Raw genomic sequence first — 72,089 nt, forward strand, 5'->3', positions numbered from 1 at the left:
ATCCATCACCGATCCACTGCCTACGAGTCTTTTACTACTGGTCCTCGCTACGTTACTTTGTCTAGGCTTGTCCCTTGCTACAAAAGGGATTGGGCCACTTTGTTGCTACTGTTGTTACTCTGTTGCTGCTGCTACTGTTGTTCTTGCTACTTCGCTGTTACTTGTTGCAACACCTTTTCCGACACCGTTTCCGGGGAAGAATATTTTCCGTCCACGTGCAACCTACTGGCGCCATTGATACAACAGTTAGGAATAGTCTGCCATCAACAGATCGTTTTTTGGCACCGTTGCTATCATACTACTTTGCTACTGATACTTTGCTTGCAGACACTAATCTTTCAGGTGTGGTTGAATCTGACAACCTCAGCTGCTAATACTTGACAATATTCTTTCACTTCCCCTTGTGCGAACCAACAAATTTGGGTTGAATACTCTACCGTCAAAAATTGTTGCGATCCCCTACACCGTTGGTTATGAGTGGCTGAAACTGGGTTTCGGCCCAGTCGACCAGGAAGTCGGCCACCACCTGAGATTTGATGGCGGTGCGAGGCTCGTAGTGGATATCGTGATCCGCCATGGCGATGGACCACTTGGCGATCCTGCCAGTTGCATCACGGTTTCCCATGATTTCTGAAAGTGGAGCAGTGCTCACCACGATGATAGCATGCTCCTGGAAGTATTGTTTCAACTTCTTTGTAGCAAGGTAAACACCATAACACATTTTTTGGTAGTGGGGATAGTTCTGCTTGGAGGCGGACAAGACCTCATTGAGGTAATAGACAGGGCGTTGCACTAACAGTACCTTGCCCTCCACCTTGCGTTGAACTACCAACACTACACTAACCACACGAGTGGTAGCTACAATGTATATGAGTATGGGTTCCCTTTCAGCCGGCGCTGCCAAGATTGGCAGGCTCGAGATGACCCTCTTGAGGTTGCGGAAGGCTTCATCCGCGTGGTCGTTCCACTCGAATTTCGTGTCTTCTTCATGAGCTGGTAGAGTGGAAGGGCCTTCTCGCCGAGCCGGCTGACAAACCGGCTAAGGGACGCCACGCAGCTTGCGAACTTTTGGACGTCCAGGATCCGAGCCGGCTTTATCATCCGCTCGATGGTGCCGATCTTCTCAGGGTTCGCCTCGATGCCACGAGCAGACACGAAGAACCCAAAGAGCTTGGCGCCTAGAACCCCGAAGACGCACTTCTCCGGGTTGAGCCGGATCTTGTACTCGCGCAGGTTGGCGAACGTCTCCCGCAAGTCATCGAGGAGGCTAAAGTGCTGCTTCGTCTTGACGACGATGTCATCCACATAGATGTGGATGTTTCTGCCGATCTGTGGCAGTAGGCACTGCTGCATGCAGCGTTGGAACGTCGCACCAACGTTCTTCAGACCGAACGTCATGGTGGTGTAGCAGTAGGCCCTGAAGGGCGTGATGAAGGAGGTCTTCAGGCAATCAGCTGGATCCAGCTTGATTTGATGGTAGCCTTAATAAGCATCCAGAAATGACAGCATTTCGCAGCCTGCAGTGGAGTCGATCACTTGATCTATCCTAGGCAACGCGAAAGGGTCTTTCGGACAGGCTTTATTCAAGCTAGTGTATTCGATACACATTCGCCAGGTATTGTTTTTCTTCAGCACCAGGACTGGATTAGCTAACCAGTCCGGGTGGAAAACCTCCATGATGAAGTCGGCTGCAAGGAGCCGGGTAATCTCTTCTCCAATTGTGCGCCGCTTCCCCTCGGCGAAGCGGCGCAAAGGCTGTTTTACAGGCTTTGCATCCGGTCGCACGTGAAGTTTGTGCTCGGCGTACTTCCTCGGAACACCCGGCATGTCTTTGGGGGACCATGCAAAGATGTCCCGATTCTCACGGAGGAAGTCAACGAGCTCGCCTTCCTATTTGGGGCTGAGGCCAGCCCCGATGGTGACGCGCTGCTTGGGGTTTGCAGGGTCGAGTGGCACCTGCTTGGTCTCTTTGGCCGGCTTGAAGGATCCCTCGCCGGCAGACTGGGACGGAAGAGAAGGGATCGCCGGCTGCTCAGTAGCCTGAGCCACGAGCCGGTTGATCTGTCTCTTCTCCTCAGCAATCACCAGGGCGTCGGCCAGGCGGCTGCTGTCTTGTGCACACTCGAGCGACTTCTTGTAGTCACCAGCAATGGTGATGATGCCCTTTGGACCCGGCATCTTCATCTTCAGCTAGGCGTAGTGCGGGATAGCCATGAACTTGGCCAGAGTCGGTATGCCCAGCAGCGCGTGATACGGGCTGCTGAGGTCCACTACCTCGAACCATATGTACTCGCGGCGGAAGTGAGCCTTGTCGCCGAAGAGGATGTCCAGCTGGATTTTGCCGATAGGCGAGCAGGACTGCCCAGGCACGATGCCGTGGAAGACAGTGTTGGTCGGCATGACGTCCATCTCCTTGAGCCCAAGCTTGCGGAGAGTGTCGAGGTAGAGGATGTTGATGCTGCTGCCGCCGTCGACCAGCACCAGGGAGAACCGGCACGTGAGCCTCTTGGAGGAGAAGGTGGGGTCGAGGACAAGTGCGTCTGAGCCCGGGCTGGGCATCACCGCATGATGGTCTACCCGGCTCCATGTGATTGGCCTGTCTGACCAATGCATGTATTGGGGAACCGGGGGGCGTAGCATTCACCTCACGTCGTCGCTGGTGCAGGCCATGCTTGTCGTCGCCTTCACTAGTGAAGACAACAGATGCTCCGTCTTGATGGGGGTAGTCGTCGTGGAGGCGGCCGTCGTCGTGAGGCGGCGGCGGTGGAGCCGGAGCAGGACCCGGAACCGGGGCTTGAGGCGCAGTCTGCGCACCCGGGGCAGCCGGCAGGCCCTCCCCTTGCGACAGCCGTTGTACAAAACTGCACTGTCGAAGGGTGTGGGTAGAAGGCTGGGCCCCAGAGTGTATCTTGCAGGGAGCGTCAAGCAACTGCTCGAAAGTCTGCTTGGGCAACCAGTTCGTGTTGCCCCTGTTGGGCCGCTTCCGTTGAGAGCCAGCTTGAGAAGCCGACGCCTCACCCTCCACGCTTGCTACCAACTTGTTGTTGGAGCGTGAATCTAGCTGATTCGCCTTGTGCTTGTTGTTGTTCTGGCCGCCTCGCTATTTCCAGTCGGCTTGGGAGTGGCCGGCGTAGGGAGAGCCTTGTCCGAGGCGGTCACCTTGACCCGCATCGCGGAGTCGGCCATGGCATAGTTGTCCGCCTTGGCCATGAGCACCGCCAGAGAAGTGGGCTTGTAGCACATGAGCTTGTGCTTGAGGAGGGTGCCGTCTCGGCAACCGTCGATGAAGTACTGGATGGCATGTACGTCATGCACCCCTCGCAAGAGTTGCGAAGCTCCGACCAACGAGTGACGTAGTCGCGAAGGGGTTCGTCGGGCCTCTGGACGCACATGGCCAGCTCGCGAGGCCGGCCAGGGCGCTTGTAGGTGCGAGTGAAGTTGCGGACGAACGCCTCCTCGAAGTCCACCCATGAGTTGACGATGCCGGCTGGAAGGCTGTTCAGCCAAGTCCGAGCCGAGCCGGCAAACATGAGTGGCACGTAGCGAACTGTTGTGCGCTTGTTGCCCCTGGCTATGCCAACGGTGATGGTGTAGTCGATCAGCCAGTCCTCTAGCTTGGCGGTGTCGTTGTACTTGGGAGTGTCCCGAGGCAAGGTGAAGCCTTGGGGAAACGGCTCCCCTTGGATCCGGGGGCCGAAGCAGGCCGGACCAATGGGGTCGTCCTCCTCCACAAGGGTTTACTGGGCCAGGGCGTTGAGACGCCTGCGGGCGTCCTAGTCACCCTAGGGAACGCGAGCGTCGATCCGAGCTACGATCGGAAGGGCACCTTGCGAACCGGTGGCATGGGTCCTCCCCGGACGAGGAACCTCATACACCGAGTCGCTCTCGTCACCTCCGCGACGCCTACTCGAAGTTTGCTCGCTCTGGCGCTGGGAGCACCTGTCTTGACTTCCTTCGCCCCTCTCGTCGGAGGTGCGATGCGAGGAAGATCCCTCGGCATGGTGATGACCGCTAGGGTTGCGGCGCACTTTGGGGTTGGGTCCCGGAGACTCTGACTGGGCTTGACCAGGGTCAAGCCGTATCTGCTGCTCGTTCGCGGTGTCAAGGAGATCCTTGACCCGCTTCTCCTGGAAGGCGCGCTCCTCGCCCTCCAAGCTCGGCATTTCTTCCATGGTTGCATGTGCCGCCCGCAAGTTGGCTGTAGGGGTCTCGTAGACAGGTTGCTTGCCGCCTAGAATCTCGGCAATGAACCGGCCGCAGCCGCGGACCGACCCAAGCCGGCTAGGGGCCTCGGAAACCGGAGTGAGGCCGTATGCGGAGTTATACTCGCGCTGCGTGGCCTCCATCCGGCGCTTCGCCGAGGCGATGATGATGCCTTCCTCCAAGATCTGCCTGCGAGCTTCCTCCAGCGCGGCTTGTGCGTCATTAGGGTTTGTGGAGGCAGCGATGGGCGTCTTCTGGCCGGTTAGCGCAGCCTGAAGAGCATTAGCGGCGGCAGCAACAGGCTCAGCAGCGTCTGCTGACGCTTTGCCTTGAGCCGTGCTGGTGCCGGTGCCGATGACCATCACCTCCACGACGTTGGAGACGGTGGCGACATGGTAGGGGGTGAAGAACTCCACCGACAGCGGAGGGCCGTCGAAAACGAGTACGTTGTTGGGGTACACGTCATGTGTAGGCATCTCAGCGATAGAGAGCCTACAGAAGCTGGCACACAGCGCCTCAACATCGAAGTCCTCTCCGAAGTAGCGAGGAACGTCGTTGAGACACAGGTCGCTAAAGAGAATGATGAGGTTCTCCATAGCAGCGACGACGACGCTAGGAGGCGCCTCGTCGTCGGACTCTTCGTCTGATTCCGCATGGCGGATCGGGACATCGATCATCATCGGTGTTGCCTCATCAAAGGCGGGCTCCACGGGCATGCAGATCGATCCGGACGCGATGCATCCGGTGGTGTAGGTGCGGGGCCCCGCCCAGCGCGTAAAGCCAGCTGATGCCGCGATCGGTCCCATGGTGGGCGCCAAATGTCGGTGAATACTCACAACATATGCCATAGGTAGGCTAAAGTCAGTGAGAACCGAAGTGGCAACGGAGGGCGCTGGGGACGAGGTTGGTACAAGCATGGAACGCACGATGTACCCAGGTTCAGGGTTCTCCGTAGAGATAATACCCCTAGTCCTGTTGGAGTGTATGATGTATATGGCTGGGATTACAAGGTTGCTCCTGGAGCTGTAATGCGGAGGAGGAAGAGGGGAGCAGCCGGCTCGTCTCTACCTCTCCTATGTGATTGGTGAAGGTGTGTGTAATCTCTTGACCGACCCTCTGCATGGAGGGGGACCGGGGGGTTTTATAGACGAACCCACCGGCCTACAATATGGATAAAGGGTACAAGAGTGGGTCCCGGCTGGCAGCCTCACCGGCTGGCTAGGGGGGGCACGAGGGTCTTGTCTTGTCGCTTGAGGGGGCCGCCGGCTGCGAGGTCCCGTCTGGCTGTGGGACCCGCCGGCTAGCCAATTGAGCTCTCGCGTAAGGTTGATGCAGGACACGCGCCGTACGTCCGGCGTCGTCCAGAGAGATTCGTCATGGGCAGACGGTACGGCCGCCTCCATTGTTCCCACGTCAAGTGTAGTAATGGAGTGGGAGTTTGACGGCCGACACTATGCTGGGTGATGGATCAGAGCCGGGGTAGGTCAGCGGCGTGGCCGACGACGCTGGTACCTGCCGTGCACTCCAATCCAGTACCTTTGCTGACGCGTAGCCACCTTTAATCGTAGGGTCTCGTCATGACCTACGATCTTATGTGACTTGAGATCCCCGGCCGGCTAGCCCGCTTGGCTAGCCGGCTCGGACACGTCCGCCTCGTTCCTAGCCGGTCGACTTGGCCTAGGCGGCGAGGAAGAGGTAGCCGTCTTGCCTCTAGCTGGCAGGTGTTGTCTAGCCGGCCAGAGAGTTGGCCGTTGATTGTTTTGCTATGTATCCCTTGCAACGGCGCCAGAAATAGTTGTGTCGACGGCACCAGGAATCTTTCAGCTACGGCTACGCCTTAAGGGACTTCCTAGGTAAGTATGCAAAGGATTTCCCACGTGGCCTTGGAGCCTTGCGTTGGTGTTCCCTCGAAGCGGAAAGGGTGATGTAGCACAGCGACGGTAAGTATTTCCCTTAGTTTGAGAACCAAGGTATCAATCCGGCGGAAGAGTAACTCAAGATCCTGCACAAACACAAAAGCTTGCACCCAACGCTATGAAGGGGTTGTCAATCCCTTATAGATTGTTTGCCAAGTGAGAACTGAAAGCAACAAAGTAACAAAGCAAAGTAAAAGCGGAGATGTAAACGATGGATGTGAATAGACCCGGGGGCCGTAGTGTTTACTAGTGGCTTCTCTCATGAAAGCAAGTAGACGGTGGGTGAACAAATTACTGTCGAGCAATTGACAGAACTGTGGAGAGTCGTGACGATATCTATGCAATGATTATTTCTATAGGCATCACGTCCGTAACAAGTAGACCGATACTTTCTGCATCTACTACTATTACTCCATACATCAACCGCTATCCAGCATGCATCTAGTGTATTAAGTCCATAAGAACAGAGTAACGCCTTAAGCAAGATGACATGATGTAGAGGGATAATCTCAAACCAATGATAAAAACCCCATCTTTTTACCCTTGATGGCAACTGCTTGATGTGTGCCTTGCTGCCCCTACTGTCACTGGGAAAGGTCACCACATGGCAGAACCCAAAACCAAGCACTTCTCCCATTGCAAGAATCATAGATCTAGTTGGCCAAACAAAACCAACACTCGGAGAGACTTACACGGATATCAAATCATGCATATAAGAAATCAGCAAAGACTCAAATATATATCATAGATAATCTGATCACAAGTCCACAATTCATCGGATCTCGACAAACACAACGCCAAAGAAGATTACATCGGATAGATCTCCATGAAGATCATGGAGAACTTTGTATTGAAGATCCAAGAGAGAGAAGAAGCCATCTAGCTACTAACTACGGACCCGTAGGTCTGAAGTGAACTACTCACGAGTCATTGGAGACCTAAAATCCCCCTGGACTTCTTCCGTTCGGGAAAAAATCATTTCGGGGTTTTTCTTCCGTTTGGACTCCGTTCCAAAATCAGATCTGAAAAGAGTCAAAAACATGAAAAAAACAGGAACTGGCACTTGGCACTGAATTAATAAGTTAGTCCCAAAAAGATATAAAAAGATACATAAAACATACAAAGAAGGCAAGATAACAACGTGAAACCATCAAAAATTATATACACGTTTGAGACGTATCAAGCATCCCCAAGCTTAACTCCTGCTCGTCCTCGAGTAGGGAAGTGATAAGAATGAATTTTTTATGCTTTCATGCTACCTAGCATAGGTGTCCTTTGTAATTCCTCTTATGTGACGTGAATGTTCAGATCCATTAGATTCAAAACAATAGTTTGACATTGACGTGGAAACAATAATAATTCAAGCAAACTAGCAATGTAATCATGAACTTTCAAAATAACAAGGCCAAAAGAAAGTTATCCCTACAAAAGCATATAGTGTGGCTATGCTCTATCATCATTGCACAACGAATTTAAATCATGCACAACCCCGGTATTGGCCAAGTAATTGTTTCACACCTTTACTTTCTCAAACATTTTCAACTCTCACGCAATACATGAGCGTGAGCCATGGTTATAGTACTATAGATGATGCGGAATGTGGTGGAGGTTGCAAGACAAAAAGGAGAAGATAGTCACATTAACTAGGCATATCAATGAGCTGTGGAGATTCTCATCAATAGATATCAATGTGAATGAGTAGGGATTGCCATACAAATGATGCACTAGAGCTACAATTATGTGAAAGCTCTTAAAGAAAACTAGTGGGTGTGCATCCAACTTGCTTGCTCACGAAGACCTAAGGCAATTTTGAGGAAGCCTATCATTGGAATATACAAGCCAAGTTATATAATGAGAATTTCCCACTAGCTATATGGTGGTTACAAAATGAGAGACTCTCAATCATGAAGATCATGGTGCTCAATATGCACAAGTGTGGAAAAAGTGGTAGCATTGTCCCTTCTCTCTTTTTCTCTCTCTTTTTTTTGGTGGGCTCTTTGCCTCTTTTTATGGGCTTCTTTGGCCTCTTTATTTCCTCACATGGGACAATGCTCCTATAATTATGATCATCACACTTTCAACTCAAAACTTAGAACAATTATGACTCTATATGGAATGCCTTCGGTAGTATACCGTGGATCTAGCATGGCATAGACATCGATGGAAACATCATGCTAGCTATCTTACGATCGTGCAAAGGCAATGTAGACGTGGTGGCACATATCATGGTGGTAGTTGCATGGCAATATATCTCGGAATGACTTTGAAAAAGCCATAATAGGTAGGTATGGTGCCTGTTTTGAGGGAGGCTAATGGTGGGTTTTGTGCACCGGTGAAAGTTGCGCGGCACTAGGAAGATAGTGATGGTGGAAGGTGAAAGTGCATCTAAACCATGGACTCAACATTAGTCATGAAGAACTCATATACTTGTTGCAAAATTTTTATTAGTAATCGAAACAAAGCATTCAACGCATACTCCTAGGGGAAGGGTTGGTAGGTATAAACCATCGCGTGATCCTGACCGCCACGCAAAGGATGACAATCAATATACTAATCATGCTCAGATTTCATCACATAGCGGTTCACCATACTCGCATGCTACGGGAATCACTAACTTCAACACAAGTATTTCTAGATCCACAACACCTTACTAGCATGACTTCAATATTACCATAACCACATCTCAAAACTTATTAAGATGAATCAAACTTCTCTAACTATTCCATGCACATGAAGGTGGAAGTTTTCGTATCCCTTTAGATAACTACCCCTTTTGAGACTACTTTCAAAGCATTGATCAACTACCAAGCCATGCACCGCTGCGCGAAGCACATAGAGCAAAAGTATCTAGCTCAAAAGATATAAGTGAAGCACATGTGAGCTGAATTGTCTACCAAAAGATATAAGTGAAGCTCAACAAAATCATGGTGTGTGCATGTCTCTCTCTCTAGGTGTGCAGCAAGGATGATTGTGACACAACAAAAAATATAAAAGACTCCTACGATACAAGACGCTCCATACAAAAACACATACCATGTGGTGAATAAAAATATAGCCCCAAGTAACGTTACCGATGGATTGAAGACGAGAGAGGGGATGCCTTCCCGGGGCATCCCCAAGATTAGGCTTTTACGGCATCCTTGAATCTCTTGGGGTGCCTTGGGAATCCCCAAGCTTGAGCTCTTGCCACTCTTTATCTTTTCGTCCATAAGAACTTCACCCAAAACTTGAAAACTTCACAACACGAAACTTAAACAGAAACTCGTGATAACATTAGTACAAGAAAGCAAACCACCACTTCCTTAGGTACTGTAGCAAACTTAAATTCTACTTGTGCTGATGTTGGATTACTGTACTTTCAATCTTCCATGGTTAATACCCCCCGATACTATCCATAGTTTCATCAAAATAAGCAACCAACACAACAAAAACAGAATATGTTAACAGCAGACTAGTCTGTAGCAATCTGTATGTTTCATATACCTCTGGTACTTCAAAAATTCTGAAAAATTACGAAAATCTGAAGAATTTGCGTAGCAATCAGCAGCAAAAAGAATCAACTCAAAAGCGCTTACAGAAAAAAAAATTAAAATACTTTTCTTGAGCACAAAGTTTATGTCTTTCCCAGCATGACCAAACGATCATCCTCAAGACTAATCATAACGGTTTTGCTTGGCACAAACGCAAAAAGAAACACAAAATACACAATCATAATAGAATTATGAAAGTGTGGAAAACACAAAACATAAAGAAAAAGGATAGATTCGTTGGGTTGCCTCCCAACAAGCGCTTTTGTTTAACGCCCTTAGCTAGGCAGTCAATGATGCTCTCACAAAAGACAAGAATTGAAGCACAACGAGAGCATCCTAAAGCATGTGAAAACCACATCTAAGTCTAACATACTTCCTATGCATAGGCAATTTATAGGAAAACAGATTGTCAAGACAACCAATAGTTGCCATATGCAAGGAAGAATAAAGAGACAATAGCAATCTCAACATAACGAGAGGTATTTTGGTAACATGAAAGTTTCTACCACAATATTTTCCTCTCTCATAGCAATTACATGTGGGATCATATTCAAATTCAACAATATAGCTATCCCATAGGATATTCTTTTCACGATCCACATGCATGCAAAGTTGACGCTCTTCAAAATTAGTGGGATTATCATCAACTAAAGTCATGACTTCTCCAATCCCACTTTCAATATTGTTGCAAATATCATATTCATCATGAGGTTTGAAAAAAATTTCAAGATCATAAGGAAGATCATCACCCCAAACATGATTATTGCAACAAGTAGTGGACAAAGCAAAACTAGCATCCCCAAGCTTAGGGTTTTGCATATCTTTAGCATGATTGTCACCAATAGAATTTATAGTGAAACCATTGCCATCATGCTTTTCATCCAAGGAGCCCTCTTGAATCACTTCATGAATTTCTTCATCACGACTTTTAGATTCACACATCTCAAGCAAAACTCCATAGAAATAGTCAATTGCCCTCAACTCACTAGCAATTCGTTCCACAATAGTGGGTCTCTTAAAGAGATTAGCAAGTGGATGAGGATCCATATCACTAGATTTTCAGCAAGCGAAGATGCAAGCATATTGAAGGCACATGGAACACAAGTGAACAGAAAGCAAGAGAGAAAAAAGGGCGAACGAAAAGGCGAATGAAAACGGCAAATGTGAAGTGGGGGAGAGGAAAACGAGAGGCAACTGGCAACAAAAGTAAATGCAAGAGAAGAGTTTGTGAGACCTACTTGGATAGAGCTTGATTCCTCCTCCCCGGCAACGGAGCAAGAAATACTTCTGATTGTTTTGCTGTGTATCCCTTGCAACGGCACCAGAAATAGTTGTGTCGACGGCACCAGGAATCCTTCAGCTACGGCTACGCCTTAAGGGACTTCCTAGGCAAGTATGCAAAGGATTTCCCCCGTGGCCTTGGAGCCTTGCATTGGTGTTCCCTCGAAGCGGAAAGGGTGATGTCTCACAGCGACGGTAAGTATTTCCCTCAGTTTGAGAACCAAGGTATCAATCCGGCGGAAGAATATCTCAAGATCCTGCACAAACACAAAAGCTTGCACCCAACGCTATGAAGGGGTTGTCAATCCCTTATAGATTGTTTGCCAAGTGAGAACTGAAAGCAACAAAGTAACAAAGCAAAGTAAAAGCGGAGATGTAAACGATGGATGTGAATAGATCCGGGGGCCGTAGTGTTTACTAGTGGCTTCTCTTATGAAAGCAAGTAGACGGTGGGTGAACAAATTACTGTTGAGCAATTGACAGAACTGTGCAGAGTCGTGACGATATCTATGCCATGATTATTTCTATAGGCGTCACGTCTGAAACAAGTAGACCGATACTTTCCGCATCTACTACTATTACTCCACACATCGACCGCTATCCAGCATGCATCTAGTGTATTAAGTCCATAAGAATAGAGTAACGCCTTAAGCAAGATGGCATGATGTAGAGGGATAATCTCAAACCAATGATAAAAATCCCATCTTTTTACGCTTGATGGCAACTGCTTGATGTGTGCCTTGCTGCCCCTACTGTCATTGGGAAAGGTCACCACATGGGAGAACCCAAAACCAAGCACTTCTCCCATTGCAAGAATCATAGATCTAGTTGGCCAAACAAAACCCAAGACTCGGAGAGACTTACAAGGATATCAAATCATGCATATAAGAAATCAGCGAACACTCAAATATATATCATAGATAATCTGATCACAAGTCCACAATTCATCGGATCTCGACAAACACACCGCCAAAGAAGATTACATCGGATAGATCTCCATGAAGATCATGGAGAACTTTGTATTGAAGATCCAAGAGAGAGAAGAAGCCATCTAGCTACTAACTACGGACCCGTAGGTCTGAAGTGAACTACTCACGAGTCATTGGAGGGGCGATGATGATGATGAAGAAGCCCTCCAACTCCAAAGTCCCCTCCGGCAGGGTGCCGGGAAGGGTCTCCAGATGAGATCTTGCGGAAACGGAAGCTTGCGGCGGTGGAAAAGTATTTTCGAGGCTCCCCTGATTTTTTGCGGAATATTTGGGAATATATAGGCGCAAGACCTAGGTCAGGGGCGAACAGGGAGGCCATAGGCCTGCCCACCGCCGCCTCCCCCAGGTGGTGGAGTGGGGGCTTGTGGGCTCCCTGGAGCCCACCTGGCTTGGCCCAAAAGCCCCCTGGACTTCTTCCGTTCGGAATAAAATCATTTCGGGGTTTTTCTTCCATTTGGACTCCGTTCCAAAATCAGATCTGAAAAGAGTCAAAAACACGAAAAAAAACAGGAACTGGCACTTGGCACTGAATTAATAAGTTGGTCCCAAAAAGATATAAAAAGATACATAAAACATACAAAGAAGGCAAGATAACAGCGTGAAACCATCAAAAATTATAGATACGTTTGAGACGTATCAGCCGTCTCGCCCCCTAGCCGATAGGTGTGGCCTATCCGGCCAGAGGACTTGGGCCTTGCAGAATGGTTCTTGGTCATTCCTTTAGGGCCGGAGATAAAGGAGCAGGCTCGTTGAGCCTACCCCGGGGTTATCCCCCGACACACACACACAAATAACTTTGGTCCCAATGAGTACAGAGAGGTTGTCAATCTCTCCGGCCTTGTAGTTTGCAAAGGATCAAAACACAAGCGGGAAAAGTAATAATGATTGCAATGGAAAAGTAACTGAAAACGGTAAATGATGGAGGTGTAAACAATGATGGTGATATGGACCGGAGTCACATGATGTTCACTAGTGATGTCTCTCTCCCAAAACATGATAAACAACTATGCTTGGGTAAACAAATCACAATTGGGCAATTGACAGAATTATGAACGCACCGCAATGCTAATTATGCTACTTGATAGTTAGAGGTTCAATAGTAATGGGTACTACACCAAGACAAGTAGACCGTTTATTCATCAACATCTACTTACTAATCATCCACCTTGAGATATATATCCAGAACATCTCATCGTTATTAAGTTGCGAGCCCCACCCAAAGTGTAAACTCAAAGCAACGGACAACTCATTAACGAACTATGCGTAAGGTAAACAATCCTTGCAACCGCAGTCACAAGCACCGTTTTTTCTCCCTGGTGGCAACAACACATCCCCTAGTCTCATGCTTCTGTCACTCAAGCTAGACATCGAGGGGCATGAACCCACAATCATGCATAATGCTCCCTCTTGGAGTTACAATCTACTACTCGGCCAAAGCAATAAATAGCAATGGAGAACATGCATGAATCACTAAGGAACATAATATAAAAGGATAATCAAATATATAACGCATAACAATCTGAACATAATCTCATAATCCATCGGATCCCAACAAACCGAGCATAGCAATAGCAAGAGAATTACATAGATGCCTTGATCATGTAGGGCAACTCACAAGGACTAACCATTGAAGCACAAGATTGGAGAGAAGACATCACATAGCTACTAGTCATGGACCCATGGTCCAAGGAGGACTACTCACGGCACATCCAGGAAGAGTCCATGGTGGTGGAGAAGCTCCCGGAGGTCAATCCTCCCTCTGGCAGGGTGCCGGGAAGAGGTCTCCTAATGCTCCCGATCTCGGAAGCGCTGCGGCGGCAGAACGATGGAGAAATTCGTGATTCTGGATGTTATGGAAGGGTTTTCTCTCGAAGGACTAAATATAGGCCAAAGGAGGGCACCGGAGGAGGTGGGACCCACCCAGGCGGCCTCTTGGCGTGGCCTAGGGCCAGGTCGCGCCCACATGTCACCTGGGAGGCCCCTGGCCCCCCTTTGGCCCAACTTCGTTGATTTGGAAGCTTTCGTTACGCTGATTTTTTATATATTTTTCTCATAATTTTTCGGGCTTCGAAAAATTGGGTAAAAGCCCCTACAAAATAAACATCAGCAGACAGAAACTGGCAGTGGGTGCATTGAGTTAGTAGGTTAGTCCAAATATGTGTAAAATGATATAAAAGTGTAGCAAAACATATAACAATGTCACCCAAAAGATCATGGAACAAGCAGAACTTATAGATACGTTTGGGACGTATCAGAGAGGGTCGCCCGTGAGCTCGGTATTGAGCAAGGCTTCAGCAATGGCGGACGACGACCTCGGGTGGAAAGGGGGCTTTGCATACCATGGCTCCCAAGCGAAAATGGAAGTGGGAATGGGTGCTCGGGGTCATGGTGGGGCTAGTGGTGGAGAGCATAGAGAGGGGGAGGCTCTGGCTTGGTCGGAATCGACCGGGGGTTGGTGGGGGACGAGGTGGCCGGAGGTGATCAAGATGACCATCTCTGGTCGAGTTGTTGTTATGTGGGGCTTACTACGGTTGAGGGAGTTGATCCACCATGCTGAGAGCTCGAGGAGGGACTTTTATAGGTCGGGAAGGTCGGTTCCCGCGGCCCCGAAGATAAGCACGGCGGTGGACAGGGCGGTTTGTTTCCACTGCTGTCGGGGGCGATGTGACGGGGCTTTGGGAGAATGCTAGGGCTAGCGAACGAGCCGGTTCTGCTGTAGGGGGGTCAGCTGGCGAGCGGAGGTCTCGAGGCGTACCTCATGGCATAGGTGTCGTCAGCCATTGTAGGCTTTGCCGGCGGCGGGAGTGGAGGATTGCGCAGGACGCAGCAGGGCGGGGAAATCCCGTTGGGGGTTGAAGCGACGCGACACGGCTCTCCGAGCAGGCCAAGGGGCACGGGGCCGGTGTACGCGGTGGCTCGGATGCGCTGGTTGCAATATGGACGCTCTGAGCGCGCTCTGGACATGCACCTGGGTTAGTCGACGAATTTCTAGGGCGGCCTAGAGGGCTTGGGTGCAACCACGATTCAACAGGGTTAGGTGAGGGGCATAGTAGAGGCTAGTGGACATGCTGGTTGGGCTAGGGAAGAAAGTTGTCAAAGCAATCTCCAAACTAGCCAAATCTGGTCATGCACACAACCTGCTCGACAGAATACTAAGGCTAGCTAGAAAACCCTTCTGGTGTCCAAAATTTTCAGAATGGGGGCTCTTTGGACACTAAGAGAGATGGTCTAGTTAGTTTGGGAAAAAGATAAACTTTCTAGTGCAAATTTTGGAGAAAACCAAATCTGGACAGAAAATGCAAGTTGTTATTACATGCATTCAAAACAGTCCAATGGGGCTACACTCTTGGACTTAAGGGTTTGGTAGGCTCTACTACATGCAGTCAAAAATCTCAAGGGGTTGGAGCAAAGAAAAATAGGGTTGGAGTACAAAACCTCAATCTGGACCGAAATGGAAATGAGGTAGTGTTGCTAAAAAATTTCAAAGGACAACCATGGGTTTTTGCTAAATGTGAATCACAAACATCCCTTGACATCTCCAATGTTTTGTGAAATTTTAAATGAATTTATGAAATGGTTGTAGTGCAACACAAACTCTTAAAAGAGTGAAAAGTCTTTAAAAGAATTTAATTCGGCAAATTTTATTATAAAAATATTCCCCATTAAATTAATAAAATGGAATAAAATGATCTCAAGCAATTTCTCAAGCCCACATTGATCTTCAAGATGCTACTTGGAAAAAAAAGTTTTTTGGGAAGAGGCTTTGAATGAGCAATGAAACAAATTATTTAAATAAAATTCTAGGCAATATTTTAATTTATAAAAATTTGATTAATTTTTTAGGGTGTGACAGAACTACCCCCTTAAAAATTAATCTAGTCCTGGAGATTTGATTAGGAAAAAAATAATCCACTCGTGAAAACACGGAACAGATCACTCATTTGCAAGTGCAAACAAGACAATCATATAGCACAATGTCACTCATATAGCATCAAGAAAACATATAGTTTGACTAATGTACACTCTGATGGTGGTCAATAAGGCACGAGCGATGGGGCTCCGAGAAAATATCCCCGGACGGGGGAAACACATTCTGCTTCTCCTAGAAGGAGTTCGGAGAACGTGTCCCCTTTGCTCTTGTAACAATGGTCTATCAGGGAAAATCTATGAGTTTTCAACAGCAAGGGGTGTGATATTAATCCACCAGTTGTTGTGTCAATGCTCCTGGTGATGACATGTAGGCCAAGGGTGGTCACACGTGGGCTGCTCCACATTGGGCTGTGAGGCAACGTAGTCTCTATCGCGGGGTTGCATCCAGGAATCCTAGATGTATCCCAATGGGCAGTCATGGGAAAAACGGGCTCTGGGGAAGTGCACACGATGAGGAGTAGTCATGGGTGTGGTCTCCCATAGAGTCCTGGTTTAGGGACACAGAGTATAACACTGGGGTGACCTGAGTTAATGGAGCGGGGGTTTCGGATATCAATTCCCAAAGTGACACATCACTCGGGTAGCTGGTCAGGTGGCTTGGTGGTTATGTCCAAAATTTTATTCTAAGGCCATGTGGACTAGCCTATGCTGGTTACGCAAATTTACCCTTAAAAAGTAATGGCATGCAGGCATCCTTGCAATTTTATTTAAAACAAGCTTATTACAAATACAAGAATACAATGTTACATGGTGACATGGCTACTAGGGCCTGACAGCTACTCTCACGGACTCGCTCCGCCTTCGTTGGCCTCTAAGCGGAAGTGCCCAGTAACCAATAAGGCTTCTCCAGTTTCCATGGCTCCAGAGTTCATTGAGCCATGGAACGGGGGTTGCAGCATTGCAGTGGTGACCACGTCTCGGATGGTGCGCCCTCGACATAGCTTCATTGCAGAAAGCATCCAAACTGTGGTGAAGCTCTACCGGGGTCATGATCAAGCTGGCTAATGGAAATGTTCGCGCAGAACTCAGGGATCCAACAGGTCTTTCAATTAATACGGGCTGGTTGGTGGAGGCGGTTGTAACTTCACTGCTTACCGGGGTCTGGTGAGCAACTAACGTGTGGTTCACAACCAAGTCAAAGATAATCTGATCGATTAGTGCCTCATGCGCTCTCAAATAACGCACAACCTGCACCAATGTAGGGTCTATCTCAAGGTCTTCATTGGAAACTTGGGTCGGAATACCATAGCCTTCACAACTAGGATAGTAGCAGAACGGTCGGCTATTCATCCAAGGTGACAAATGTCGCAGCTGGACTATAGTTTCTCGGGCTGCAAGATGACGGCATTGGGCTTCGCTTGTGGCTGCTTGCTACGGCAACAAAAGTCCTTCCCTGACAACGCCTGGAATTCTTCTTGCTACTTCTCTTGCTTGCCTCGGTTTTTCCCTTGAAGAGGAAAGGGTGATGCAGCAAAGGAGCAGTAAGTATTTCCCTCAGTTTGAGAACCAAGGTATCAATCCAGTAGGAGAATCTCGTCAAGTCCAGAGTACGTGCGCAAACACAAAAGAGCTTGCACCCAATGCTATAAAGGGGTTGTCAATCCCTTCAAGACTGATTGCAAAGTGAGATCTGAAGGCGGAAAGTGCAACGAAGAAAAAGTGTAAGGCTGAAAATATGGTGTGGAGTAGACCCGGGGGCCATAGTGTTCACTAGAGGCTTCTCTCAAAATAGCAAATATCACGGTGGTTGAACAAATTACTATCGAGCAATTGATAGAACCGCGCAAAGTCATGACGATATCTAAGGCAATGATCATACATATAGGCATCACGTCCGAGACAAGTAGACCGATACTTTCTGCATCTACTACTATTACTCCACACATCGACCGCTATCCATCATGCATCTAGTGTATTGAGTTCATGACGAACAAAGTAACGCCTTAAGCAAGATGACATGATGTAGAGGGATAAACTCAAACCAATGATGAAAACCCCATCTTTTTAACCTTGATGGCAACAACACGATGCGTGCCTCGCTACCCCTTCTGTCACTGGGTGAGGTCACCGCATGGTATGAACCCAAAACCAAGCATTTCTCCCATTTCAAGAATCATAGATCTAGTTGGCCAAACAAAACCCACAATTCGAAGAGAATTACAAGGATATGAAATCATGCATAAGAGAGATTAGAAGAAACTCAAATAAGATTCATAGATAATCTGATCATAAATCCACAATTCATCGGATCTCGACAAACACACCGCAAAAGAAGTTTACATCGGATAGATCTCCATGAAGATCATGGAGAACTTTGTATTGAAGATCCAAGAGAGAGAAGAAGCCATCTAGTTACTAGCTATGGACCCGTAGGTCTATGGTGAACTACTCACGCATCATCGGAGAGGTCATGGTGTTGATGAAGAAGCCCTCCGTATCCGGATCCCCCCTCCGACAGGGCACCAGAACGTGCCCCAGATGGGATCTTGCAGAGAGAGAAGCTTGCGGCGGCGGAAAAGTACTTTCGATGATCTCCTAATTTTTTATGGGATTTTATTGAATATATAGGCGCAAAATCTAGGGCAGAGGAGGTCCAGGGGGCCCACAAGCCAGGGAGGCGCGGCCTCCCCCCTGGCCGCGGCTAGGGGGCTTGTGGGGCCCCTGGGGACCCTCTGCCTTGGCTCTCAAGTCTCCCGATCTTCTTCAGTTATGGAAAAAATCTTTTCGGGGATTTTATTCCGTTTGGACTCCGTTTCAAATTCTCCTCTGAAAGGGGTCAAAAACATGGAAAAAAACAGAAACTGGCACTTGTCACTGAGTTAATAAGTTAGTCCCAAAAAATATATAAAAGGCATGCAAAACATCCAAAGTTTGACAAGATAATAGCATGAAACCATCAAAAATTATAGATACGTTGGAGACGTATCACTGCTCTACCAGTGAAATGGTAAGGGCATTCCGATAAGGAAATTCCTCCATAGACGTCAACCGAGGCCGAGAAGTTACGGATAGCATCGCTTGCAGGATCCTCATGCACAATATACACTGGGGGCTCTTCTATGCCAAAAAACTTGGCGGTTGAGATCGGTGAGGATGGCTACAATGTCTCCAGGCTCCGATGCAGTGGTCTTGTTGCAAAGAACGCAACCAGGCATCTTGTTGGTCTGGGGTTATTGGGGGTGGGGGTCTCAAGGTTGCGGGTTGCTGGGTTGAGGCAAGTCTTTCCTTTATAAGCTAAGGAGTCTTCCATCGCACGCTACGGGATGTGACAACTCCAGTGTCAGTCATAGGCACACAGCTTATGGGCTGGGCTGACGGGTTGGGCACCAACTCCAAAAAGGTGGCGTGTGGCTAGTGTGGTTGGTTATTGGGTAGGCTAGGCTAGGTTATGCATATATAAATATCCGGGCTAGGGATAGCGATCTGGCTAAGATAGGTTTAGCCAATGGTCAGCCATGGGTTTTTGCATAAAAGTGAATCACAGACATCCCTTAACATCTCCAATTTTTTGTGAAATTTCTAAATGAATCTATGAAATGGTTGTAGCGCAACATAATCTCTTAAAAGAGTGAAAAGCCTTTAAAATAATTTAATTTGGCAAGTTTTATTATAAAAATACCCCCCCATTAAATTAATAAAATCGAAAAAATGATCTCAAGCAATTTCTCAAGCACACAATTATCTTCAAAATGCTACTTGAAAAGAAAAGTTTTTGGGAAGAGGCTTTCAAATGAGTAATGAAGCAAATTATTTTTCAAAAAAATATTATAGGCAATATTTTACTTTATAAAATGTGATTAAATTTTTGGGGTGTGACATTGTCACCTTCTGTCACTGGGATATAGAAATTTACCAGGTTGAACCTACTACAACACACCTCTCTCACCGAAGAAATATCAATCTAGTTGGGGAAACTATTTCAATAGATCGAAGAGAATTACGAAGCTATCATAATCATGCACATAAGAATCATATAAGTATTCAGAGGTGACTCAAATATTTATCATGAATAATCTGAACATAAACCCACAATTCATCGGATCCCAACAAACGCACCGCACAAAAGTGAATTACATCATGTAGATCAAAGCAGAGATGCGATGATCATTGTATTGAAGATCAAAAGAGAGAGATATTGCCATCTAGGTACTGCCATGGATCTGTAGGTCTTTGGTGAACTACACACACATCATCTTGAGGGCAGCAAGGTTGATGTAGTGGCCCTCAGTGATCGGTCCCCCATTCGGCAGGGTGCTGGAACGCAACTCCAGATGGCCTCTCGTCAGAACACAGAGTTGTGGCGGTGTAAAAAAGTGTTTCGGGACCCCCTGTAGTGTTTTTAGGGTGGATGAGAATTTATAAGCCAAAGAATGGAGTTGGGAGGGCCACGAGGAAGGCACAAGCTATCAGGGTGCCCCCCTCCCCCTAGGTCGCACCCTGAGGGCTTGTGGTCCCCTCATGAGTCATCCAGCCTTCTTCCAATGCCCGTTGGTCTTCTTTTTGTCCAGAAAAAATCACCAAAAAGTTTCAGGGCAATTGGACTTCATCTGGTACGGAAAACCTGAAAAGTGAAAACACGCGGAAAACACCAACCGGCACTCGGCATTCGGTCAATAAGTTAGTGCTCAAAAATAATATAAAGTGGTAAATAAATACCCCAAAAGTATTCTAGAATGATAATATATCAGCATGGAACAATCAAAAAATATAGATATGTTGGAGACGTATCAGTAATATACCTTCATTCACCATAAAGTGACACTTCTCCCAATTCAAGATAAGATTAGTTTCTTCACATCTCTGCAAAACTTGATCAAGGTTTCCCAAGCAATCATCAAATAAGTCCCACAAATGAAAAAATCATCCATGAAAACTTCAACAATCTTTTCACAAAAGTCAGAGAATATAGCAGTCATACATCTTTGAAAGGTACCAGGTGCATTGCATAGACCAAAAGGCATACGTCTACAAGCATAAGTACCAAAAGGGCAAGTAAAGGTAGTTTTCTCTTGGTCCTCTTTTGACACAGGTATTTGAGAAAAACTAGAGTATCCATCAAAAAACAAAAGTGTGTATGTTTAGACAACCTATCTAACATTTGATCAATAAAAGGCAAGGGCTAATGATCTTTTCTAGTAGCTTTATTTAATTTCTTGAAATCAATCACCATCCTATAACTAGTTACGATTCTTTGTGGAATAAGCTCATTTTTATCATTAGGAACAACAATTATACCTTCCATTTTAGGAATACGATGAACAGGATTTACCCATCTACTATCACCAATTGCATAACTTATACCTGCCTCCAAAAGTTTTAGTATCTCTGTCCTTACCAGTTCCTTCGGCTTAGGATAGAGATGGCGTTGATGATCAATGACAGGTTTAGCATTCGATTCCATATGAATCTTGTGCTGACATAGAGTGGGACCTATGCCCTTAATATTATCAAGAGTATATCGAATAGCAGCCATGTGCTTCTTTAGAATTTTATCCTTTCTTCATGCTCTGAAAGGTTAGCACCGATAATAACATGATATATTTTATTTTCATCAAGTTAAGCATACTTCAGAGTATCACGCAATGTCTTAAGCTCTAACACAAAATCTCCTTTGGGTGGAGGAGGATCCCCTAAAGTATCAACTTTAGGTTGTGTTTAAGAATGAGTGTTTGTCTAAGAAATATATCATCTATTTCATTCCTTTCATTCATATGCATATCATTTTCATGGTATAGCAAATATTGTTCTAACGGGTCAGCACGAAGTACGACAATAGAAGCAAGACTAATTATTTCATCCTTATTAGGCAATTATGTTTCGTGTGGTTGTCTACTAAACTTGGAGAAATTAAACTCATGAGACATATCACCAAAGCTTACTTTGACCTTCTCAGTAGCACAATTAATCTCAGCATTTACAGTATTAAAGAAAGATCTACCAAATAAAAAGGGACTTCAACATCTCTAACAATCCCAAGTGGTGAAATAGTATCATAGTTTGCAAGTTTAATAGTGACATCAATCTCTTCAATCTCAGGGGGTGCTATATCATGCATAATTTCTTTATATAATGTAAATGGTATAGCACTAACACTAGCACCAATATCAGACAAGCTATGGTAGCAATGATCTCCAATTATTACTGAAACAACAAGCATGCCTACAACTATTTTATTTTTATCGAGCTCATCTCGCTTGTTTCTAACAGGTTTTGCAATTCTAGCAGCTTCATCACAGAAGTAAATAACCTAGCCATCAACATTATCAACTAGGATATCTTTAACCATAGCAACTTTAGGCTCAACATTTATTTTTTTCAGAAGGTTTTGGTGTCCTAACATGACTTTTATTAACCATAGTTGTAGCCTTAGCATGTTCCCTAATCCCAACGGGAAAAGGAGGTTTCTCAATGTAAGCAATAGGAACAATTAGATCAACATGGCTAACAATTATTTCTTCCTTCTTAATTTTAACAAGTTCCTGAGTTGATTTTTCAATGGGGTGATATTTAAAGCACTTCTCTCTAGAAGGTCAACATGGGTAGCAAAAGATTCACACAAAGTAGCTACTATCTCAAAGCCAAGACCATATTTATTGCTAAACTCATGGAAAGCATTAATTTCCATAAAGGATTTTACATAGTCAAAATTAAGCTTCATACCTCACTCTTTACCTTTGCTGAGTTCCCAATCTTCAGAGTTGCGTTTAATCCTTTCCAGAAGATCCTTGAATTCAATAGTCTCCTTCATATAGGAATGAGTAGCACAAGAATCGAGCAATGCTTGATCATCATGACAAAGTGGAGCATAAAAAATATGTCTAATCATTTCTCTCAAAAGATCATGGTTGGGGAAATTGTGCATCATAGATTTGAGCCTCCCCCAAGCTTGAGCAATACTTTCTCCTTCACGAGGCAATCAATTATAAATAAAGTTCCGACCACAATGAACTAGATGCATAGGATAAAACTTCTGATGAAATTCCGGCTTCAAGCGCTTCCACTCCCATGATCCAATATGAGCCAATAGCATGTACCACATTAACGATTTTACCTCCAAATATATAGGGAAAACTTTCTTCTTAACTTTTTCTCCGGGTAGACCTGAAAGCTTAAGCAACCCACTAATCTCATCGACATATATCAAATGGTAATCACGATGAGTTGAACCGTCATAAGGATTAGCCAACAGTTTTCTACCATATCCGAAGGAATCCAATAATAAATATATTCACTAGGTTCATTCGGTTGAGTAACAACTTTATCAACTTCTATTTGAGGCGAAGATGCCCCGGACAAGCCACTCAAAGGGTGACCATTCATAGTGACAAGCAACAGTAAATTTCAGCACGTACCAAAAATGATTCTTTACTTATTTCCACTTACTAAAGATACTCCACTCCCTGGCAACGATGCCAAAAAAGAGTATTGATGACCCACAAGTATAGGGGATCGATCGTAGTCCTTTCAATAAGTAAGAGTGTCGAACCCAAAGAGGAGCAAAAGGAAATGATAAGTAGTTTTCAGCAAGGTATTCTCTACAAGTGCTATAAGTAACAGTGATAAATAGTTTTGTAGCAAGATAATTTGTAAGAAGTGACAAGTAACAATAGTAACAAGTGTGCAGCAAGGTATCCCAATCCTTTTATAGCAAAGGACGGTCCTAAAATTTCTCTTATATAAAGCAAACGCTCTCGAGGACACATGGGAATTTTTGTCTAGTCATGTTCATCATGTTGGGTTGATTCGCATTCGCTACTTTGATAATTTGATATGTGGGTGGACCGGTGATAAGGTGTTGTTCTTACTTGAACAAACAACCAACTTATGATTACCCTATCTTGCAAGCATCTGCAACTACGAAAGAAGAATTAAGATAAATCTAACAATAGCATTAAACGCGTGGATCCAAATCAGCCCCTTATGAAGCAACGGATAAACTGGTATAAGCTTCTGCCGCTCTTGCAACCCATCGTCTAAATGTTACTCCAAAATTACTTCCCTTAGGACCACAACATGGTGAAGTGCCATGTAGTCTACGTTCATATGACACCACTAAGAGAACTAACAACATACATATCATCAAAATATCGAACGAATACCAACTTTACATGATAACTTATAACAAGACTTCTAGCATGTCCTCGGGAGCAATAGTAACTACTCACACCTCATCAACATGTTCAATATCACAGGTATAATGATAATTATTAAGGATCTGAACATAATATGTTCCACCAAGTAATCCAACAAGCATCAACTACAAGATGTAATCAGCACAACTAGTAACCCACAGGTACCAATCTGAGGTTTTGAGACAAAGATTGAATACAAGAGATGAACTAGGGTTGCCTAGGGTAAAACACACCATATAGGAGAAGAGGGGGTTGGGAGACCTGCACGGGGCCCATAAGCCATCATGGCGCGCCGAGGGGGTGGGTGCGCCCTGTTGGCTTGTGGCGAGCAGGTGCCCCCCCTCTGATATATGTTCGGCCAAATAATTCTTAAATATTCTATAAAAATGCTCCATCAAGTTTCACGCCATTTGGAGTTTGGTCATTTTTCTACCTTTTTCTTAGTTTCCCGCTCCAGAATTCCATTCTAGTTTCGAGATATTTTCCTCTTTGTGATGTACCTTGCATATTCAGAGAGAAAGGGCATAAGAATTGTATGATAATAGGGAATAATGGATAAGAATATCAAAAATATCAATAAGAAATCATGATGAAAAATGGATGTATCACCTCTCAAGTTAGATGCGATCCATAAGTGTAGTGTGTCTTGTCTACTCTCTTTCGTGTATCACTTGAAGAACGAAAACAAGTTATGAATTATAAATAAACAAGTTTATTAGGTATGAAGATCAACTATTTTTAAATAAATAATGTAAATTACTTAACAAATATGGTTGAAAAACTCACACAGAAATAAAAATGGAAGCATATCCACATCCACCCAAATGTCGATGTTATCTTCAATATCACCTTTAGGACGAATATCAAAAGTTATTTGCATATCCTCCTTAAATCCATATGACTTGCCTAGAGCTTCCCAATTTGAGCAACCAAAATGTGAGTGATTAACTGCATTGTATAGTTTAACCCGAAATGTGTAACCATGTTTAGTCCTCACGTGAGCTCTCCTCGTATCCATATTCTCACTATCTTGGAAACCGAGCTTCTCCAAGTCATACAATCTTGCATGGAAGGGGATACACTAGTAGAATTTAAAAAATGGAAATTACACATTGAAGCAAAGAAACACAAGTCATGATTAATTACAAAAAATACGTGTAATTGTTGCGTACCGTAAAAACATGAAAGGTCATGTCCACCTTGATTGTGAAGAACCAACCATTTTGCAGGTGAGGCATGTCGCATATACCCTGATCATTGCTGTAGTAATAACACTCAGGGATCCTATTGTTGTCACACATTTCCTGTGTTAATGATTCAAAGATTAAAAATCGAGGGCAGTTATACCAAGAACTATTCCGCATGGGTTGAGTTTCGGTGTGTCGAGGCTTCTTTGGAAACTCCAATATCTCATAGTTTATATGGTGTGCACTGCCTCACACTAATATGGTGGTGTGTGTGGTGGACACTCCTCTCGACAGAAATTTCGACCATCGGTGATGGTCGCTCCTCCCTTTGTCCCAGCATGCATTACCAAAATGTGTAGCACACAGGGAAGAAGGAGGAAGCAACCCCCATGACAATAGTCGGGATTCTTCCTCTAATATTTTGACCATCGGTGTTGGTCGCTTCCTCTCCCTCTCTCATGCATAATACCAAGGTATATATCGCAAGAAGAGGAAGAGGAAGCGACCCCCATGACAACAGTCGGAATTCTTCCTTTCATATTTTGACCGTCGGTGTTGGTCACTTCATCTTCCCCTCTTGCGCATTATACCAAGGTATATATCACGAGAAGAGGAAGAGGAAACAACCCCGACGACAACAGTCGGGATTCCTCCATCAAGAACATACTGGAAGTCACACGAGGAGCTCTCACAGACTCAAAGTCAACCCTAATCATAAGTCAATTAACATTACATTTATGGATTGATGACATAAAAATAACCTATGTTTTGCCGGAATGTCATCTAATTCATGTTCCAGCAAATCATGGGCACTTGATATTTCCTACTTTATAGTAAAATTCATGCTGAAATCTGATAACCCACAAGTATATGGGATCACAACAGTATTCACGGGTAGTATTACACCATGATTTATTGATTCGACACTAGGAGAGCCAAGCAATATTTATTGGTCTTAGCAGCTGAGTTGTCAATTCAACCACACCTGGGATATCTTTCTACAACAAAGGTTTAATTAGCACAACAAAGTAGTAGTAGTAACAGTAACGACAGTTTTGTTGTGATTGTAACAGTAGCAGAAATTATAGTAACTTAGCAAGATTCAGTATGTGAAAAGCGTAGGCACATGGACCGGTGATGGATAATGATTTATATATGACATCAATCATGTAACAGTTACACACTAGAGCGACACAAAACTAGCTCCAATTCATCAATGTAATGTAGGCATGTATTCCATATATAGTCATACGTGCTCGTGATAAGAACTTGCATGACATATTTTGTCCTAACCACGCGTGGTACTAGGGTCCATAAGGAAACTAAGGGATATTATGGCCTCCGTTTAATAGAGAACCAGAACAAAGCATTAACACATGGTGAATACATGAACTCCTCAAACTACAACAATCACCGGAAAGAATCCCAATTTTTGCCACCTTGGGGTATGCATATCATAACACATAAAAGTTGCATATAACTTGCAACATAGGATCTAAGCACTTTCATATTCAGAGAAAACATAATAGATTCAGATCTAAAATCATGGCACTCGGGGCCTAGTGACAAGCATTAATCATAGCAAAGTCATAGCACCATCAATCTTAGAACATAGTGGATACTAGGGATCAAGCCCTATCAAAATAACTCAATTACATGATCAATCTCATCCAACACCATCACCGTTGAGTGTTACGTCTCCAACATATCGATAACTTATGAAGTATCTGTTGGAATTATGCCCTAGAGGCAATAATAAATGTATAGTTATTATTATAATTCCTATATCAAGATAATAGTTTATTATCCATGCTATAATTGTATTGAATGAAGACTCATTTACATGTGTGGATACATAGACAAAACACCGTCCCTAGCATGCCTCTAGTTGGCTAGCCAGTTGATCGATGATAGTCAGTGTCTTCTGATTATGAACAAGGTGTTGTTGCTTGATAACTGGATCACGTCATTGGGAGAATCACGTGATGGACTAGACCCAAACTAATAGACGTAGCATGTTGATCGTGTCATTTTGTTGCTACTGTTTTCTGCGTGTCAAGTATTTATTCCTATGACCATGAGATCATATAACTCACTGACACCGGAGGAATGCCTTGTGTGTATCAAACGTCGCAACGTAACTAGGTGACTATAAAGATGCTCTACAGGTATCTCCGAAGGTGTTAGTTGAGTTACTATGGATCAAGACTGGGATTTGTCACTCCGTGTGACGGAGAGGTATCTCGGGGCCCACTCGGTAATACAACATCACACACAAGCCTTGCAAGCAATGTAACTTAGTGTAAGTTGCTGGATCTTGTATTACGGAACGAGTAAAGAGACTTGCCGGTAAAAGAGATCGAAATAGGTATGCGGATACTGACGATCGAATCTCGGGCAAGTAACATACCGAAGGACAAAGGGAATGACATACGGGATTATACGCCCGGATCTTTCAGAAGAACGCCCGGATCGAGAGGTATGAGACCTCCGATAAATTCTATGCTTGCAAGATGGAGGAAAACTCGTCTGTCAGTGAACATGTGCTCAAAATGTCTGGGTACTCAAACCGTCTAGCTGAACTGGGGATTGAACTCCCGCAAGAAGCTATCACTGACAGAATCCTTCAATCACTGCCGCCAAGCTATAAAGGCTTTGTGTTGAACTACAACATGCAAGGGATGAACAAGTCTCCCGGCGAGTTGTTTGCGATGCTGAAAGTCGCAGAGTCTGAACTCCGTAAAGAGCATCAAGTGTTGATGGTGAGCAAGACCACTAGTTTCAAGAGAAACGACAAAGGAAAGAAGGGCAATTCGAAGAAGAGCGGCAAACCTGTTGCCAATCCGCCGAAGAAGCCCAAAGCTGGACCTAAGCCTGAAACAGAGTGCTTCTATTGCAAGGGTATGGGTCACTGGAAGCGCAATTGCCCCAAGTATCTGGCAGATAAGAAGGCGGGCAAAGAAAAATCAGGTATATTTGATATACATGTTATTGATGTGTACTTAACCGGCTCTCGTAGTAGTGCCTGGGTATTTGATACCGGTTCTGTTGCTCACATTTGCAACTCGAAGCAGGAACTGCGGAATAGACGAAGGCTGGCGAAAGACGAAGTGATGATGCGCGTAGGAAACGGTTCCAAGGTTGATGCAATTGCCGTCGGCACAGTGTCACTTCAGCTACCATCGGGATTAGTGATGAACTTAAATCATTGTTATTTAGTGCCTGCGTTGAGCATGAACATTATATCTGGATCTTGTTTGTTGCGAGACGGTTACTCTTTTAAGTCTGAGAATAATGGTTGTTCTATTTCTATGAGTAACATCTTTTATGGTCATGCACCGAATGTGAGAGGATTGTTCATATTGAATCTTGATAGCGATACGCATATACATAACATTGAGACCAAAAGAGTTAGAGTAAACAATGATAGCGCCATATTTTTGTGGCACTGCCGCTTGGGTCATATTGGTGTAAAGCGCATAAAGAAACTCCATGCTGATGGACTTTTGGAGTCACTTGACTTTGATTCACTTGACACGTGCGAACCATGCCTCATGGGCAAGATGACTAAGACTCCGTTCTCCGGAACAATGGAGCGTGCAAGTGACTTGTTGGAAATCATACATACCGATGTGTGTGGTCCAATGAGCATGGAGACACGCGGCGGATATCGTCATTTTCTCACCTTCACTGACGATTTAAGTAGATATGGTTATGTCTACTTGATGAAGCACAAGTCTGAAACATTTGAAAAGTTCAAGCAATTTCAGAGTGAAGTGGAAAATCATCGTAACAAGAAGATCAAGTTCCTGCGGTCTGATCGTGGGGGTGAATATATGAGTTTCGAGTTTGGTGCTCACTTAAGACAATGTGGAATTGTTTCGCAGTTAACACCGCCTGGAACACCACAGCGTAATGGTGTGTCCGAACGTCGTAATCGTACTTTGTTAGAGATGGTGCGATCTATGATGTCTCTTACTGATTTGCCGTTATCATTTTGGGGTTATGCATTAGAAACAGCTGCATTCACTTTAAATAGGGCACCATCAAAATCCGTTGAGGCGACACCATACGAACTGTGGTATGGCAAAAGACCAAAGTTGTCGTTTCTTAAAGTTTGGGGATGTGATGCTTATGTCAAAAAGCTTCAGCCTGAAAAGCTGGAACCCAAAGCGGAAAAATGTGTCTTCCTAGGTTACCCAAAAGAGACAGTTGGGTACACCTTCTATCTCAAATCCGAGGGCAAAGTGTTTGTTGCTAAGAACGGAACTTTTCTCGAGAAGGAGTTTCTCTCGAGAGAATTGAGTGGGAGGAAGATAGAACTTGACGAGGTTGTCGAACCTCTCATCCCTCTGGATGGTGGCGCAGGGCAAGGGGAAACCTCTGTCATTGCAACGCCGGTTGAGGAGGAATTTAATGATGATGATCATGAAACTCCAGTTCAAGTTTCTGTTGAACCACGCAGGTCGACGAGATCACGCGCTGCTCCAGAGTGGTACGGTAATTCCGTCTTATCAATCATGTTGTTAGACAACAATGAACCTGCAAATTATGAAGAAGCAATGGTGGGCCCAGATTCCAACAAATGGCTAGAAGCCGTGAAATCCGAGATAGGATCCATGTATGAGAACAAAGTGTGGACTTTGGAGATACTACCTGAGGGCCGCAAGGCTATTCAGAACAAATGGATCTTTAAGAAGAAGACGGACGCTGACGGTAATGTGACCGTTTATAAAGCTCGACTTGTGGCAAAGGGTTTTTCACAAGTTCCAGGAGTTGACTACGATGAGACCTTCTCACCCGTAGCGATGCTTAAGTCCGTCAGAATCATGTTAGCAATAGCTGCATTTTTCGATTATGAAATCTGGCAGATGGATGTCAAAACGGCGTTCCTTAACGGTTTCCTTAAGGAAGAGTTGTATATGATGCAACCCGAAGGTTTTGTCGATCCTAAAAATGCTGACAAGGTGTGCAAGCTCCAGCGATCCATTTATGGACTGGTGCAAGCATCTCGGAGTTGGAACAAACGCTTTGATGAGGTGATCAAAGCATTTGGGTTTATACAAGTGGTTGGAGAATCTTGTATTTACAAGAAAGTGAGTGGGAGCTCTGTGGCGTTTCTAATATTATATGTGGATGACATATTACTGATTGGAAACAACGTAGAGCTTTTGGAGAGCATAAAAGGTTACTTGAATAAAAGTTTCTCTATGAAGGACCTAGGAGAAGCTGCTTACATTCTAGGCATTAAGATCTATAGGGATAGATCAAAACGCCTGATAAGACTTTCACAAAGCACATACCTTGATAAAGTTTTGAAAAGGTTCAAAATGGAACAGTCCAAGAAAGGGTTCTTGCCAGTTTTACAAGGTACGAGATTGAGTAAGACTCAGTGCCCAGCAACTGATGAAGATAGAGAGCATATGCACTCCGTCCCCTATGCTTCAGCCATAGGTTCTATCATGTATGCGATGTTGTGCACTAGACCGGATGTTAGCCTGGCCATAAGTATGGCAGGTAGGTTCGAGAGTAATCCAGGAGTGGATCACTGGACAGCGGTCAAGAATATCCTGAAGTACCTGAAAAGGACTAAGGAGATGTTTCTCGTGTATGGAGGTGACGAAGAGCTCGCCGTAAAAGGTTACGTCGATGCAAGCTTTGACCCAGATCCGGACGACTTTAAGTCACAAATCGGATACGTATTTATTCTTAATGGGGGTGCAGTAAGCTGGTGCAGTTCCAAGCAAAGCGTCGTAGCAGATTCTACATGTGAAGTGGAGTACATGGCTGTCTCGGAGGCGGCTAAGGAGGGTGTCTGGATGAAGCAGTTCATGACGGATCTTGGAGTGGTGCCAAGTGCACTGGATCCAATAACCTTGTTGTGTGACAACACTGGTGCCATTGCCTTAGCAAAGGAACCAAGGTTTCACAAGAAGACCAGACACATCAAACGACGCTTCAACCTCATCCGCGACTACGTCGAGGAGGAGGACGTAAATATATGCAAAGTGCACACGAATCTGAATGTAGCAGACCCACTGACTAAACCTCTTCCACGTCCAAAACATGATCGACACCAGAACTGTATGGGTGTTAGATTTATTACAATGTAATTCACATGGTGATGTGAGGGCTAGATTATTGACTCTAGTGCAAGTGGGAGACTGTTGGAATTATGCCCTAGAGGCAATAATAAATGTATAGTTATTATTATAATTCCTGTATCAAGATAATAGTTTATTATCCATGCTATAATTGTATTGAATGAAGACTCATTTACATGTGTGGATACATAGACAAAACACCGTCCCTAGCATGCCTCTAATTGGCTAGCTAGTTGATCGATGATAGTCAGTGTCTTCTGATTATGAACAAGGTGTTGTTGCTTGATAACTGGATCACGTCATTGGGAGAATCACGTGATGGACTAGACCCAAACTAATAGACGTAGCATGTTGATCGTGTCATTTTGTTGCTACTGTTTTCTGCGTGTCAAGTATTTATTCCTATGACCATGAGATCATATAACTCACTGACACCGGAGGAATGCCTTGTGTGTATCAAACGTCGCAACGTAACTGGGTGACTATAAAGATGCTCTACAGGTATCTCCGAAGGTGTTAGTTGAGTTAGTATGGATCAAGACTGGGATTTGTCACTCCGTGTGACGGAGAGGTATCTCGGGGCCCACTCGGTAATACAACATCACACACAAGCCTTGCAAGCAATGTAACTTAGTGTAAGTTGCGGGATCTTGTATTACGGAACGAGTAAAGAGACTTGCCGGTAAACGAGATTGAAATAGGTATGCGGATACTGACGATCGAATCTCGGGCAAGTAACATACCGAAGGACAAAGGGAATGACATACGGGATTATACGAATCCTTGGCACTGAGGTTCAAACGATAAGATCTTCGTAGAATATGTAGGATCCAATATGGCCATCCAGGTCCCGCTATTGGATATTGACCGAGGAGTCTCTCGGGTCATGTCTACATAGTTCTCGAACCCGCAGGGTCTGCACACTTAAGGTTCGACGTTGTTTTATGCGTATTTGAGTTATATGGTTGGTTACTGAATGTTGTTCGGAGTCCCGGATGAGATCACGAACGTCACGAGGGTTTCCGGAATGGTCCGGAAACGAAGATTGATATATAGGATGACCTCATTTGATTACCGGAAGGTTTTAGGAGTTACCGGGAATGTACCGGGAATGACGAATGGGTTCCGGGAGTTCACCGGGGGGGGCAACCCACCCCGGGGAAGCCCATAGGCTTGGGAAGACACACCAGCCCTTAGTGGGCTGGTGGGACAGCCCCAAAGGGGCCTATGCGCCAAGAAAAGAAAATCAAAGGAAAAGAAAAAAAAAGAGGGAGGAAGTGGGAAGGGAGGGGGACTCCTCCCACCAAACCAAGTCCAACTCGGTTTGGGGGGGAGTCCTCCCCCCCTTGGCTCGGCCGACCCCTTGAGGGTCCCTTGGACACCAAGGCAAGGTCCCCCTCCCTCCTCCTATATATATGGAGCTTTTAGGGCAGATTTGAGACGACTTTCTCACGGCTGCCCGACCACATACCTCCATAGTTTTTCCCTCTAGATCACGTTTCTGCGGAGCTCGGGCGGAGCCCTGCTGAGACAAGATCATCACCAACCTCCGGAGCGCCGTCACGCTGCCGGAGAACTCTTCTACCTCTCCCTCTCTCTTGCTGGATCAAGAAGGTCGAGATCATCGTCGAGCTGTACGTGTGCTGAACGCGGAGGTGCCGTCCGTTCGGTACTAGATCGTGGGACTGATCGCGGGATTGTTCGCGGGGCGGATCGAGGGACGTGAGGACATTCCACTACATCAACCGCGTTCTCTAAACGCTTCTGCTGTACGATCTACAAGGGTACGTAGATCACTCATCCCCTCTCGTAGATGGACATCACCATGATAGGTCTTCGTGCGCGTAGGAAAAATTTTGTTTCCCATGCGACGTTCCCCAACAGTATCCATGCCATATTAACATATGTTTACAATACTTTTATATGCCTTTGATGCACTTTTTATGATTTAATTAGAACTAACCCCGACTGATGTTATTCTCAGCAGAATTACCACGATGTCATTTTTCTGTAGAAATGAAAGTTCTTGGAATCGCCCGAAACTTTTTTGTTATTTTTCTGCAACAAATGAGAAACATTGGAGCGAGGAACCACCGGAGGGTGGTCTATTGTCCACAAGCCAACAGGGCGTGCCAAGGGGGTCAAAGGGCCCTGATGGCTTGTGGGACCCTCATAACTCCTCTTTGTGTGATTTTAACACCAAAAAATCCTATAAATAGAGAATCCATTAGAAATTAATAGAGACTCTTCGAATTGCCGCCGCAACTCTCTGTATCAATGAAAAAACAATCTGGAGAGAAAATAGTTGCGAAATCAGGAGAAGAACAAAGAGAGAGATCCAACTCGGAGGGGCTCTGGCGCCTCCGGGAGCCATGTCAACTAAGGACCAGAGAGGATAACCTCTCCCCATATAGGGAGAGACCATGGAAGAGGAATCCTAAGAGGGGAGACTCTCTCCCCCTCTCTTCCGGTGGCGCTAGAGTGCCGCTGTTGGAACCATCGCCCCGGTGATCGTCTTCATCAACATCACCGTCTCCATCACCTTCCCTAATCTATCTATGGCGGTCCACTCTCCTGCATCCTGCTCTAATCCCCTACTTGAACATGGTTTTTCATGCCACACATTGTTAATCAATGATGTGTTGCCATCCTATGATGTTTGAGTAGATTTATGTTGTCCTTTGGGTTGATTGATGATCTTGATTGATTTGAGTGTATATTTTATCTATGGTGCCCTTCATGCCGCACACACGTGAGGGAATTTTTTCTGTAGGATTTTCAATATGTTCATGATTCACTTATAGTGGGTGGTTAGAGTGACAGAAGCTTACACCCGAGTAAGGGAGTTGTTTGTGTATGGGAGTAAAGGGGGCTTGATGTTTAATGCTATCGTTGGGTTTACCTTAATGATTTCTAGTAGTTGAGGATGCTTGCTAAAGAGCCAATCGTAAGTTCATATGATCCAAGTACGCAAAGTATGTTAGCTCATGCCTCTCCCTCATATAAAATTGCAAGGATGACTACCGATCTTGTTACCAATTGCCTAGGATGATTTCGCACACCATACCATCATTATTCCACACTTGCTCTTTGTAATATATTGTGATATATTCTAACTCTATTTAGTGCAATAACTATTTTTCATATTTTAGTTCTCCAATATCATGCCAAGCTATCCTCTATATACCCACAATGCGGTTTAATTTCTCGTTACTAGGTAGAAGCTAATGTTCGATGTATGTAGAGTCGTATCGATGGCAGATAGACTTGGTAGAATATTAATATTACCTTCAGCTCCTTGTTGGTTCGGTACTCCATACTTATCACTTCCATCTTTGGAAAGTGCTACAATGATTCCTTGCACTTGGGGATTATCAAGCTCTTTTCTGGCGTCGTTGCCGGGGAGCAATAACGTGGGGTTAATATTTTCATGTATGCTTGTTTGCTTCTATCGCTAAGTAGATTTTGTTTTCCTTTTGTTTCTATTTTTCTTCCTTTAGTTGTGGGTGAAACAAACAAAAAAATTGAAAAATTAAAAACAGAAAAAAATTACTTGCCTTTTATAAGAAAAACAATTGGAAAGTTATGCATTCAAGAAGTGAGGGTCGACCTTGAACATCTGCGTTCATGCTCATGGAAGCAATATAGAATATTTCATGGAAGTTTCTCATACCATTGTTTATACCACTGTACCATAAAAATAATGTGCTTGTCATAATATTTATGATGCTTGTTTGCATGTTTCATCTACTATTCTTATGTGAGCATCATTAAAAGTATCATGCCTAGCTAAAAGGCTGTAAAGAAAAGTGCTTGTTGGGAGACAACCCAACACTTATCCTTTTTGTTTTTGTGTGTTCACATGATTAAGCTACTATAGTAATCACGGTAAAGTTTTTGATATCTTCCATGCTAAAGACATTATTAGTGGTTCCCAAGCAGAAATATGAAGTTTACTCCTATCCACCATCCATGCACAAGCCATGGTTAACCAAATCCTCGGGTGTCCTCCAACATATCAACTATCTGAGGAGTTTTGTTCAATTTATTTTTGATTATGCAGGACTCGGCATCCTTATTACCAGCCTCTCTCATTCAATGTCACCTGAACAAAGGCCCATCTTGAGAATAACCCACTTAGCATGGAAGATACCGACCGCCCCATCACTCCATGAGTTGTACGAGCACACAAAATGAATGTTTATTTGAATGTTTAGGGGTGGCACATGCAAATTTACTTGTAACTTCAGGGTAATGCAACATATAGGTAGGTATGGTGGGCTCATTTGGCATAACTTGGGATTAGGAGTTTGGATGCACAAGGAGTATTTCTGCTTAGTACACGTGAAGGCTAGCAATAGCTTGATAAGCGACTAACTAGAGAGCAAAAACGGTCATAGTCATGCAACGAGAATAATTAACATTGAACATTAGCATGAGTAGGATATGGACACTCTGAATTTAAATATCATGAAGGTTGCATTGGTTTTGAATCAACTACATGTTTGGACATGGGCCATGTCAAGCCGCTCAAATTACTCAGAGGGAAATACCGTACTACCATACCACATCATAACCATTTCAATGCATGTTCACACGTAAGATAAATCATTATCCACTCCTAGATATTTAAGCATGGAAAGAACGACTATAATCTCTAATTGTCATCATAAACATGTTTACTCATAATATGTTGAATCAAGATCGAACGAGCTAAACATATTTACAAAAGCGGAGAATAAGAAGAGTTCATACCAGCTTCCTTTACCATGATCACTTCATCAAATATCATCATTATCGCCTTTCACTTGCACCACTGAGTGATCTGGTAATAATAATAGTGCAACTGTGCAGTGGACTAAGCTGGAATCTGCAAAACAGTTTATGCAAAGGAAAAGATAAGGTAATATTGACTCTTTGTTAGTTCCACATTAATGCATATGAGAGTCATGACTCCTTGCCGATTGTGTTAGTTTTCCTCCAAGCTTAAAGGGTGACGTAGCACAGCGACGACAAGTATTTCCCTCAGTTAATAAACCAAGGTATCAATCCCGTAGGAAGATCCATAAGACTATGTAAGAGGCACATGCACACAAATAGCAAATCCTCGCAACCCAACGCGTAGAGGGGTTGTCAATCCCTCGTGGGTAAAGTAAGGATAGATTGATAGATGCAAATAAGAGTGATAACAAATAGAAAGTAGTAAGGTATTTTTGGGTTTTTGATAATATAGATCTAAAAACAAAAGAGCAAATAAAGTAGTAACGCAAATAGAAAAGCAGAGATTGCAAATAGATGATGTGAATTAGACCCGGGAGCTCTAGGTTTCACTAGTGGCTTCTCTCGAGAAAATAGAAAGCGGTGGGTAGAAAAATTACTGTTGGGCAATTGATAGAAAAGCAAATAATTATGACGATATTCAAGGCAATGATCATGTATATAGGAACCACGTCCAAGATAAGTAGACCGACTTCCGTGTGCATCTACTACTATTACTCCACACATCGACTGTTATCCAGCATGCATCTAGTGTATTGAGTTCATGGAGAAACGGAGTAATGCCTTAAGAACGATGACATGATGTAGACAGATCTATTCATGTAGGAATAGACTCCATTGCTTTATCCTTAATGGCAAGGATACATGTGTGTCATGTCTCTTTCTGTCACTAAGATTGAGCACCACAAGATCGAACCCATCACTAAGCACCTCTTCCCATTACAATATAAAAGATCAAGTTGGCCAGACAAAACCCAAAAATCAGAGAAGAAATACGAGGCTATAATAATCTAGCATGAATATGATTTCATATATTTGATCATAAACTCATAATTCATAGGATCCCAACAAACACGCCGCAAAAGAAAGAGTTACATCATATGGATCTCCAAGAGACCATTGTATGGAGAAAGAAAACGAGAGAGAAATCCATCTAGCTACTTCCTACGAACCCGTAGGTCTGATATGAACTACTCACACATCATGGGAGGAGCACCAATGAAGATGGTAAACCCCTCCATGATTGTGTTCTTCTCTGGAAAAGGCTTTAGATTGGTTTTCGTGGTTTTGGAACTTGCGGCGGCTGAAACAATTTTTCATTGACTTCTCTAGGGTTTTTGGAATATTGGGGTATTTATAGATCTCACAGGCGGTGGAGAAGTTCCTAGAGGGCCCCACTAGACACCAGACCGTGTTAGGGGCCTCTAGCATGTCGTGGTGTCCATGGGGCTCCCTGAGCCTTGGCTGATGCTCAATCTTGGCCCCCAAGTTTCCTTGTGGTCCAAAAAAAATCTTTGTAAAGTTTCGTCGCATTTAGACTTCATTTGATATGGATTTTCTATGAAGGAAAAAGATAGCAAAAACAACAACTAGCACTAGGCACTATGTCAATAGGTTAGTCCCAAAAAATGATATAGAGTTGTTATAAAATGATCATAAAACATCCAAGAATGATAACATAACAGCATAGAACAATAAAAAATTATAGATACATCAAGACGTATCAAGTCACTCAAAATTTTCATCGTGGTCTTCTCCTTTCAATGACTCAACAAAAGAAAAGGAAATTTAGAGAAACATAATGAAATATTTTTGGAGTTTTTTGTTTTTGTGAAGGAAGCAAATAGATGAGGGGAAAAAAATGAGAAAAATTATTTACAAATGAAAGCTCACAACATGCAAAGGAAGTCTTTTGGGGTTTTCTTTTAATATTGCAAACTAATTAGACAAGAAATAAAAAACAAAAAGGAGCAAGAAATATTTTTGAATTTTCCATGCAAGTGACATGCAACGATATCTCATAAGATGAATATCCACCACCAAATAATGCCTGGTGCAAGATAGCAAGGCTGGGGGTACTGCGACCGCCACCCTGCTTCAGAGCAATAAAATATTTTCCTATAAATAAAGCAAAGTAGTGCACAATAGGAAAGTGCAAACTGGTGGCTCTAGTGTTTGATACGCCCCTAGTTTCACCCACAGTTAAAGTAAGGAGGAAGTCCTCGAAGTCCTCTGGTTTAGGCTCGCGTATTCTCTCATCAAAGGGAATCAAGCATATTTGACACAACTGGTGAATGGTATTTCGAAGTGTTCAACATATAGATGAAAGCGTACCATGGGAATATCGAGCGTATGCAGAATTTCACAAAGAAATTTGTGAGGAGGTAGTATTGATCACACTCATCTACGAGGAAGTTGATTAGCCCGGCATTTGAAATGAATTGCATGAACTCTTGGTCGAACCTTGCTTCAGTCATGAATGGTGTATGTGGCCATTTGCATGGCCAAACCTCCATGTTGCGAGGGACGTCGATGTCTTGGTCCTGAACACTCCCAACAACTCCTTTGGGACTCCGGCTTGAAGAAATCCTCTTAAAGAGTTTCATTTTCCTAAGAACAAATTTCTAAAAAAATTGGGCCACAAAATTATATCAATAAAACTTTGTAAGATTGATAGTCACTACTCATATAGATGGCTAGAGGCCATATCAAGCATTCATACTACTTGGAACTCAAAGAATTCAACATGCAAACTCATTTTCAGTGGCAACAAGTGTTGGAAATATGCCCTAGAGGCAATAATAAATTAGTTATTATTATATTTCTTTGTTCATGATAATCGTTTATTATCCATGCTATAATTGTATTGATTGGAAACACAATACTTGTGTGGATACATAGACAAAACACTGTCCCTAGTAAGCCTCTAGTTGACTAGCTCGTTGATCAAAGATGGTCAAGGTTTCCTGACCATAGGCAAGTGTTGTCACTTGATAACGGGATCACATCATTAGGAGAATCATGTGATGGACTAGACCCAAACTAATGAACGTAGCATGTTGATCGTGTCATTTTGTTGCTACTGTTTTTCTGCGTGTCAAGTATTTATTCCTATGACCATGAGATCATATAACTCACTGGCACCGGAGGAATACCTTGTGTGTATCAAACGTCGCAACGTAACTGGGTGACTATAAAGATGCTCTATAGGTATCTCCGAAGGTGTCCGTTGAGTTAGTATGGATCAAGACTGGGATTTGTCACTCCGTGTGACGGAGAGGTATCTCGGGGCCCACTCGGTAATACAACATCACACACAAGCCTTGCCAGCAAAGTGACTTACTGTATGTCACGGGATCTTGTATTACAGAACGAGTAAAGATACTTGTCGGTAAACGAGATTGAAATAGGTATGCGGATACCGACGATCAAATCTCGAGCAAGTAACATACCGAAGGACAAAGGGAATGACATACGGGATTATATGAATCCTTGGCACTGAGGTTCAACCGATAAGATCTTTGGAGAATATGTAGGATCCAATATGGGCATTCAGGTCCCGCTATTGGATATTGACCGAGGAGAACCTCGGGTCATGTCTACATAGTTCTCGAACCCGCAGGGTCTGCACACTTAAGGTTCAACGTTGTTTTATGCGTATTTGAGTTATATGGTTGGTTACCGAATGTTGTTCGGAGTCCTGTATGAGATCAGGACATCACGAGGGTTTCCGGAATGGTCCGAAAACAAAGATTGATATATAGGATGACCTCATTTGATTACGAGAAAGTTTTCGGCATTACCGGGAATGTACCGGGAGTGAAGAATGGGTTCCGGATGTTCACCGGGGGGGAGCCCATAGGCCTTAGGGGTGCCACACCAGCCCTTAGTGGACTGGTGGGCAAGCCCAAGAAGGCCCACGCGCAGGAGAGAAAGAAAATCAAAGAGAAAAAAGGGAAGTGGGAAAATAGAGAAGGACTCCACCTTCCAATCCTAGTTGGACTAGGATTGGAGGAGGAATCCTCCTCCCCCCCACTTCGACCGACCCCTTGGGGCTCCTTGAGCCTCAAGGCACGTCCCTCACCCTCCTCATATATATACTAAGGTATTAGGGCTGATTTGAGACAACTTTGCCACGGCAGCCCGACCACATACCTCCACGGTTTTTCCTCTAGATCGCGTTTCTGCGGAGCTCGGGCGGAACCCTGCTGAGATAAGATCACCACCAACCTCCGGAGCGCCGTCACGCTGCCGGAGAACTCATCTACCTCTCCGTCTCTCTTGCTGGATCAACAAGGCCGAGATCATCGTCGAGCTGTACGTGTGCGGAACACGGAGGTGTCGTCCGTTCGGCACTAGATCAGAGCAGATCGTGGGACGGATCGCGGGACGGTTCGTGGGACGGTTCACGGGGCGGATCGAGAGATGTGAGGACGTTCCACTACATCAACCGCGTTTCTTAACGCTTCCTACTATGCGATCTACAAGGGTACGTAGATCTCAAATCCCCCTCATAGATGGACATCACCATGATAGGTCTTCGTGCGCGTAGGATTTTTTTTGTTTCCCATGCGACGTTCCCCAACAGTGGCATCATGAGCTAGGTTCATGCGTAGATGTCATCTCGAGTAGAACACAAAAGTTTTTGTGGGCGGTGATGTGCGATTTGCTGCCCTCCTTAGTCTTTTCGTGATTCCGCGGTATTGTTGGATCGAAGCGGCTCGGACCGACATTACTCGTACGCTTACGAGAGACTGGTTTCATCGCTATGAGCAACCCCGTTGCTCAAAGATGACTGGCGAGTTTCGGTTTCTCCAACTTTAGTTGAATCGGATTTGACCGAGGAGGTCCTTGGATGAGGTTAAATAGCAATTCATACATCTCCGTTGTGGTGTTTGCGTAAGTAAGATGCGGTCCTACTAGATACCCATGGCCACCACGTAAAACATGCAACAACAATTAGAGGACGTATAACTTGTTTTTGCAGGGTATGCTTGTGATGTGATATGGCCGACGATGTGATGTTATATATTGGATGTATGAGATGATCATGTTGTAATAGTTAATATCGACTTGCACGTCGATTGTATGGCAACCGGCAGGACCCATAGGGTTGTCTTTAAACTAATGTTTGTGCTTGCAGATGCGTTTATTATATTGCTAGGACGTAGCTTTAGTAGTAATAGCATGAGTAGCACGACAGCCCCGATGGCGACACATTGATGGAGATCATGGTGTGACGCCGGTGACAAGAAGATCGTGTCGGTGCTTTGGTGATGGAGATCAAGAAGCACATGATGATGGCCATATCATGTCACTTATGAATTGCATGTGATGTTAATCCTTTATGCACCTTATCTTGCTTAGAACGACGGTAGCATTATGAGGTGATCTCTCACTAAAATTTCAAGATGAAATTGTGTTCTCCCCGACTCTGCACCGTTGCGACAGTTCGTCGTTTCGAGACACCACGTGATGATCGGGTGTGATAGACTCAACGTTCACATACAACGGGTGCAAAATAGTTGCACACGCGAAACACTCGGGTTAAACTTGACGAGCCTAGCATATGCAGACATGGCCTCAGAACACAAGAGACCGAAAGGTCGAGCATGAATCGTATAGTTGACATGATTAGCATAGAGATGCTTACCACTGAAACTATTCTCGACTCACGTGATGATCGGACTTGAGATAGTGGATTTGGATCATGTACCACTCAAATGACTAGAGAGATGTACTTTTTGAGTGGGAGTTCTTAAGTAATATGATTAATTGAACTAATCGTCATGAACATAGTCTAATGGTCTTTGTGAATTACGATGTAGCTTGCGCTATAGCTCTACTGTGTTTTATAAGTTCCGAGAGAAAATTTAGTTGAAAGTTGATAGTAGCAAACTTTGCGGACTAAGTCTGTAAAACTGAGCATTGTCCTCGTTGCTGCGCAGAAGGCTTATGTCCTTGATGCACCACTCGGTGTGCTGCACCTCGAGTGTCGTCTGTGGATGTTGTGAACATCCGACATACATGTTTCTGATGACTACGCGATAGTTCAGTGCAAAATACTTAATGTCTTAGAAGCAAGGCGCCGAAGACGTTTTGAAACGTCACGGAACATAAGAGATGTTCTAAAGAGATGAAATTGTGATTTCATGCTTGTGCCCTTGTTAAGAGGTATGAGACCTCCGACAAGATTCTTTGTCCACGAAGTAAAGGAGAAAAAGCTCAATCGTTGAGCGTGTGCTCAGATTGTCTGAGTATGACAATCGCTTGAATCAAGTGGGAGTTAATCTTCCAGATGAGATAGTGATGGTTCTCCAAAGTCACTGACACCAAGCTGTGAGAGCTTCGTGATGAACTATAACATATCAAGGATAAATACAATGATCCTTGAGCAATTCACGATGTTTGACACTGCGAAAGTAGGAATCAAGAAGGAGCATCAATAGTTGATGGTTAGTAAAACCACTAAGTTTCAAGAAAGGCAAGGGCTGGAAGGGATACTTCGTGAGACGACAAAAACAGTTGCTGCACTAATGAAGAGACCCAAGATTAAACCCAAACCCGAGACTAAGTGCTTCTGTTATGAGGGGAACGGTCACTGAGGCGGAGCTACCCTAGATGCTTGGTAGATAAGAAGGCTGGCAAAGTCGAAAGTAGTATATTTGATATACATGATGTTGATGTGTACTTTACTAGTACTCCTAGTAGCATGAGGGTATTGGATACCGGTTCGGTTGCTAAGTGATTAGTAACACGAAATGAAAGCTGAATAAACGGAGACTAGCTAAAGGCGAGGTGACGATACGTGTTGGAAGTGTTTCCAAGGTTGATATGATCAAACGTCGCATGCTCCCTCTACCATCGGGATTGGTGTTAAACCTAAATAATTGTTATTTGGTGCTTGCGTTAAGCATGAACATGATTGGATCGTGTTTATTGCAATACGATTATTCATTTAAAGAGAATAATGGTTACTCTATTTGCTTGAATAAACACCTTCAATGGTTTATTAAATCTCGATCGAAGTGTTACACATGTTCATAATATTCGTGCCGAAAGATACAAAGTAATAATGATAGTACTACTTAGTTGTGGCACTGCCACTTGAGTCGTGTTGGTGTAAAATGCATGAAGAAACTCCATGCTGATGGATCTTTGTGCTCACTCATTTTTGAAACGCTTGAGACATGCAAACCATACCTGTTGGTATAAACGCATGAAGAAACTCCATGCGGATGGATCATTTGGATTCATTTGATTTTGAATCACTTGACACATGCAAATCATGCCACATGAAACAAGAGAGTAACTTGTTGGGAGTATTACATTTTTTGAATGTGTGCGGTCCAATGAGTGCTGAGGCACGCAGTGGATATCGTTATATTCTTACTTCACTGATGATTTGAGTAGATACGGGAGTATTTACTTGATGAATCACAAATCTGAAATACTGAAAAGTTCAAAGCTGTTTCACAGTGAAGATCGTCGTGACAAGAGGATAAATTGTCTATGATGTGATCATAGAGATGAATATCTGAGTTACGAGTTTTGGTACGCAGTTAAGACAATGTGGAAATTGTTTTGCAGTTCATGCCACCTGGAACACCATAGTGTGATGATGTGTCTGAACGTCATAGCCACGCCCTATTATGATATGGTGCATACTATGATGTCTCTTATCGAATTACCACTATTGTTTATGGGTTATACATTAGAGACAACCGCATTCACTTTAAATAGGGCACCGCGTATTTCCGTTGAGATGACACGGTATAGACTATGGTTTGGAGAAACCTAAGCTGTCGTTTCTTAAAGGTTTGGGGCTGCGATGCTTATGTGAAAAAGTTTCAGTCTGATAAGCTCGAACCCAAAAACGGATAAAAGCATCTTCATAGGATATCCAAAACAGTTGGGTGCATCTCCTATCTCAGATCCGGAAGCAAAGTGTTTGTTTCTAGAAACGGATCCTTTCTCGAGGAAAGGTTTCTCTCGAAAGAATTGAGTGGGAGAGTGGTGGAACTTGATGAGATTATTGAACCGTCACTTCAACCAGTGTGTAGCAGGGCGCAGGAAGTTGTTCCTGTGGCGCCTACACCAATTGAAGTGGAAGCTGATGATAGTGATCATTAGACCTTCAGATCAAGTTAGTACAAATCTCGTAGGTCGACAAGGTCGCATACTACTGCAGAGTGGTATGGTAAACCCTGTCTTGGAGGTCATGTTGTTGAACAACGATGAATCTACGAGTTATGGAGAAGCAATGGTGGGCCCGGATTCTGACAAATGGCTGGAGGCCATGAAATCCGAGAGATAATCCATGTGTGAGAACAAAGTATAGACTTTGGAAGAACTGCTTGATGGTCGTAGGACTATTGAGTAAAGATGGATCTTTATAAGCAAGACAGACGATGATGGTGAATCGTCACTATTAAGAAAAGCTCGACTTGTCGCGAAGATGTTTCCGACAAGATCAAACAGTTGACTATGATGAGACTTTCTCACTCGTAGCGATGCTAAAAGTCTGTTGGAATTATGTTAGCAGTTGTTGCATTATTTATGAAATATTGCACATAGGATGTCAAAACATTGTTTCCTCGACGGTTTCCTTGAGGAAAGGTTGTATGTAATACAAACCAGAAGGTTTTGTCGATCCTAAGGGTGCTAACAAGTATGCAAACTCCAGCGATCCTTCAATGGACTGGTGCAAGCATCTCAGAGTTGGAATATACACTTTGATGAGATGATCAAAGATTTTGGGTTTGTACAAGGTTTATGAGAAACTTGTATTTCCAAAGAAGTTAGTGGGAGCACTATAGAACTTCTGATAAGTATATGTGGTTGACATATTGTTGATCAGAAGTAATGTAGAATTTCTGTGAAGCATGAAAGGTTGTTTGAAAGGAGTTTTTCAAAGGAATACCTCGATTGAGCTACTTGAACATTGAGCATCAAGATCTATGGAGATAGATCAAAACGCTTAATAGAAGTTTCAACAAGATGCATGCCTTGACAAGTTTTTGAAGGAGTTCAAAATAGATCAGCAAAGAAGGAGTTCTTGACTGTGTTGTAAGGTGTGAATATGAGTAAAGACTCAAAACCCGACCACGGAAGAATAAATAGAAATGACGAAGGTCGTCTTCTATGCCTTAGTCGTAGACTCTAAAGTATGCCATGCCGAGTACCACACCTGATGTGTGCCTTGCAGCAAGTCTGTTAAGAGGAACAGAGAGTGATCCAGGATTGAATCACTGATCAGCGGTCAAAGTTATCCTTAGTAACTAAATGACTAAGGAATTTTTCTCGATTATGGACGTGGTTAAAGAGTTCGTCATAAAGGGTTACGTCGATACAAGCTTTGACACTAATCTGAATAAATATGAGTAGTGAAACGGATTCATATAGTAGAGTAGATATTTGGAGTATTTCCGAATAGCACGTAGTAGCAACATCTATAAGATGACATAAAGATTTGTAAAGAACACACGGATCTGAAAGTTTCAGAACCGTTGACTAAAACCTCTCTCACGAGCAAGACGTGATCAGACCCCACAACTATATGGGTGTTAGATTCGTTAGAATCACATGGTGATGTGAACTAGATTATTGACTCTAGTGCAAGTGGGAGACTTTTGGAAATATGCCCTAGAGGCAATAATAAATTAGTTATTATTATATTTCTTTGTTCATGATAATCGTTTATTATCCATGCTATAATTGTATTATTTGGAAACACAATACTTGTGTGGATACATAGACAAAACATTGTCCCTAGTAGGCCTCTAGTTGACTAGCTCGTTGATCAAAGATGGTTAAGGTTTCCTGGCCATAGGCAAGTGTTGTCACTTGATAATGGGATCACATCAGTAGGAGAATCATGTGATGGACTAGACCCAAACTAATGAACGTAGCATGTTGATCGTGTCAATTTGTTGCTACTGTTTTTCTGCGTGTCAAGTATTTATTCCTATGACCATGAGATCATATAACTCACTGGCACCGGAGGAATACCTTGTGTGTATCAAATGTCGCAACGTAACTGGGTGACTATAAAGATGCTCTAAAGGTATCTCTGAAGGTGTCCTTGAGTTAGTATGGATCAAGACTGGGATTTGTCACTCCGTGTGACGGAGAGGTATCTCGGGGCCCACTCGGTAATACAACATCACACACAAGCCTTGCAACCAATGTGACTTAGTTTATGTCACGGGATCTTGTATTACGGAACGAGTAAAGAGACTTGACGGTAAACGAGATTGAAATAGGTATGCGGATACCAACGATCGAATCTCGGGCAAGTAACGTACCGAAGGACAAAGGGAATGACATACGGGATTATATGAATCCTTGGCACTGAGGTTCAACCGATAAGATCTTCAGAGAATATGTAGGATCCAATATGGTCATCCAGGTCCCGCTATTGGATATTGACCGAGGAGTCTCTCGGGTCATGTCTACATAGTTCTCGAACCCGCAGGGTCTGCACACTTAAGGTTCGACGTTGTTTTATGCGTATTTGAGTTATATGGTTGGTTACCGAATATTGTTCGGAGTCCCGGATGAGATCACGGACGTCACGAGGGTTTCCGGAATGGTCCAGAAACAAAGATTGATATATAGGATGACCTCATTTGATTACCGGAAATTTTTCGGCATTACCGGGAATGTACCGGGAGTGACGAATGGGTTCCGGATGTTCACCGAGGGGGGCAGCCCACCCGGGGGAAGCCCATAGGCCTTAGGGGTGCCGCACCAGCCCTTAGTGGGCTGGTAGGAAAGCCTAAGAAGGCCCCTGCGTAGGAGAGAAAGAAAATCAAAGAGAAAAAAAGGGGGAAGTGGGAAAATAGAGAAGGACTCCACCTTCCAATCCTAGTTGGACTAGGATTGGAGGAGGAATCCTCTTCCCCCCACTTCGGCCGACCCCTTGGGGCTCCTTGAGCCTCAAGGCCGGTCCCTCCCCCTCCCTCCTATATATACTGAGGTATTAGGGCTGATTTGAGACAACTTTGCCACGGCAGCCCAACCACATACCTCCACGGTTTTTCCTCTAGATCGCGTTTCTGCGGAGCTCGGCCGGAGCCCTGCTGAGATAAGATCACGACCAACCTCCGGAGCACCGTCACGCTGCCGGAGAACTCATCTACCTCTCCGTCTCTCTTGCTGCATCAAGAAGGCCGAGATCATCGTCGAGTTGTACATGTGCTGAACGCGGAGGTGCCATCCGTTTGGCACTAGATCGGAGCGGATCGTGGGACGGATCGCGGGACGGTTCATGGGACGATTCTCAGGGCGGATCGAGGGACGTGAGGATGTTCCACTACATCAACCGCGTTTCTTAACGCTTCCTGCTGTGCGATCTACAAGGGTACGTAGATCTGAAATCCCCATCGTAGATGGACATCACCATGATAGGTCTTCGTGTGCGTAGGAATTTTTTTGTTTCCCATGCGACGTTCCCCAACAACAAGCGCAACAAAATATGCAAAATATAAACCACTAAAGCAAAAACTAATTGGACCAATGAGGGAGTCACATACCAAAGAGCAATCCCTCGAGATAGCTTCAGAAATAGAGTTTCGAGCAAAGAGATCGAAAATCTCAGGTTTGTGAGCAAGAACACGAGAGAGAGAGAGCAACCGGGATTTTTTTCTAGAGGTGGTAGAATGAGTGGGCTGAATAGAGAAGTGAGGGGGTCCTTGTGGGGCCACAAGCCATCAAGGCGCGCCGTGTTGTCTTGTCACCAACACGTGCACCCAATGGGTGTTTTCAGCACCAGAATTTTTTAAATATTCTAGAAAAAATCATGTTAAAATTTTGTGGCATTCTGGGAATTTTTATTTTTGGGTCATTTTTATTGCATAGGAAACTCAAAAAATAGGATAATCATGGCATTTTATTTTGCTTAACTAAGAATATCACAGAGTAAAGTAATGGTAGAGAAAGTTGCGTTTACTAAATTCATCGACCACTTGTCTTTCAAAAAGGATCCATTAAAAAGGTTGATCAAGTCTTATTAATAACGGTTTTCGATAGACATGAAACCTAAGAATTTTCGTATAACACTAAGTTACCTTAATGGGGATTTGCATATCCCCAACAATAAGAATATCATATTTCTGCTTGGTAGTACGAAGAGGAAATTTGAACCCTCCAATAGTGATTGTGGCAATTGGCTCAATGACATTATTATTACTTATCTAAGTTTGTTTCTTCAGAAAATGCACTTTATGTTGTTTGCCATTGACATGAAAAGTAACCTTACTCTTGTTGCAATCAATAATAGCCCGTGTAGTATTTAAAAAAGGTCTACCAAGGATAATCGACATGTTGTCGTCCTCAGACATCTCAAGAATAACAAAGTCGGTTAAGATAGTAACATTTGCAACCACAACAGGAACATCCTCACAAATTCCAATAGGTATAGCAGTGGATTTATCAACCATTTGCAAAGATATCCCAATAGGTGTAACCTTATTCAAATCCATTCTTTTATATAAAGAGAAAGGCATAACACTAACACCTGCTCCTAGATCACATAAAGCAGTTTTAACATAACTTTGTTTAATGGAACAAGGTATTGTGGGTATATCAGATCTCCCAATTTCTTAGGCACTCCACCATCAGAATAATAATTAGAAAGCATGCTAGCAATTTCAGTTTCTGCTATCTTTCTTTTGTTGGTAATAATGTCCTTCATATACTTAGCATACACAGGCATTTTCAAAATATCAGTCAAGCGAGTGCGCAAAAATACAAGTCTAATCATTTTCGAAAAGCGTTCAAACCCCTCCTCTTCCTTACTCTTGGAAGGCTTATGAGGGAATGACATAGGTTTATAAACCCATGGCACTCTTTATCTACCATGTTTTCTAGCAGCAAAGTCTTTCTTCTCATAATATTTCTTTTTAGGATGTGGGTTATCAAGATCTTCAGCGGGTTCTATTTCCACATCATTATCAGGTTCTTTATTACTATCTGGTTGAGCATCTACGTGAACATCATTGTTATCATCATAAATAGAAACATCATTGTGATTTTCAGCATGTTTTTCTATAACATGATCACTAGAAGCATGCAAAGTCCAAATATTTTTCCTTTTCTTTTTCTTTGTAGTTGGACTAGGTGCATCATCATTAATTCTCTAATAGTATTGTTCAATTCATTTAGGATGACCTTCAGGATAAAGAGGTTCCTCAGTTATTCTACCTCCTCTAGTCATTAGTCTAACAGCATGGTCATTCATGTTCTCATTTAATTCAGCAAGAAAATCATTTTGTGACTTAGCAACTTGGTCTAGTTGAATATGAACCATGGAAGCATGTTTTCCTAGACCTTCAACATCATTAGCAATTCCAAACATCAAGTCACTCAAGCAATCTATCATTGTAGCATTACATTGTAATTGATCTTTGACATAGTTATTGAAGTGCTCTTGCTTGACAATGTAATTATCAAATTCATCCATGCATTAACGACAAGTTTTAGTGTAAGGTATATCACTTGCATCAAATCTACGGAGATAATTTACCTCTACTACGTGTGTAGCGGTATTAAGTCCATGTATCCCTTCAATCAGTGGTAGATTCTTGACATCTTCAAATTTAATACCTTTTTCTTTCATAGTTCTCTTAGCTTCTTGCATATCTTATCGACTGAGGAATAGAATACCTCTCTTCTTTTGAATAGGTTCCGGCAGTGGCTCGGGAAGTGCCCAATTATAAACATTTTGCAATATGTTATTCAATAATTCTTTAGCTTGTCCAACAGTTCATTCCCTGAAAACACAACAAGCAAAACAATCTAGGTAGTCCCTAGAAGCATAGGTTAGTCCATTATAAAAGATACCAAGTATTTCATTTTTCTCAAGAGGATGACCAGGCAAAGCACTAATTAGCTGGAGAAGCCTCCCCCAAGCTTGAGGGAGATTCTCTTCTTTAATCTGCACAAAGTTAAATATTTCCTATAAAGCAGCTTGTTTTTTATGAGCATGATTTTTTTCGAGTGAAGTAATATATCATATCCTGGGGGCTATGCACACAACGAGGAACAAGAGTGAGGAACCATTTCTTAGCATGGCCTTTTAGCGAACAAGGAAAAAGCTTGAGGATATAGTAATAACGTATATTTTCATCATGAGCGAATAAGGTGGCAATATCATTTAACTTAGTGTGGTGTGCCACAACAGTTTCAGTTTCATAGCCATGGAAAGGATCAGATTATACTATAGTAATTAACTTAGGATCAACACAACATTCATAATCCTTATCAGTAACACATATAGGTGAAGTAGCAAATTTAGGATCATGTTTCATTTTCTCCAACATAGATTTTTCTTTTAGTTTGCTTAGCATTTTCTTCAGATCATCTCTATCATTACAAGCAAGAAGTTCTCTAGCTATCTCCTCATCCATAACATAACCCTCAAATAGATCAGACAATTCATATCTATTAGGAGAGCTAGGCATAATAGGTGAATCATAGTCTTCTTTAGTTTCAACATTTTTGATTTCTAAGGATCTAGCAATATGAGCATCAAGCAATTCACCAAGTGGCACATATTTATTTTTATCAAGTATAGCAGTAGCATCATCATAAGTTTCATGAGTTTTAGAAGTAGCATCATCAAGTACTTGTGACATATCAGAACAGGTAACAAATGGTGGTGTCATAAGTTGATTCAAAACAGTAGGTGAATGAAAAGCAGAGCTAGATGGCAGGTCCTTACCTCCCCTCGTCTTAGAGGGTATGATTTTGGTTCTAGTTTCTTTCAGATTCTTCATAGTGGCAATTGGATATCTGCAAGTGAACATAATAAATAGAGCTATGCTCCCCGACAACGGCGCTAGGAAAATGTCTTGATAACCCACAAGTATAGGGGATCACAACAGTCTTCGCGAGTAGTATTACACCTTGATTTATTGATTCGACACAAGGGGAACCAAAGAATATTTATTGGTCTTAGCAGCTGAGTTGTCAATTCAACCACACCTAGTATATCTCTGTGCAACAAAGATTTTAGGTGCACAAGAAAGTAGTAGTAGTAGTAACATCTGGTAACGACAGTTTTGTGGTGATTATAATAGTAGCAGTAGTGATAGTAACTTAGCAAGATTCAGTCTATGAAAAACATATGCACGTGGACCGGTGATGGATAATGATTTAGATGACATCAATCATGTAATTAATAGTAACGCACTCGAGCGACATAGAACTAGATCCAATTCATCAATGTAATGTAGGCATGTATTCCGTATATAGTCATACGTGCTTGCGATAAGAACTTGCTTGACGTATTTTGTCCTACCCTCCTATAGCAGTGGGGTCCATAAGGAAACGAAGGGATATTAAGGTGTTGATGGGGTTATAGTCCTAGGGTAGGGTCATAGGCCTGTCATGTAGGTCCTACCCTAGGACTACCCCTCGTAAGGGACAAGGCCCTTAGTCAGTTCCGACTCAACCAAGGACTTCCAATCATCCAGTCGGTAATGGACCCTCCACCGTCCAGTCGGAGGTGAGCATTCGGAGTATATCAACTAACCGACTGGATTCCAGTCTGTGCATCGTAACCCCCAGGAGGGAAACGGTCGTACGTTTCCATGGGCCTTTATTAGCATTTAAGACATACGTTACCTGTAACGTAGGCATTTATTCGCCACTACTCCACCCCTGTGCACCGAACCGTTGTGGAGGGCAGCGCACTCTATATAAGCCGCCCTCCCCCACTGGTGCAAGGGTGAGGAATTCACTGTATTCCATATTCCACTCGACAACAAGCTCCCAGAGCACTGAGACGTAGGGCTATTACCTCCACCGCAGAGGGGCCTGAACTCATACAACCTCGCCGTACCTAAGGCTCTGCCCATCCTTTCGTACCCTACACATCTACTGTCAGACTTATACCCACGACAGTTGGCGCCCACCGTGGGGCAGGCGTCTAAGCGACTTCCGGCGAGTTTTCTACTACATCTTTTCGTCATGTCGTCCGGTGGAGATTTGAGCATGGGTCACGAGATCCTCTTCGGCGCTCTCTCCTTCATCGTCGACGATTCAGCGTGGCTTCGGGACGCACCTCTCGACGTCGAGGCGCTTCCCCGTCGCGGAGCTACGCACTTCCATGCCGGCGCCCGCGGCATTCTTCTTCTCCAGCAGTCGGCTCCGGTGTCGGCCTACGCCGCCGTCGCGCGCCGCAACAAGCGGTCCCGCCGTCCGCGGCTCCAGCGTTGCGTGCAACACGCCAGGCGCGCCAGAATGTGTCTTCGCAAGTGGCGGTCCTAGAGTCGGTTGTGGTTGCCCCGCCGTCCAGCGCTCGGACTCGGTTCCGACTGAGATCCCTTCCGAGTACTTGGGTCGCGGGCCTGCAGCAGAAGTACACATGGCCAACTCCCATGAAAGTCCCCGCCAAGCTGGCCGGAACGAGCATGAGATCGGTGAAACATCCGGCGCTCGTCGTCCACCTCGCCGTTCTGCCAGTCGGCACACTCGGCGGAGCAACGTGGAGTTGTTCCGCACGCCCATCCTCAACTTGGCTGCCGCTGCCAAGATAGCCGATTCCCTTCAGCCGACTGATTCAGAGACTGGCAGGGGGATCGAGCAAATCCGCGCCCTGCTGCACACGGCGCAGCAGCAAAACTCGGCGGTCTCCCAGTCGCACAACATGATCCACAATAGTTCTGTTCATGCGAACACGCATCGGTCAGTTCATAGCCCTGGTTCTCATCAGCGATACAGGGGAGGCAGCCGTTCCATAAATCCCGAAGCTCGTCGACGTTCACGCACCCCTCCGCGGGGTGGGCTCTACGGGCCCCGACATCATGATGATCGGCGTTCAGTTGGTGACACTTACGACCCAAGGCCCGACGCGAGAGGGCATATCGCCCAGCGGAGGGTCGATAGGGGCCGAGCCCACCGCGGTGGTCACGATATTGACCGTCCGAGTGAAAGCAGGGCCATCGTTTCTGGTCCCGAGTGTTTCAGTCGAGCCATCCGTTCGGCTGATATCCCTCCCAACTTCCGATTGGCGACGGGGATCAGCACGTTTACAGGAGAATCCAAGCCAGAAACGTGGCTGGATGATTACCGAGTGGCAGTCCAGATCGGAGGAGGGGACGACCACATCGCCATGAAGCACCTCCCTTTGATGCTCGACGGCTCGGCACGAGCGTGGCTGAACCAGTTGGCCCCCTCAAGCATCTACAGCTGGGCAGATTTGGCCCGAGTGTTCATCAGGACCTTTGAAGGGACGTGCAAGCGCCCTGCTGGCCTCGTGGAGCTCCAGCACTGTGTCCAGAAGCAGAATGAGCCCCTGTGCGATTTCATTCAGCGTTGGACGACCCTCTACCACACGGTGGAGAACGTCACAAAGCATCAAGCAGTTTGCGCCTTCAAGGCAGGCGTGCGGTACAGGGATCTGTACATGAAGTTCGGCCGAACAGGCGACATCTCCATGAGCAAGATGATGGAGATAGCGGCACGCTATGCAAATGGCGAAGAAGAGGACCGCATCTGAAGCGGCAAGCACAAAACAGTCGCCGATGGAGATGGGAGTGACACTCGGAAGCAGAAGCAAAAAGCTCCGTCCACTCCGCAGGCAGAAGCTGCAGCTGTTACCAACGCCAAGTTCAAAGGCAAGGGGAAGGCTCAGTTCACCCCCAAGAAGAAGCAATTCAACAATCCCATCCTAGACCAGCCATGTCCGATTCATACGAAGATGGATGAAGAGGGCAACGCCATATATCCGAGGCATACCACTCGGCAATGTCGCCTCCTGATCCAGGGGTTCGGCAAAGGGCAACCGAGTGAAAAAGACAATGAGCAGGATGAGGAGGATAAGGAGGATCCGTTCCCCCAAGTCCATGCAACACTGATGATTTTCGCTGACGTTGAGAGCAAGAGTTGACTGAAGCTGGTGAACAGGGAGGTGAACATGGCCACCCCTACCAACCCCAAGTTCCTCAAATGGTCTCAGACTGCGATCACCTTTGACCAGTCGGATCATCTAGCACACGTACCCACCCCAGGGAGACAGGCTCTGGTCGTCGACCCGGTGGTGGAAGGAGTCCGACTGCGCAAAGTCCTCATGGACGGCGGCAGTGGCTTGAACATCATGTACGCCGACACTCTCAAGGGGATGGGCATTCCGATGTCCAAACTCAGCGAGAGCAGCATGCAGTTCCATGGAGTCGTCCCTGGACGAAAGGCCAAGTCACTTGGCCAGATCGCGTTGGACGTCGTTTTCGTCTCCGACAAGAACTTCCGCAAGGAAAAGCTGACGTTCGAGGTGGTGGACTTCCAGAGCGCGTACCACGCAATTCTGGGCCGCCCGGCGTATGCGCGTTTCATGGCCCGTCCATGTTACGTGTACCTGAAGCTAAAGATGTCAGGCCCGAAAGGTGTGATCACTATCACAGGCAATCGACAGCGGGCCGAAGAGTGTCTGCAGCAGGGGTCAAGGATCGTCGATCAGCAGATGGCTGTCCTCGAGCTTGACGAGTACAAGAAAACAGTCGACCCCGCTGACTTGATGCGTGCGAAGAAGCCAGCTTCGGAGTCTTCATTCCAGTCGGCGGGAGAGACGAAGAAGGTCAGCATCCACCCGACAGACGACACTGCTGCCCCGACGAACATCTCCACCACCCTCGATCCTAAATAGGAAGCCGAGCTCACCCAATTGCTCCGTGAGAACTGGGACATCTTCGCATGGAAGCCCTCTGACATGCCAGGTGTACCCAGGGAGTTGGCTAAGCACCGGCTGCATGTGGATCCCACAGCTCGGCCTGTCCGAGAACGCCTACGTCGGTCCGCCGCACACAAGAGGAAGGCAATCAGAGAAGAAGTAGCCAAGCTTTTGGCAGCCAACTTCATTCGCGAGGTACACCACTCCGAGTGGCTCGCCAATGTTGTCATGGTGCCCAAGAAGGACAAGTCGCTCCAAATGTGCATCGACTTCAAGCATCTCAATAATGTCTGCCCGAAAGACCATTTTCCGCTCCCCCGCATCGATGAAATTGTTGATTCGACTGCGGGTTGCGAGCGTTTGTCATTTCTTGATGCCTACTCGGGCTATCATCAGATCCGTCTGTATGGCCCCGATGAATTAAAATCAGCCTTCATCACCCCATTCGGGTGCTTCTGCTACATCACTATGCCATTCGGCTTGAAGAATGCAGGAGCTACCTTTATGCGCATGATCCAAAAATGCCTCCTCGACCAGATCGATCGGAATGTGGAGGCGTATATGGATGATATTGTAGTCAAGTCACACAAAGGTTCCGACCTGCTGACTGACTTGGCAGAAACATTCGCCAACCTTCGTAGGTACGATATCAAGCTCAACCCCGCCAAGTGTTCATTCGGCGTTCCTAGCGGAAAGTTACTCGTTTCATCGTTTCCGAACGAGGGATCGATGTCAACCCCGAAAAGATCGGGACCATCGTCCGAATGGAGAGGCCGATCAGAATACACGATGTTCAACGGCTCACAGGTAGCCTAGCGGCTTTGAGCAGGTTTATCAGTCGACTCGGCGAGAAAGCACTCCCTCTGTACCGACTCATGAAGAAATCAGATACTTTCGAGTGGACAGATGAAGCCCAAGTTGCATTCGACGACCTCAAAGTCCTACTTTCCACCCAGCCGGTTCTTACTGCTCCGCTCAGTAAAGAGCCCCTTCTTCTGTATATCGCGGCTACAAATCAAGTCGTCAACACTGTTCTTACAGTCGAATGAGAAGAAGAAGGCAAAGCATACAAAGTTCAGCGGCCAGTGTATTACGTCTCCGAAGTCCTGACCCCTTCCAAGCAGAGGTATCCCCACTATCAAAAACTTATCTACGGGATTTACATGACTGCGAAGAAGGTCGCTCAATATTTCCAAGACCACTCGGTGTCTATCGTTTCTGATGCTCCGTTGTCGGAAATCCTCCACAATCGGGACGCATCGGGCTGAGTGGCGAAGTGGGCAATGGAGATGTTGTACTGTGATATCAAGTTCGAGGCCAAGAAAGCTATAAAGTCTCAAGCTCTGGCTGACTTCATAGCAGAATGGGTAGAACAATAGCAACTGACCCACATCTACTCGGCTCATTGGACGATGTTCTTCGATGGGTCCAAGATGTTGAATGGCTCCGGCGCTGGCGTTGTGATCGTATCGCCAAAGGCCGACAAACTCAAGTATGTGTTGTAGATACACTTTGATTCCTCCAACAATGAGGCAGAGTATGAAGCTCTCCTTTATGGACTGCGCATGGCCATCGCACTCGGCGTCCGTCGCCTGATGGTCTATGGCGATTCAGATTTGGTGGTTAATCAAGTGATGAAAGATTGGGACGTCAGGAACCCCACCATGACCACATACTGCAATGCAGTGAGGAAGCTCGAGAAGAAGTTTGAAGGTCTAGAACTCCACCATGTTCCACGACTGAAGAACCAAGCAGCTGATGAGTTGGCAAAACTCGGATCCACTCGGAGACCACTCCCGAGTGACGTCTGCCTCGAGCACCTCCACCTTCCCTCAGTTAAAGAAGACCCTTTCACAGAGGAACCAGTACAACCAAAGAGCTTGACAGATCCGACTGAAGTCGACGTACCTGCTGTGGTTGATCTGATCATGGAAATTCTTGTTGTCATCCCCGATTGGACCTTGCCGATCATTGCATATATCCTAAGGCAGGAATTACCAGAAGACGAAGTCCAAGCCAGGCAGATAGTCCGCAGGTCAAAGTCGTTCATTGTCATTGATGGCCAGTTGTACAAGGAAAGCGTTTCAGGCGTTCTTCAACGATGCATATCCCCAGAGGAGGGACAGTTAATCCTGGAAGAAATTCACTCGGGAACCTGCGGTCATCACGCCTCTTCAAGAGCAATCGTCGCCAAAGCATTCAGAGTTGGCTTCTTCTGGCTACATGCGAACGAAATGGATAAATATATGGTCGACTGATGTGAAGGTTGTCAGTTCTACTCCAACAAGTCCCACAAGCCAACATCTGCGTTGAAGACAATCCCCCTTGTTTGACCGTTTGCGGTATGGGGATTAGATACAGTCGGTCCATTCAGGACAGGCCAAGGAGGATACACACATCTGTTGGTGGCAGTCGACAAGTTCACAAAATGGATTGAAGCCAAGCTCATCAAGAAGCTCGACGCCCTAACAGCCATCAAGTTTGTCAGGGACATCATCTCCAGATTCGGGGTACCTCACAGCATAATCACGGACAACGGGACAAACTTTGACTCGGACAGATTCAAAGGTTTCTGTGCAAGCCAAGGTATCCGAGTGGATTTTGCATCTGTGGCGCATCCTCAAACAAACGGACAAGCAGAGCGGGCGAATGGACTTATTCTGCAAGGTTTGAAGCCCCGACTCCTGCGGGAGGTGGGACATGCCGCTGGCACATGGGTCACCGAGCTATCTTCAGTGCTTTGGGGTCTCCACACAACCCCGAATAGATCTACATGGCGATCACCGTTCTTCCTCGTTTACAGAGCAGAAGCGGTCCTTCCGAGTGACTTGCTCCACAATGCTCCACGAGTCGAACTCTTCTCCGAAGCTGAAGCAGAACAAGCAAGGCAAGACGGAGTGGACCTTCTAGAGGAGGAGCGCGAGATGGCACTGACTCGCTCAACCATTTATCAGCAAGATCTGCGGCGTTTTCACGCGTGACACGTCAGGAGTCGTACATTCCAAGCAGGCGACCTGGTGCTCCGAGTGGATCAGCAAAGACCTCACAAGTTGGCTCCCGCCTGGGAAGGACCCCTCATCATCTCCAAGGTGTTGAACAATGGAGCATACCGACTCTACAACATCGACAGGGAAACAGATGAGCCGCGAGCATGGAACGGAGATCTCCTGAAGCGCTTCTACACATGACCGTCGACTGAAGCTATGTAAAGAACAAGTATTGGTGAAATAATACAAAGCAGATTGAGTTTTTGCAGATTCAAAATTCTTCCGCGGTCGCAGACTCCGGTCTCAAAAAAACTTAGCTGCGATCAAGAATCGCCTAAGTACTGACTTTCTCCGAGTGTGCACTAAATGTCGCACTCGGGGGCTTAGCTGCGATCAAGAATCGCCTAAGCACTGACTTTCTCCGAGTGTGCACTAAATGTCGCACTCGGGGACTTAGCTGCGATCAAGAATCGCCTAAGTACTAACTTTCTCCGAGTGTGCACTAAACGTCGCACTCGGGGACTTAGCTGCGATCAAGAATCGCCTAAGTACTAACTTTCTCCGAGTGTGCACTAAACGTCGCACTCGGGGACTTAGCTGCGATCAAGAATCTCCTAAGTACTAACTTTCTCCGAGTGTGCACTAAATGTCGCACTCGGGGACTTAGCTGCGATCAAGAATCGCCTAAGTACTAACTTTCTCCGAGTGTGCACTAAACATCGCACTCGGGGACTTAGCTGCGATCAAGAATCGCCTAAGTACTAACTTTCTCCGAGTGTGCACTAAACGTCGCACTCGGGGACTTAGCTGCGATCAAGAATCGCCTAAGTACTAACTTTCTCTGAGTGTGCACTAAACATCGCACTCGGGGACTTAGCTGCAATCAAGAATCGCCTAAGTACAAACTTTCTACGAGTGTGCACTAAACGTCGCACTCGGAGACTTAGCTGCGATCAAGAATCGCCTAAGTACAATTTTTCTCCGAGCATGCACTAACTGTCGCACTCGAGGACTTAACTGCGATCAGGAATCGCTTAAATGAGAAAGCTTCCTTCGACTGTATCCTACAGATACACTCGGGGACTCAGCAGACCCTCATTGAGGCTCATGTGGATGTCAAGACCACTGACAATTACATGAGTAGCAGACCCTCATTGAGGCTCATGTGGATGTCAAGACCACTGACAATTACATGAGTAGCAGACCCTCATTGAGGCTCATGTGGATGTCAAGACAACTGACAATTACATGAGTAGCAGAACCTCATTGAGGCTCATGTAGATGTCAAGAGCACTGACAATTACATGAATAACAGCCCGTTTCGAGTACGACCTTACAGCCGCACTCGAGGACTTAGCTGCGATCACGAATCGCCTAAGTACTAAAATGCCTTCGACTGTATCCTACAGATACACTCGGGGACTCAACAGGCCCTCAGTGAGACTCCTGTCAATGTCAGGACCACTGAAAATTACATGAGTAGCAGAACCTCATTGAGGCTCATGTAGATGTCAAGACCACTGACAATTACATGAGTAACAACCCGCTCCGAGTACGACCTGACAGTCGCACTCGAAGACTTAGCCGCGATCATGAATCGCCTAAGTACTCTATTGACTTCGAGTGTATCCTGCACGTTCACTCGGGAACTCAGCTGACCCTCAGTGAGGCTCATGCAGATGTCAAGACAACTGACAATTACATGCTCTGCATGTTTGCCATTGGCTTCACCAAGAAACGCCAAACAAAAACACGAGCCAAATTCGTATCAGCAACTCTTTGGCAAAAGAAGAGCAAAAGGTTCGATTCAAATTCAAAGTTCACCTAAGGGTAGTTGGCTCGGTGTAGATCAAGCTTATCCACATCGAACCAAGAATGTGACGGCCAACAGCAGTGTCCAAAGTTTATTATAATCAACACTCGGCATACCGAGGTAAAAGTTTTCTCAAGCGTCGTCAGGACTGGTGATGGGACTGGCAGGCTCTACGAATATATCGAGGTCGATCCCGTCGGCGATGCGGGTGGCGCTCTCAAGGAAGGTCTCCATGAAGTCTTCGAATCGAAGCTTTTTCGTGTTCGTGACCTGCAACGCCTTCAGATTCTCTTCGCACACCTCCTTGGAATGAACTCGGACCAGAGACAGAGCGACGTCCGCACCACAGCGAGCCGCAGACTTCTTCCATGACTGCACTCGGTTCGGGACCTCCTCCAGCCGAGTCATCAAGCCTTCCATCTCGTGCCAAGACTCGTCTTCAGGCCAAAGCTCCTTGTCGATTTGGCCGACGACTTCTCTCAGTCGACCGATGAAAGGTCCAACTTTGCCCAGCCGAATGTGCGCTCGGAGCAGATCTCGATTGGCGTCCTCGCCGAGTGGAATGTTCTCAAGCATCGACCGCTCAACGCCAGCTGCTTCAACCTCAGCGTCCATGCAAAAATCTGCAAAGACAGGACGACCAAACAGTCAGCGCAGAATGAAATGCACGGTCCACAAGCACTCGGAAAAACAAGACTTACCACCCAGAAGCGCTATCATCTTTCGGGCCCAATCACTGATGTAATTTTCCTGTGCTATGCACCGCCTGTTCAGCATCTTCATCTGCCCCATCAGCTCCGTCCTTTGTTTCCCCCATTTTCTCCACCTCAGTAGTCAAAGCCTTGTTCGCCTCACGGGCCTGCTCCAACGACTTTTCTCGTTCCGCCAGAACATCCTTCATACCAGCCATTGCAACCAATGCCGCATCCAGTTCACCAGCAAACTGAACCTTTTCAGCCCTAACAGTCTTGTACGTTGTCCCCATCTCGCAAGTTTTCTGCCAGTCAGCGCCAAGAGACGGTCAGACAAATTCAACAATAAAAAATCTAAGTTCTTCAGACCCCTGCCGACGCAAGCAGTCGACAGCGGTCTCGGGGACTACACCTAGTGGGTTCACTAAGAGTGACCCCACTGGCATGAAACTCAAACAGGTCCGCCCTATTGAGCTACATGACAACACCTAAGCCTATGAGGCTACTACTACCCAACCTGAGTAAAAATTACTCTCGGGGACTCATTCAGTAGGTGCACTCCGAGTGCCCCAACTGTCAGCATTCGAACAGATTAATTTTTGATCTGCTCAAGTCAACAAAAAATGTGTATAAAGACAACTGCCGGTGCAAGCACTCGACAGAAGTCTCGGGGACTACACCCACTGGGTTCACTAAGAGTGAACCCATTGCAAAAATCATACGATATCCAAGCACACCCACTGGGTTACAAGAGAAAAGTAAATACTTACTAGCCCACTTACTCGGATATCGTCCCGGGGTTCCAAGCTTCGCTGGTACAGGGACGCGATGGAGTCGTACGCCTTCTTGGCCTCTCCCGCCATCAGCTCCGCCTACACCATGGCCCCCTTGGCAGCTCCCACCTGATCTTCTGGGAGGCGCTGGACGTTGTACTCGACAGACGACGGGCCTGGCATCATAGGAGGCTTCTTTGGCATCCCAAGGCCCGCTCCAGTCGGTCCAGCAGCGATCAGCGTCGTTTCAGTCGACGGCATCACCTCAGTCGGTGGCGCGTCCATGGCGAGAGTGGTAACCGGCGGAACAGCCTCAAGGACAGGCATCGCAGCTTGCTTAGACCTTCCCTGGTCGTCATCCTCCATAAAAATCACCCCTGAGAGAAACCCGACCAAACGGCGTGAGACCACCGGAAAAAGGCAAGACCAAAGACAGAATTGGTGACGCAATAACGTAAGCTTTCGGAGTCACTACGACGCACCTGGTTGGGATGTGGCAACGTTGTCCATGTCCATGGGGTCATCCCCCTGGCGTGTCGGAGAGGTGGCAGAGGTTGCAACTCTGTCGAGTAAAATACATTCGACCAATAAGCAGGAGTTCAATCAAGTACTGAAGGAAGATAGAAGGACAATGCACTTACGTTGAGGTGACGGGAACCGTGACCCTCATCCGCGGCAAGGCCTTCCGAGGCTTAGATCCACTCGGTTTTGCTGCTTTGGAGGGTTGGCCCGCGGGCACAACGGCAGAATCCCTGGTCCTCTTTGCGCTCCAAACGCTCGGAGCCACGGGAATGGCTGGCGAGGCACTTGGTGCCACAGGAGCAGCTGGAGGAGCTGGCGGCGCACTCGAGGACGCTAGAGGAGCTGAAGGAGCCACTGGTTCATGACGTCACTTAGTCCGAGGCTCTGGCTGCGGAGGCGGCCAGTTCTGCTCCTCATCTGCCTCTTCTTCTTCTGCGGACTCCTCTTCCGTCTCCCCGCTGTCAGAGACATACTCGCCACTCTCCACGCTGCCCTCCTGGCTGCCTTCTTCCTCCTCGGCCGGATTCCCATTCGAGACGGGAGAAAACCAGTTAATCCACTCCTGCACGAGATACAGTCGACGACATCACACGTCAGACAGTGATTCAAGAAATCAATAAATCTAAGACAGTTGTGTGCACTCGACAAGTTGTACTCACTGCGTTTGGAGGAGGGTTGTCCGCCCGGAAGGCCTTCACTCACCGAGATCCTCTAGGGTTTTCGCAGGCGCCGGTGATGTTGAGGACCCACGACGCCACCATCTCCCCGGTCGCGCACTCGACGTTGGTCCGAGTGGAGTCCTCAGGCCCTGTGTAATGCCACATGGCGTGGTGTCGAGCTTGCAAAGGCTGGATACGCCGACCCAGGAAAACCTCCAGCAAATCTATGCCAGTGACTCCCTTTCGGACGACCTCTACAAGCGCGTCGACCAGAGGCTGGATCTCGATTTTCTTCGCCTTCGTAAGCGCGAGCTGCCTAGGAGGAGCTGGTCGGTCTAAGCTAAAAGGAGGGAGTCCAGTGGAAGCATTCAGACAAGCAACGTCCTGGCAGTAGAACCATGTCGACTGCCAGTTCCTAACAAATTCACTCAACTGCAGAGCAGGATAGCTACTTTTACTCTTCTTTTGAAAGCCTAAGCCTCCGTAGAGCTGGAGAAGGTGGGTTTTGTCATCCGACTGGCTAAGCCGTTTGATGGTCTGGGATCTAGCAGAGAAGATATGTTTGAAAAGCCCCCAATGGGGGGGGCAGCCAATGAAACACTCGCACAATACGACGAAGGCAGAGAGATGAGCTATGGCATTGGGAGGAAAATGGTGGAGCTGCGCCCCGAAGTGGTTCATGATACCTTTGAAGAAGGGGTGTGGTGGCAGAGAAAAACCTCAGTACACGTGGCTGAGGAGCAAGATGCGCTCCCCCTCCCGGGGCGCCGGCTCGATCTCGCCTTCCGCCGGCAACCTCCACGATTTGTGCGCGATCATCCTGTGCTCCACCAACTCCAGCAGGTTCTCCTCCGTCACCGTGGAGGGGAGGAAATCCCCCTGGATCCACCCCGCCGGGAGCGTTCGCTGCCGCCGCTGAGCAGGAGCCGCCGCATTCCCCTTCTTCTTCTTCGCCTCTAGCTTGCTAGTCTGCCCCTTGGTCATGGCGGAGGGCGCGGATTCGCAGGGGAGAAGAAGGAGGAAGGAGCTTTAGATGCGCAGGAGGTGGCGAGAGGAGTGGAGCAGGCAAGTGCAAGATATTCGACGAGTGTAACGAAAAAACCCTCGCCGCTAAGGTTTAAGTAAGGTTCCGACTGGGTCACTGGCAAGTGGCCCCGAAATCTTATCCCCCGACCGGTCGCGGCGATATCAGTGGAGAAGATGAAGGCGCGGGGATCGAGGCGTCAGGTACTACTCGAGCGCGATGTCGTCATCCCCGTTGAGCGCGCGGTAACCGAAGTTTGAGGATCCCGGAAAATCCCCGCTGTCAGTTGACTGGTCACGTCAGAAGATACCACGGAAGCACTCGGTTTCCGACAGTTTGTTTCACGAATACTTCCACTCGGATCGTTGGTCAGAGAAGATAAAATGGATCGAGGCAAGCAACGCCAAAGTCGCATCCGTACCAGTCGGATCCATACTTCAAGCATCGCTTCGTCGTTCCAACCCCAATCCATTCGGGGACTAATGATGGGGTTATAGTCCTAGGGTAGGGTCATAGGCCTGTCATGTAGGTCCTACCCTAGGACTACCCCTCGTAAGGGACAAGGCCCTTAGTCAGTTCCGACTGAACTAAGGACTTCCCATCATCCAGTCGGTAACGAACCCTCCACCATCCAGTCGGAGGTGAGCATTCGGAGTATATCAACTAACCGACTGGATTCCAGTCTGTGCATCGTAACCCCCCAGGAGGGAAACGGTCATACGTTTCCATGGGCCTTTATTAGCATTTAAGACATACGTTACCTGTAACGTAGGCATTTATTACCACTACTCCACCCCTGTGCACCGAACCGTTGTGGAGGGCAGCGCACTCTATATAAGCCGCCCTCCCCCATTGGTGCAAGGGTGAGGAATTCACTGTATTCCATATTCCACTTGACAACAAGCTCCGAGAGCACTGAGACGTAGGGCTATTACCTCCACCGCAGAGGGGCCTGAACTCATACAACCTCGCCGTAGCTAAGGCTCTGCCCATCCTTTTGTACCCTACACATCTACTGTCAGACTTATACCCACGACAGGCGTCCTTTTAGTAGAGAACCGGAATAAAGTGTTAACACATGATGAATACACAAACTCCTCAAACTACAGCAATCATCGAAAAGAATCTCAATTTTTGTCACCTTGGGTATGTGGATCATAACACGTAATAGGTGCATACAACTTGCGAGATAGGATCTAAACACTTTCATATTCACACAAAACATAATATGTGCAGATCTGTAATCATGGCACTCGAGCCCTAGTGACAACCATTAAGCATAGTAAAGTCATAGCAACTTCAATCTCAGAAGATAGTGGATCCTAGGAATCAAGCCCTATCAAAATAACTCGATTACATGATCAATCTCATCCAACCCCATCACCATCCAACAAGGCTATAAAGAAATTACTCACTCCCAATGACGAGCATCATGGGATTGTTGATGGAGAAAGGTTGGTGATGACGATGGCGATGAATCCCCCTCTCTGGAGCCCCAAACAGACTCCAGATCAGCCCTCCCAAGGAAGAACAAGAGGTGGCCGAGGCTCCGTCTCTTAAAACGCGATGAAAACGTATCTCCTATTTTTTTTCTCCGTAATTGTGAATTATAGGAGTGGAATTAGGGTCGGAAGAGCCACGAGGTGGTGCCAAGCCATCTCGGCATGTCTAGGGGGTGGGCGCGTCATGTTGGCTTGTCACAAATAGGTGGGCCCGCTATGGTTGGTCTTCGCTCCATAAATATTCATATTTTCCAAAAAAACATAAAAGTTTTGTCCAATTCTGAGGAGTTTTATTTCTACACAAAAATAACACCATGACAGTTCTGTTGAAAACAACATCAGTCATGGGTTAGTTTTATTCAAATCATGCAAATTAGAGTCCAAAACAAGAGCAAAAGTGTTTGCAAAAGTCGATACGTTTGAGATTTATCAAAATCCACAACAAAATTCGGCATGACATTTGCTAAAATGGGACATATCGAGTGCGTGAAAATTATCGGAATGGAAATGAATCAACATTCCAGGAAAACATAGGCCACTAGGAGGTGTCCCCTGCAAAATGATACACACGTCGAAGTAGACAACTAATACATGTGAAAATATTTAAAGGTATTTTCTATTCTATTACAAACTTTTTTACTGAAAATTAACTAAGCATCAATTATATCCAAACCTAAGCAGCAAATAACCAAGAAATACTCAAAAACAACTAGGGTTCATACATTTAGATATATACAAGGTTGTCTAAAATCTTCCAACACATCTAAAGAACCATATGTATCAAACAGGATTAAATTTGGAGGAGCGGGAGGTGCTCACAGTAGACGGGCCAAGTCCGAGAAGGAGAGGGGAGGGCTGGCGCGGGGAGGGCCGACACAAGGGAGGGCGGCCATGCAGGGGAGAGTGGTCGCGCGTGCGGGGGCGGGCCAACGGGCGTGGAGGCAGGGCCGACATGGGGGAGAGAGTGGAGAGGGAGAGAGTAAGGAGGGAGAGTGAGGAGAGTGAGGGGCGCGGGAAAGAAGATAACTGGATAAGGTACGACTTAGCAGTGGCGCGGGTTGGGGACCAGTGCTACTATTATGTTGGGCAAGGGAGGTGAGCGTGGGATAGCCATGGTAGCAGTGCTGATCCATGACCAACGCTACTACTAATACCATTAGGAGTAGTGCCTGTTTCAAAAACGCTGCTATCGTGATTAACCCGTGGGCGTACGGTGTGCCTCACCTATTAGTAACGCCAGGTTTCTGGACACGCGCTACTGCTATACCTTACCACTAGCTCGTGTTTTAGCCAAGGGCTACTACTAAGTAACAGTAGTGCTGGTGTTTTCTTCCCTCGCTACTAGTAATATTTTACCTATAAGCTATTTCCTAGTAGTGTTTATAAATGGGGCACTAGTTTGAGGTTACCGGAGTTACCTCCCGTGGTGGTTATAGACGGGCCATGCGTGCCTGTCACGTGGCGGTTAGGAGGGAGGAAGAGAAGTGTAGGGCACTCGAGGTGTGCTTTTTTCTTCCCCTTTTGATTTATTTTAATGTTTTCCTCATGTACGGTTTGTACCGGGAGTAGACCTGGGTATTCTCCAGGCTGGGCCGGGGTTCGGGTCAGGCTTGTAAAAGCCCGACTTGTAAAGTCTAGACCTGAGCCTAGCCCGACGCAGCAAAAAAAACACATATATAAGCCTGAGCCCGCCCCAAAGGGACAAAATGGAGCAATTCGGGCCGGGCCGGGTCGGGCCTCCATGTGAATTGCCTGATTTCCTAGGCCTGAGCCCGACCCGACATACGTAATAGCCTACATTTTCAAGCCCGAGACTGGCACAAAGACAAAGCCCGACCCGACCCCGGCTTGGGTTTTTCGGGCCGGCTTTGTGCTTGGTTGGTGGTTCGGGCTGCCCATGCCCAGATTTAACTGGGAGTACGGGTTGTATTGTATGGAGACTACAATTTACACCGTCAAACAAGCACACATGGTACCACATGTTGCATTGGAATACAAGTTGCACCACAAAAGTACATGTTGCACTAGGAAGCACATGTTGCACTGTGTTGGGAGTACATGTTACATCGGGGAGTATGTGTAGGGTGTGCATTGTTCAGAAGGGAGTACAAGTATGTCCGGAAGTACATATGTTATTTTAGGGAGCACAAATTTATTGTATTTGGGAGCACAACTTGTGTCGGAAAAAGTTGGTTGATCAATATGTAACATAATTTGGAAGATATCGATGCGAGAAGCGCAAAATGAAAATGGTTTATAATTTTGACGTTTATTTTAATAGATATTGCATCTCAAAAATTGAATGCAAATAAAAAGGAACTACATTCAACCTTCGGATCTCCTCTAGTGGAAAAAACCCTCACCAAAACTCTAGCTTGCAAGAAAACTTTCGATATATTTTATCTTCAATTATGATAATACAATGAACGTCACAAAAAGTAAATATTACATCCGAATCAGTAGACTGTCTAGCAACGATTACAAGCACTGAAGCGAGAGATTCAAAGAGAAGATGCATTTTGTAAAGGTTACTTTATAAAGTAGGACTTTATAAAGTAACCTTTACAAAATGCATCTTCTTTTTGGAGGTTATAAGGGGTATTCCCTCAACTAGTGATTACCTCTATATATATTATACTTTTATCGCTTAGGTCATTTTGGAGACCAAGCTCCATAAAGATCTTTATTTTAATTAATTCAAAATTCAAACTTTTCAGTTTCAAAAAAATATATCTAAACAGACATGTATACAAGGATATAATGTGTATGTGTGTAAGATCTTGAATTGTGAGATGCACAAAAAAAGCATGGATTTTAAGGATGAATCATACATATGCTAAAAAGTCACAATTTTTTTGTATGGCTCTCACTTTAACGTGTTTGTATCTGAAAATTTACGTATATGAATACTATTACAAAGTAAGTATAAAGTAGAATTACTTGTTTTAGAACGGAGATAGTATGTCTCTAGGTATATGTCTATTTTTTCAGACTTCTTAAAAATTGAAAAGTTTGAATTTTGAAGGTTTCAAATTCAGATTCCATGGAGCTCGTCCTCCATTTGGCATTTTTGCCTTTTGTCAAGTTGCAACCTTTTTGGTGCCTTAGAGCAACTCTAGCAGACCCCGCATAATGCCCCGACCCGCAAAATAACCGTCAAAGTGCGGGTCGGAGCGGAAAAACCTGCTCGATCAGACCCTGCATCCCGCTCTGGCCCGCAAATATTTTTGCACGGCGCGGCAAAAATTCCCCCCAACCTCTAGTTTCACGGGCCCGGAGGCCGACTCGAGCTCAGCCTCTATCTGCAGCAAGATTTGGCGGCAGGGACATTTCCGCATGGCCTTTCCCGCTCCCCCACCCGCCGCCACCATTGCCTCGCCACCGCACGCTCCGGTGCATCCTCCGCGGCCGTCCCTCGCCGTCATGGACGCCTCCTTGCTGCCTCCCGTCACCGTCGAGGTCGCGCACGCTCCTTCCCGGGATCTCATCGCCGGCCATGTTGGCCCAGCCGTCGCCGGCCATGCAGGGCAACGTGGTCGTGCCGGGCGGAAATCCGACAACCCCCGCTGCGAAGGCTCGCGCTCCGGACGCTAAGGCTGTTGTGCGATCTCGGCCAGCGGCGGAGAAGGTCACCAAGGCCGTGGGCGTCAAGAGGAAGAGGATTTAGGCTCCTCCTTCATCATCTCACTCCATCCCGGAAAGAGATGCCCCGTCGATGCCGTTCAACGGTGTCGCTCACCCCGCAAGCGAGGTGTTCGACGAAATGTCCGGAAGGTATGCGTCTTCGGTCATGGTCATTTCCTTTTGTTTTCGCCATTTGTTGCGATAGCTCGTGACTTGTCAATCGTTTAATATAGCCAAAGATCGAAGAACTACACGATCTTGGAAGATCAAGCTTTGATCTAAGCATGGAGTGCGGTGTCTCTTGATGTATGCACGGGTACATTTCAAACCGTCAAGAGATATTGGCAAAGGATCGAAAATCAATACTTCCGCATTATGTCAAAGTATCCCAATATGACTTCACGCACATTTCGGTTGCTTGAAGGGCGCTGGGAGAATATCAAGCCTATGTGCTGCCGTTGGGCAACTTGCTTGGAGCAAGTACGCAATGCACTTTCAAGTGGGACCGTTGAATCCGACTATGTGAGTTTGTTTTGCCTTTGTTCAAGTTGTGTGTAATCATATTTGCATCATGAGAATTGATTAAATCACTTTGTCCATATTGTGTAGGACAAGATTTCCCAACATAGATACAAAGACATGGAAGCTTCGAAAGGCAAATTCTTCAAACTAGAGCATTGTTGGGAGTTGCTCCAAACGTGCGAGAAGTGGAAGTTGATCGACAAAGAATCTTTCTTGCTCGCCGAAGAGAACAAGATCATGTCAATGAACCACGATGACATGGACGACCTCATCAAAACATGACATGATATGGCAAGGAGAGAGATCTTGAAGAGGAGAATGGAAGACTCTGCTTCATATGATGGCATGATATGGCAAGGAGATAGATCTTGAACATGGCATGATATGGAAGGAGTGAAGATCGACCAAGATGATGCAAAACCCTCTTTTGCGTTTGTCGTACGGAACTTGGATTTTATCTCCGCATAAAACTGTGTTATGTTTGTTTGAATTTGAACTTATTTGTGTGAACTTATGTCAAATGCGAGAATTGAGTGTTTTCTGTTTTCGGGGCGACGCGGCCGTGTCTAAATAGACCCCGCAAAAGCCGACCCGTATAAATACATATTCGGCGAATATACTTTTATACGGGTCCGTTTGAGGGGTCTGCATCCATGTCACGCCGCGTCGGCCCATAAAAAGGATTTTGCGCGAACTGCAAACACGTTTTGCGGGCCAGCATTATGCGGGGTTTGCTAGAGTTGCTGTTAGCGTGCCAGTATGATACGTGTTGTTGAAGACTGATTTTGCAGGTAGGTTTCTTCTGTGGCTGTTCATGGGCCCTTTTGAGGCCATCCTTTTGCACCGAAATCCCGCACTGGGCCAGTATACACAGGCCTCCTCTTGGAGATTGCAAAGCGAGTTCGATAAGCCACGTAAACGCCATGACCCCCTCAAAAACAAAAAACAAAAACGTAAACGCCATGAAGGCGCATTCCGAAAGAGGAAGAAAACATCTCAAAAAAAAGAGAGGAAGAAAAACGTCATGGAGGCGTACATCCGAAGTACGCCTTGTTCTTTCGTGAGCAGGGGGCAAAAAACACAGCTGCGAAACTCCCCGGCGCCGCCGAACTCCCCACTCCAGTCTTCCTGACGGCACGGCGATGCTTCTCCGCCGACGCCTCCCAGTGACCCGCCTCCTCCGGCAACTGCAAACCGGGGCGGCGGCGGCCTCCACCACCTCCTCCTCTCCCCCGCCGCCTCCTCTCCAAAAGCCCATCGCCGCCTCCGCCTCGCCTTCTACGACACAGGGGTCGCGCCTAGGGTTCCCCAATGCGAAATCGCGCGCTTCGTCCTCGAAGAGTGCCGCCTTTCTCGCTGCCGGCGCGGCCGCCGCGCTTGCGTCGCTGCCGGTGGTGTCCTACGCTGATGCCGACGAGGAGGTGGCGTGTTGTGTTTTGCTTCTGTCCGGGCTTTCGGTTTTCGTTCAGGGAGCTGGATTGAGTTTGATCTGTGGTAATTTGTGATGGACTAGTTGGAGCACCCCTGCAGGGTTAAATCTTTTCGGAAAGCCGTGCCCGCGGTTATGTGGCAACGTGGAAACTTTCTTTATCACTGGTTCTAGATAACTTAAAGTTAACTTAATTAAAATATGCCAACTGTGTGCGTAACCGTGACTGTCTCTTTCGTGAGTTCCTTCTCCGATCGAGGACACGGTGGGGTTATGTCTGACGTAGGTAGGTGTTCAGGATCATTCATTTGATCAACCGTAGTTCACCTCCGCTATGCGTAGATCTTCCCTCTCTTATTTCTTGTACTCGTAAGTTTAGCCACCAAATACATGCTTAGCCGTTGCTGCAACCTCACCACTTAACCTTACCTCAACCATTAAGCTTTGCTAGTCTTGATACCTTTGGAAATGAGATTGTTGAGTCCCCCGTGGCTCACAGATTACTACAACACAAGTTGCAGGTATAGGTAAAGGTTACTTGACGCGAGCGTGTTGATTGTTCATTTGGAGCTGCTTCTTCTTCTTCTTCTTCTTCATCGATCTAGGATGGGTTCCAGGCCGGCAACCTGGGATAGCAAGGATGGATGTCGTTTTTCTTTTCTCGTTTGTTTCCGTCCGTAGTCGGACCCTGCTCTTATTCATGATGATTATGTATTATACTGCTGTGACTCTGATGTAGCTTGTGGCGAGTGTAAGCCAATTCTATATATATATCTCTTTTTTCAGTACATGTACTTGTAACGATATCTATTCTTGCGACACGACGAGATACATTTTCTATCCCTGACGAGGCCCTCGTGCCAAATTGAGGATATGGTCTCATCTTGGGCGTGACATAAAGTAACCTTTACAAAATGTATCTTTTCTTTGGAGGTTATAAGGGGTATTCCCTCAACTAGTGATTACCTCTGTATATATTATACTTTCATCGCTTAGGTCATTTTAGAGACCAAGATCCATAAAAACCTTTATTTAAAAAAATAATCTAAACAGACATGTATACAAAGATGTAATGTGTATGTGTGTAAGATCTTGAATTGTGAGATGCACAAAAAAAGCATGGATTTTAAGGATGAATCATACATATGCTAAAAAGTCACAATTTTCTTGTATGGCTCTCATTTTAACGGGTTTGTATCTGAAAATTTACGTACATGAATACTACTACAAAGTAAGTATAAAGTAGAATTACTTATTTTAAAACGGAGGGAGTATGTCTCTAGGTATATGTCTATTTTTTCAGACTTTTTAAAAAATGAAAAGTTTGAATTTTGAAGGTTTCGAATTTGGATTCCATGGAGCTCGACCTCCATTTGGCATTTTTGCCTTTTGTTAAGTTGCAACCTTTTTGGTGCCTTAGCGTGTCAGTGTGATCCGTGTTGTTGAAGTCTGATTTTGCAGGTAGGTTTCTTTTGTGGCTATTCATGGGCCCTTTTGAGGCCATCCTTTTGAACCGAAATCCCGTACTAGGCGAGTATACGCAGGCCTCCTCTTAGAGATTGCAAAGCGAGTTCGATAAGCCACGTAAACGCCATGCCCCCCTCAAAAACAAAAAACAAAAACGTAAACGCCATGAAGGCGCATTCCAAAAGAGGAAGAAAACATCTCAAAAAAAAAAAAAAGAGGAAGAAAAACGTCATGGAGGCGTACATCCGAAGTACGCCTTGTTCTTTCGTGAGCAGGGGGCAAAAAACACAGCTGCGAAACTCCCCGGCGCCGCCGAACTCCCCACTCCAGTCTTCCTGACGGCACGGCGAT

At 45.6% G+C, this 72,089-nt stretch overlaps 1 protein-coding gene across 2 annotated transcripts in view; it reads left to right on the top strand.

Annotated features, from left to right (window-relative positions):
• The first annotated feature begins 69,883 nt into the window (after nucleotides 1–69,883).
• The window catches only part of LOC123403879 (fidgetin-like protein 1), an 8,499-nt gene continuing 6,293 nt past the window's right edge, over nucleotides 69,884–72,089 (top strand). The window contains exon 1 of one of the 2 annotated variants that reach the window (XM_045097793.1): nucleotides 69,884–70,270. In XM_045097793.1, coding sequence (XP_044953728.1) covers nucleotides 69,985–70,270 — 286 coding nt within the window. In that variant the 5' untranslated portion in view covers nucleotides 69,884–69,984. Of the gene's footprint in view, nucleotides 70,271–71,987 lie in introns of those variants that run through there. The other variant, XM_045097792.1, reaches the window with a different exon arrangement.

Source organism: Hordeum vulgare, chromosome 6H (assembly GCF_904849725.1).
Source record: "Hordeum vulgare subsp. vulgare chromosome 6H, MorexV3_pseudomolecules_assembly, whole genome shotgun sequence".
Lineage (NCBI taxonomy): Eukaryota > Viridiplantae > Streptophyta > Magnoliopsida > Poales > Poaceae > Hordeum > Hordeum vulgare.